Source organism: Ptychodera flava, unplaced genomic scaffold, assembly GCF_041260155.1.
Source record: "Ptychodera flava strain L36383 unplaced genomic scaffold, AS_Pfla_20210202 Scaffold_33__1_contigs__length_2856901_pilon, whole genome shotgun sequence".
NCBI lineage: Eukaryota > Metazoa > Hemichordata > Enteropneusta > Ptychoderidae > Ptychodera > Ptychodera flava.
Window position 1 is genome coordinate 2,670,186 of NW_027248355.1, and position 54,982 is coordinate 2,725,167.

At 37.8% G+C, this 54,982-nt stretch overlaps 3 protein-coding genes across 4 annotated transcripts; all 3 read right to left on the reverse strand.

Moving 5' to 3' along the window:
- Positions 1-1,559: 1,559 nt before the first annotated feature.
- Positions 1,560-23,400, reverse strand: LOC139127558 (uncharacterized). The gene is made up of 8 exons (XM_070693461.1): positions 23,095-23,400; positions 15,102-15,302; positions 13,317-13,364; positions 12,364-12,557; positions 10,902-11,199; positions 6,746-6,902; positions 4,548-5,001; positions 1,560-3,690 (listed from the first exon to the last, which is right to left on the reverse strand). Exons 2-8 carry the CDS (start codon positions 15,293-15,295, stop codon positions 3,407-3,409), a joined length of 1,629 nt encoding a protein of 542 aa, XP_070549562.1. The 5' UTR covers positions 15,296-15,302; positions 23,095-23,400; the 3' UTR covers positions 1,560-3,406.
- A 905-nt stretch (positions 23,401-24,305) lies between these two features.
- Positions 24,306-32,677, reverse strand: LOC139127561 (histamine N-methyltransferase-like). 2 transcript variants are annotated; one of them, XM_070693466.1, is made up of 3 exons: positions 31,985-32,677; positions 30,189-30,509; positions 24,306-25,326 (listed from the first exon to the last, which is right to left on the reverse strand). In XM_070693466.1, the coding sequence occupies exons 1-3, from the start codon at positions 32,148-32,150 to the stop codon at positions 25,292-25,294; spliced, it is 522 nt and encodes a 173-aa protein (XP_070549567.1). In that variant the 5' UTR covers positions 32,151-32,677; the 3' UTR covers positions 24,306-25,291. The 2 variants fall into 2 exon arrangements, with proteins under 2 accessions (XP_070549567.1, XP_070549566.1); XM_070693465.1 differs by lacking the exon at positions 24,306-25,326 and adding an exon at positions 25,549-28,149.
- Positions 32,678-34,187: 1,510 nt separating this feature from the next.
- LOC139127560 (uncharacterized) lies at positions 34,188-46,569 on the reverse strand. Its single transcript, XM_070693464.1, has 7 exons — positions 46,319-46,569; positions 42,850-42,897; positions 41,889-42,082; positions 41,098-41,395; positions 40,115-40,271; positions 38,379-38,832; positions 34,188-35,645 (listed from the first exon to the last, which is right to left on the reverse strand). Exons 1-7 carry the CDS (start codon positions 46,564-46,566, stop codon positions 35,422-35,424), a joined length of 1,623 nt encoding a protein of 540 aa, XP_070549565.1. The 5' UTR covers positions 46,567-46,569; the 3' UTR covers positions 34,188-35,421.
- Positions 46,570-54,982: the final 8,413 nt, after the last annotated feature.

Sequence of the window (54,982 nt, forward strand, 5' to 3'; positions counted from 1 at the left end):
ACCCCGGGAAGCCAGTCTTGCTGATGGTGTCATCACATCAAGAACCGTCCATCCAACGCAAAAGGTAGGTACTCAAGTGTGTCTTCATCGATTTCATTCAAACTTAGCACAAGGATGGAGTGTTTGCGCCAGCTTGTGAACGTCAGTTCATTTGTACCGACCCACGACTGGTTTTGTAAATTCGGCTTTTTTGCCTCGTCAGAGACACGAAACTCATCGGATAGGCGTTGTCGCTTACTTTTTGTAGGAAATCTTTCGTCTTCCGAATGCGTGGAAATTTATTATACAGGTTCCAACGGTTGATGTAAGTCAAATTTATTTGATGTAAGTCCGTTTTTTGAATTTGCTTTGAAATTTTGTCAACAGGTACCTAAGTTTAGTAGTGTCAGGCAAATTTGTTACAACTGTGACCAAATATGCAATTGTGTGAATTATGCAATTTGGTCGTAATCTTTCTTGGTAACTTTGAAATATAGCAAAATATGGTTAATGAGGATGACATGGGTCTGATTTTTAAATTTTGTTATTGTAGATGCAATCTTGTTATTTTGCAAGTCATAAAAAGATTGTAGAATTTGATTAAAATATAGTTCATAATATCATTAACTGTCGAACATTTAAGGGATGGACTATTTGATATTCTTGGGGTGGAAGATTAATGAGGTATTGCATGTTTTTTTCATTGACATTTACTAGATTTCAACTAATGGAATTGTAACACCCTTGCAAACCTCAAACCCAAATTAGAGCAGTCGGGCCAGCTGTTTCAGAGAAGAATAATTTTTAATTAAAATGAGGAAAATAACCCCAAAATTCAGCAAAAATACAATATTCAAGATATCTTCACGATCTACATAAAAATGTATGGAGTCAGCCTAAGATACTTGCATACTGATTTTCAAAGCAATCAAAACAGCAGTTCTTATATTAGTAATATTTGACCAGTTACAAATTTGTAAGGTCATTTGCATACTTTCGGCAATGCAAAGTTAATTTGAACAAATCCCATGTATAACCCAGGTTGCATACACACAGGATACAAAGATAAAAAGTGCAGTAGTTCGCGAGTTTTTGATGTGACGGACATACTATACGCACATATAAATACATACACACATACAGACAGACGCCACCTACTTAAGCCTATATGATCACCTCCCATTGTTATAAAAAATGTGAGCTAATAAAAAACCATAGGTCATCGTGCACATTTTTGTCCCAAAGAGGCAAACTATCCAGTCTTGAAATTTGAAATTCAAAATTTCGTCCGTCCCTATGTTATCTGTATTTGGGGAAATAAAATTCATGAAATTCAGAAAACTAAGCTGGTGAAAAGTCTATTCACTCGATAGGCTTCAAAATGAGCCAACCCCCAGTGATAAGCCAAAACAATATTGTAAAATTTTGAGTATCAGAGTATCTGTTTCCTGGGAGCATTCGACCCTAAGGCATTGGTACGACGTTAGCCTGCAAGCGTGAACAAGGGAGATAAAAGTACTGCCATTCTAAAATATTTTCAAAGGCAGGTAGACAAAACTAGTACAGGAAGACATTATGATCAATTGAACTCATGTATCCTTTATTGTACCACCAAAGCTTAAATTTACATAAAAATGCCAAGATAGAATACTGAAGTACAAAAGTTGAGAAAGTGAGTCTCTACTAGGAAAAAAATTACCTTCTGAATTTTAATGTCTTTTACGACTCTCATGTAATTTCATTACCGCTCATGAGTATTTATAAATGCCAGCAAAAGTTACATCAGCCTGTATGTAGTGAATTTCTCTTCAGGTGATAATTCTATGTGACGAAGTGATGAAGTCGTTTTTTCATCAGATGGTTGTATTTGCATACATAGTGTTAAGTGGTGTAAATTTGATTACGTAAGCAGGTTGATGTAAAGTGTTATTACTATGTACACAATGCTTAAAATACAACCAAACGAACGATCGCTTCTACATAAATATTCCAAACACGGTCTTTGACCATACAACTTGTGATGAATATCAAGATATATTATACCCTGACTTATAAAAGACGAACATTGTCAAAGACTTATTGTTTTACTCTCTTAATTAAAGGGACAAAAAGTTGCTTTTTTGCCCTTTTTTATATCAAGAAAGCATGAAATAATTGCATTTTGTCACTGTTCACAAAATGACGATGATACATAACTGCAAAGTGTCTAAAATCAACCCTTTGCTGAATGTAAAAAAATGATTTCGTTCATAAAATGTACACAAAATGTTTTTTTCCTTTTATTATCCTATGAAAAATAAAAATTTCTACACTCTAAGAGATGGTTGCTATTCTTACGTATATGAAAGGCACCGCTGATTAAGATTCAATTACAAAAGCTTGCATGAGGTCCAAAATGTATGTAACTATGTATGTTTAGCCGTGCATGGTGTACGCTTGGATTTTCGAACTTCATTGATGGCGCAGACCATTAGGTGTTTAGCAGAATGTTTAATATTATCTAGCTGTCAGCACAGTTGAGATTGTTCGCGGTTAACCAGTATTTCAACACGTTTCAAGAAGTAATACATCACAAACTTCTCCTCTAATCAAGCAAAATTCTCAAAAAAGAAGTTACAATAAAAATGACTTTGCCCTTTACGGGTGAACCATTTCATATCGGGGGTTTTGAAAGATTTTCGTAAAAAAAAATCCCAGCAAACATCAATAAAAAACATGCAGCCAGGAGTGGCTTGGCAAAAAGGTGGGATAGTGGGAAAAATATTACGTACAATGGATCAATTACAAAAAATAATGCTACCTCATTAATCTCTCAGACCCCGGAATATCAAACGGTCCACCCCTTAAATGTGCAATCGAGTCAATGATATTTTGAACTACATTTTAATAAAATTCTATCATCTGTTTTAGAGCTGTGAAATTACGAGATTGCATCTATAATAACAAAAATTCAAAAATCAGACCCATGTCATCCTAATTAACTATGTTTTGCCATATTTGAAAGTCACAAAAGAAAATTCCGCAAAAATCTGAAAAAACACTGCATCAAAATGCACAATTGCATATTTGGTCACAGTTGTAATAAATCTGACTGACATTAGCTAAAATAAGTACAAAATGAGCCGAATTTACAAAACAAGTCTTCGTTTGGTACAAATGAACTGAATTATCCTTGTGCCAAGTTTGAATGATATCGGTGAAGACACACTTGAGTACCTGTTGCGTGCCGTGGACGGGTCTTGATGTGACACAATCTGCAAGACCGGCTTCGTAAGGATTTCAAATCTCGGTCACCTGCATAATCTAAGTACCAGAAACAACACATGACAGATATTTAAACTTGGCCACTTTCCATAAGTTAGCTTTTAGCGAAACATAATTGTCAACTTTCACCAAGACAAGACAGTGAAATGTAGTACTAGTACATTTACTCCACAATTGCTAGAATAAGTCCATACAAACAGAATATTAGCAAAGTGAAGGGCCGAACATGTGTGCCCGGCGCGCATTCTAACTTGACGACCTCATGTCCTGATGTCTGGTAAAGATAGTCCAGCAAGAAAACTGATATCATATTATTATCGGGGAAATCAGAGTCCAGACTTAAAATTCCTCCAGACTTGGCCAATCCATCGTTGATCATCCTTAAAGCCTTGGGAACTTTCTCCACATCTCGGAACTTGTGGTAGTTTCTCGATGTCAGCTGTTTACCTGAAAGGCGTCAAAATTTGGATGTGAGTGTCAGATGATCAAGGGCATCGGTAAAATCATAATATTCGGAAACACACACGCAAATACATGTGTACCGCATATATTGGGCAATTAATTACCTTTAAAACATTATACACACAGACACACAGACACAGACACACAGAACACACACACACACACACACATATATATATATATATATATATATATATATATATATAAATACTATACATACATACATACATACATACATACATATACAAATAAATAGCTGATCTGTTGAACAAAGACTGCATTTCTTAGACAGTAAGAAGTAACTACTTGTTTCTGATAGGATTGATCATGATATCTTTAATGATTTGTCTTAAGATTTCAAGTGCCAGACATACTTTGAGAATTCTGTAGCATATGCCTTGCTTCGGAAAGATTGGACATTATTTAAATAATGTGTGCGTTTTTTTCATGCATCTTATCAATTCTCTGTGCGAGGATTGAAAGATTGCATGAAACTGAAGTGGCGGATATTATTATATTTACTCATCAAACAGACACATCCCATACATGGTTGAATGGATTAAAACGGATTACAATGTAGCTGAGATAATGAAAGAGAAGACTGGTCCTTCTGAGTCAGATTTGGTTAAAGTAATGATAATTATATTGAGATACCTAGAAAATCATTGATAAATAAGGCAAGCTTCATTACACGTAATGACATGTCGCAAAGAAATCACGATCAAGAAATACGTAATAAAGTTAATTTACATTTTTACAGTCGGCGTCATATTCAAGCAGCATTGTTTAAGCAGAATGTTATTTGGATCGAACAAACTTAAGATTGTATGATAAAAATGTACCTTTTGGCGGGAATGTGGTCCTGGGTTGTATCAGTCGCAATTTCCTCTTCGTAACAACGTCAGAGACCACTTTGTTGACACCCGGTGGAAGAATATAGTGAGCTTGGAGACCAATGTCTGACAATCTCCTCTCGGCGCTGACAATTGAAAGTCTTATGGCATTTGAGTATTGTAATTCCCAGTTACCAGAGGACATCGGTCCGTCACATCGAATTCCAATTTCATACTTTGTACTCCACTCTTTAACTAGATCCGGGTGTTCTTCTGCAAAGTCGCCGTAGATAAACAAGGTCAAGTGTACATCAATGGGGTATGCTGCTATTGTAGCGATCAGTTTTCGCGCTCTTTTGGCGTTCATTCCAACTTCTATGACGATTGATACCGTGGTCATCTTATCAACTACTCCACAACTGTCCAGCGTCTGTCCTTTCGAACCGGGCGTGTCAGTTAGAATCTGCCAAGACGCAGAAGGCAGGAAGTAAGACATAAGAATTAAGTGCAATACCTTGTTAATAAATTCAGAATAGAGCACTTGTATTACTCAGCGTTACCTTAACATGTTTTCACGAGTTGGATATTGAGGATATATTTTTTGTATTCTTTGACTGATGTGACTGATTACTTGTTAGTACCAGAAAGGTATAAGGGAAAACATTTAATACTAGCATTCAAAATTAATTCTAAATCCAAGTATATATCCCCAATCAAGAAAGTTCATTAAAATATGCAAATAAGGAGTTGACTGAAACGTTCTCATTAAATATGCAAATTAGGAATTGGCTGAAGTAAAAATGTTAAATGACTTTTAATAATATCGTATCATAGTATCTTTAATGTACAAAGCAATTTGTCAGCTTTGGTCTAGTCAAGACAGATAAATATCCTTAATTAGGAAAGTTCATTAAATTTGCAAATAAGGAATTGGCTAAAGTAAAAATGCTTAATGACTTTCAATGTTGTATCATAGTATCTTTAATGTACATAGCAAGTTTCATCAAATTTGGTCTAGTCAATAAAGATAAACATCCCTAATTAGGAAAGTTCATTATATATGCAAATTAGGAATTGGCTGAAGTAAAAAAGTTTAATGACTTTCAATAATGCTGTTTTATAGTATCTTCAATATATGTAGCAAGATTCATCAACTTCGGTCGAGTCAATTCAGATATATATCCCTAATTAGTGAAGTTCATTAAATATGTAAATAAGGAATTGGCTGAAGTAAAACTGCTTAATGATTTTCAATAATGTTATATCATAGTATCTTCAATGTACATAGTGAGTTTCATCAACTTTGGTCAAGTCAATTCAGATATATATATCTAATTAGGAAAGTTTATTAAATATGCAAATAAGGAAATGGCTGAAGTATAAATGTTTAATGACTTTCAACAATGTTATATCATAGTATCTTTAATGTACATGGCAAGTTTCATAATTTTTGGTCAAGTCATCTCAAATAAATATCCCTAACTTCAAAAGTTCATTAAATATGCAAATTAAGAGTTTGATGAAGTAAAATGCTTTAATGACTTTTAATAATGTTAAATCATGGTATCTTCAATATACATACCAAGTTTTGTTAATTTTGATCAAGTCAAATCAGATATATATCTCTAATTAGGAAAGTTCATTAAATATGCAAATTATCCATTACCTTTTATGTCATCCCTTAATATCTTCTACAGCTGATATATCTTGGTGTGATCAACATTTGTAGCAAATCTCATCAAATTGTGTGCAGTCTTTGTCAATATATATCTGTTTTTTCTAAAATCATTAATTATGCAAATGAGCAAAAAGTAAGCAAGCCACACCCACCAAAAACTAATCAGTTCTTGCCATTTGCAAACTGAATCTATGTACCAGATTTGATTCTGATCTGATGAGCCGTTTTTGAGATATCGAGCACACAGACAGACAGACAGACAGACAGACACACACACAGACAGACAGACATCGCTGTAACATATGCTCACGTGTGTTAACACGTGAGCAAAAAATGAGATGATATCCAAACTAATGGCAACAGTTCTTGAAATTAGTGCATATAATGCATGCATGTAATGCTAAACTGGCATTGACCGGTATTGCCTAACCCTGAAATAATACAACAGACGGACTATGTTTTCTTTACAATGGAAGAACTATGTTGACATGATGCAATAATTGGAAAGGGACAAAAATGAATTTCTTACTGTTGGTGAGTTAACCTTGTCAAAGTCTTGGAATTCTTTTGTCTCTGCTGACCACGATATAATATCTGTTATTTCCTTCGCTACAGCATCAGTGATCCTTTTCTTTTCTTTTTCAGTTTCGCCTGTCGGTTGCGTCGGGTGATATTCCCCATAAAACCTTGAACAGGAGACGAAGATATAAACATAATAACATCATCGAAAGAGATTGTAGTAGTAGTAGTAGTAGTAGTAGTAGTAGTAGTAGTAGTAGTAGTTGTAGCAGTTGTAGTAGTAACAACGACAAATTGCATTGTAAATGACACAGTCCCCACTTGTAATTTAGGTGATCTGTTCCGATGTACCTGAATTGAACTTAAAACAAGTCATCGTTGATGACACAGTCCCCACTTGTCCATTTTGTTATAATCTTTGGTGTCTAGGTAGCTGTGGTCTAGGTTGCTGTGGAATGACATTGATGCAACGGGTGCATCAGGCCTGTGACTTGCATAATAAAGTAATCTGAGGAACGTTCAATAAAATTGACCCATCTCTGCCGGTAATGACCATTGAAGGAACTTTTGATTACATCACACATAACGATGCCCTCACTGCCTCTAGTGTCATGATGGCACATACTATACACATGGTTTGGTGGAATTTTAGAAATGGTATGGGATCGGGTATGTTGTTGTAATCAGCGATTTCGGATCATGTAATGAAACAAATTAATGTGCACAAGAATGCAGCCATATCACGTTAAAACAAAATCAGTCCATCGAAGGACAGTGACCTATGTTTATGTTTATGTTTCAAAGACATAAAACCATCACACCAAAATTGAAATCAAATGGCTGTCTATTGACCATATGGATCATAGCACAAAATTAGTAGACATGCATATGTATGCCATAGTACTTTATCTTTGTACCAAGTCTCAACAACATTGGATAAGGAATATTTGCATATGATTAAGCCTCAAAGACATGAAGAAATCCAAAAATGACCATCTGGCAGCGATATTGGGGAAAATGACAATCTGGCAACCATATTGGAACATGTCACGAAGTACATTGACATATATATGTATGCCATAGTGCATGATCTTTGTGCCAAGTTTGGACAAAATCGGTGTAATGACCTTTGAATTAAGCTTCAAAGACATGCAAAATTCCAACAAAATGGCAGTTCTGCAGCCATACTGGCTCCTATTGCAAGGTTAATTGATACATGTATATGTATGCCATAGTGCTTTGCCTTTGTGCCATGTTTGAACAGAATCGGTTCAAGGATGTTTGAGTTATGGTTCAAACACATGAAAAAATCGCAACAAAATGGCCGCCTCACGCCCATATTGGATCGTATCGCGAAATAATTTGACATGCATATCTAGGCCATAGTGTTATGTCTTTGTGCCAAGTTTGAACAGAATCGGTTCAAGGATGTTTGAGTTATTGTTCAAAGACACGAAAAATCGCAAAAAAATGGCCGCCTCACGCCCATATTGGATTGTATCGCAATATAATTCGACATGCATATGTAGGCCATAGTGTTATGCCTTTGTGCCATGTTTGGACAGAATCGGTTCAAGGATGTTTGAGTTATGGTCCAAAGACACGAAAAATCGCAAACAAAATGGCCGCCTCACGCCCATATTGGATTGTATCGCAATATAATTCGACATGCATATGTAGGCCATAGTGTTATGCCTTTGTGCCAAGTTTGAACAGAATCGGTTCAAGGATGTTTGAGTTACGGTTCAAAGACATGAAAAATTGCAAAAATATGGCCACCTTGCGGCCATATTGAATCGTATCGCAAAATAAATCGATGCGCATCTGTAGGTCATAGTACTATGTCTTTGTGCTAAGTTTGAACAAAATTGGTTCAGCAGTGTCTGAGAAACTGCTGCGGACGGACGGACGGACGGACGTACGGGCGGACTGGTGCACAAAGTAGAATGTGCGATATAAAAGTACATATAGTCATAGATATACGTCCTTCACGCGGCTAGATTTGATCATATCAAATAAAACAATTGACATTGAGTTGTATTTCATTGTACTACGCCCTTATGCCAAGCAGTCCTGGAATTTCTTATTTGAGGCTCTGAATAAACAAATATTAAAACGACCGCAAGGTGGCCATATTGGATCACAAACAAAAACAAACTGACGTGCATCTGTATGTCTTAGCATGAGGGTAGGATCGAGATATAGAACACCACTACGTTGCCATATTGTAAAAAAGATGTAAAGTAATGCTTACAACCGACAATTGAGAATTTGTTCAGTTAATGAACATCACGATCCAGACTGATAACCCCGCTCAAATTCCCAAACTTACAATTGTAGCAAATGATTGAATCTATCTACACATGTCTGGGCACACGCTCGAAACCGATAAAAGTTGACAAAAGATTGCCACAAGGCATGCATATTCTTTCTATCATGAAAAGTGTTGACTTTCAGCTTTATGCCATAGTATTTTGTCCTTATGCGGAGTATGAATGAAATCGGTCCCAGAAATAGCCCTGTAACGGCAGATATTAAGAACAAAAGATATGGCTGCCAGACTGCCATTTTGAGTTGCATTGCGAGATAAATTGCCGTGCACCTGAACATAATGCACTATGTGCTTCTGCCAAGTTTGACTGAAATCGGTCCAGTAATGTCAGAATACTGACTCCATACTGAATTCTACACAATATCTATTTTCGGCATCAAAGACAGTGTGACGACCACATCATGATATCCTGTCATTTTTACGGATGGGAACAAACAAGTCAGATTTTAAATCTATAATAAAAGCCATACGTATTCTCTAATTCTGCTGTGTATTGTCACTTCATCTATCTTTCAGCCATCTTTTGATTTATGCAGAAAAAAGTGCAGTTCCAGTGAAATATCAAGATGAAAAGTCACACAGAGCAAGAATTTTTTATGGCCTATAATCATCTTCATGAATTTACCCACATTTCTTCCGTTGTTGTTTGCTGAAAACATATTCCTGTTGAATATGCTATCGTTTATTTGTTTGTTAATTTCATGCCATTTGTTATAAAAAATCTAAGCTGCACAATCACGACCATATGTCACATGAACATGAGGGGTTCTGATGATGCTAAACTACATCGGCAATAGCTTGACATATTGGTGAACACAATATTCAATTAAATATCTCGAACGTCCATAGGACAAAATAAGCATGTATTAACACGTGTTGTAACAAACACATGAATCAAATGCCTTGACCTGAGTGGAAGAATTGGTTCAAACCGGTCAAAACCGGTTGAAACCAGTCAGCTTTTCAATGAGAGTCACAACGTCGGATTTTCCTTTAACTACGCGTTGTAAATGAAAAGAGTTTGTACAGTGGACGAGGGTTCTATGTTAAGCATGAGCTAAAATAACTCTAGGGCTATTTTCCTGACCTTTTGGGATCAAGGTATTATCGACCAAAATGTCCCCACTCACTCGTCAGAAAGGCTACCGGAAAATGCACAGAAAGTTACATATTCTGTCTAATCATAATTTAAACAGGCCAATATCCAGGATCAAACTCAAATCTACAAAGTTTTAGATTACTAGCATTCATAGTAGCATTACCAAATCAAATACACTTATAAAGACAAGTGATGATATCATCAATATTACTGTATAAAAATGTTGCAATATCCACAATGAATCAACACATATCAGCAATTTTTATGTTTAATACTATAAACACTTGACACTTCGATTACAAAATTTCATCAAATAACTACACTTCATCACTTCATCACTTCTTGGTCTTTTGGCCAGAGGTCCATATATCTTTCTTTCATGAATTTGACTTTGTTTGTGTACCGTCTATTTACTGTCTGTTCTGTGCTGTTTTGTGTCTATGTTTACAACTATTGTCTTACAAAATTTTGACCTAGTGTTATTGGATTATGGATTGGTATGATTGCGATTATTTTAATCAGCTATAATCAAATTAGCAAACTTTGCTAAAATGCGGGTATACGGTTGAAATTGCAATGTTTGAACTAAACGAGAGAGAGAGAGAGAGAGAGAGAGAGAGAGAGAGAGAGAGAGAGAGAGAGGGAGAGAGAATGTGTGTGTGTCTTAAAAAGTATGGGAAAGAGACTGGCTTGAGCCAGGCAAAAGGTACTGTCAATTGATACTGCAATACCTACTTGTCAATCCATTCAAATGTACCATCCTTTAGCATTTTCCGCAAAATCCCATACTCCGCACCCTCAACGTCCAATTTAAAGATAACATAGTCTTCTTTGTTGACATTTCGTTGTATCCACTGTGATAGGTCAACGGTAGGGATGACATCATGCCGAGACAATTTCCTCTTGCCGCCATCTTGTTTATCAACGCCTTCTTTTCCACTGACAAATAGGCTTCCACCTCCCCACTGCATATCCAGTCCCATGTTTACTTTACCAGGAAACCACACCCCCTCGTTAAATGCAGTCATATTACCTTCCATGAAACAAACATTTAATTCATTTAAAGGCACAATGAGGTAATGTTTTACCGAAAGAAAACGTGTTGTTAGATGTACTTTAATTCTCTATCATGATATGATATGATATGATATGATATGATATGATATGATATGATATGATATGATATGATATGATATGATTCAGGGACGCTAGGGGATAATGCTAAACTTGGAAATGGCCGTGCCCTTCTCATCAAATATACTTGTCTTGTAAATTTCCTTTCCCTATTTTAGGTGTCTGATATCATCTCTTTATATGATGTGTAACATTTCAAGTTCTCTACAATCTTGTATCCTCGTTAGAAGCTTTAAATCTGACCAATCCTCTCTCTGGTCATTCTGGACTAAAATGTTTGTGAGAGTTAACGTCTGTTTAGGGAAATCAGGCCAAGAACATCTATATATTAATCTGCTTAAAAATTATTAAGTAAAAACAGAAGAAAAAAACAATTATTTAATGATGCCTCTTTCTTATGAATATGCATGACACGCAATTCCGTCTTAACGTTCCATGGATAACAATGTTTAGCATTTAACCCATCAAAGATGGAAGCGTGAATATATATATTCGCTGTATAGGATAAAGCCCGAGTACGAGGGCTCTTCTGGTATATAAAGTCCAACCCAACGATAAAATGTCGAGGCCGCAGGCCGAGACATTTTATCGTAGGGTTGGACTTTATATACCAGAAAGCCCGAGTATGAGGGTTTTATCCGACTTAAAAACTATCGCCCCTAACTGATATATTTTCGTTTTCAATGTATTTACGTCAACCGTCCCCTTTGTCAATGTAACATGTTTAGGATATGAATTAAAACTTTTATTTGTGAAATAGCCTTCAATGTAATGGAACATCCTATAAATGCCCTAGGGCACATTATATAAATGCCCTAGGGCACAGCAGATTTTGTGTTGCAGCTGGTTTCCGCTGTATTACCAAATTTGAATATTAAAACGTACCAGATGTCTACAGAATATGACATGTTCACTTTGATTGGACAGTACTTTACTACGGCGCTGTCATTTGTTTCTGGAATTTGGTGACCAGGGCTTTACGTGTAAATAAAACACCCTGAATTGAGCACTCTGATTGGTCAATCAACAGTGGATAGTTTTTAATATTTGTTTAAAGCCTTACCGTCCTTGTCAGCAACACCGACAGGGCAGTGGAGTGTGTGACCTTTGTCCTGATAATATGCAAAATATGGTGCCAGTCCTGCATCAATCTCAAATGAGTGGATGATGTAATCTTTTGCATCCGGGTATGTTTCCCTAAAAAGATTGACTGTTGAGGCCACATTGGCACCGCAGTCTAGCAATATTTTTCTTGGTCTTCATGCATGAGAGAGAGAGAGAGAGAGAGAGAGAGAGAGAGAGAGAGAGAGAGAGAGAGAGAGAGAGAGAGAGAGAGAGAACGGAGGTTATACGCATTATGTATCGATAAAAATGTCACAATAATTTCCTGGTGGAATAAATACAACATGTCATTTCCACGCGAACGTCAGTGCTTAATATTATGCTTAAAGAATATTTGTGCATTTTACGTTGTAATTAGCCTAGGATTGTCTTGAGGTTCAATTATTTTGCCTTTGTTAATTTTCTTAAATATGGAAGCAGGGGCATAAGCCAGGATTACATCACTTCATACCAATCATGGGTATTAGTTTTGTTGCCAGATTATTTCTTGCACCACTGGTTCCCATGCAACTATATTTCCAGTGTGAATGTAATGCAATGTAATGCAATGCAATGCAATGCAATGCAATGTAATGTAATGTAATGTAATGTAATGTAATGTAATGTAATATAATGAAATGAAATGAAATGTAATGTAATGTAATGTAATGTAATGTAATGTATGTAATGTAATGTGTGAATGTAAATTTTGAGCAAAGACATGCTGTACATCAGACCTTACGTAGATCATAAGTATATTAATTGCTGTCAACATTTTGAGGTAGAGTCGGACGGTTTGACACCATATTCGAGATTTGGCGTCCTTAATATAGCACTTTTTGACTAATCGCGTTTCTGAGAGTAGGTTGTCAGTTTCTCATGCAGTGTATTTATTCATGGTCAACACATCCTTACCCCGTGACTTTCTTTAATGGCTGTTTAACATTTGCTTCTTTTTCAAACCTGGTGGAATAATCAAGAAACAAGTTAGCTAAGATCATTTACTTCATTCATGAATATGTGGCTGCGCCGACCACTTTCTTCAACGAAGGAGCTGAGGGTAACCTTTGAAAAGCGAATGCACTATTGACTGAATATGTTATGCTGTAGATGTGAAATGCTGGAAGACAACTCATGGCATTAGTTCAACAATGTTTGGAAATATAAAGGACACCTTTCGTTAATTTCACAAAGGAATGATGAATGCAACTGTGGGACTGTGGGAGAGCCCTGACTCTGCTGCAATTAAGGTATCACGCCTCGGGGATGAAAGACTTGAACTTTTGCTCGAACTTTTAGTAAGGGAATTTTAGACATTTACTTTTCCAAATCAAGAATAAAAATTTGTGGCCAGGTTTGGTACTGGAGAAACAAATAATTTAACATTTATCGATATTTGCAATCCAAAAAGGCCGTCATCCCGTGTTGAATCTACGAGGAGTTTGAATTTCTGTCCCCGAGGCGCATTGTACCTTAAATCATAAAAGTTAAAATCCCAAATGTAGTATTGGCAGTGTACTGATGTATGATAAACTGGAAGACATTGAAACTTGATACAAGTCACAAGTCAATGAACAAAAATGACTTAGTAAATACGCGATGTAATAGATTAATAAATATTGTTTCTTCTGACTGCCATGCAGTGGAGTTATCACGAGATGGTGACTCAATGAGACACTTGCCGCCTATCATGCAGCGTGGTAAACCTTCAACTGGACCTCTGGACGTCCTGGACCTATCTTCATGCAAATATTATGAACATATGCAGGATGACATATGCAAACAGGATGACATAGGCCTATTCTCAATACAACTACATGCACACAGTATGTACAGTATGTACACGCACAGTCCCTTTACCCACGTGATAAAGGGACTGTGGTGCACGCTATGAAGATGACCCTGGCCTACCGTGAATACAAATACATGTACACACTAAGGAAGATGATCCAGGTCCATCCTCAGTAAAATTACTCAGTACATGTACACAAAGCAGAAGGTGACCCCGGCCTATCCAAAAATACATGTACACGCTATGGAGATGACCCTGGCCTATCCTAAATACAAATACATTTACAATCTATGGAAGATGGCTCAAGCCGATCTAGAATACAAATACATGTACACACTATAGAAGATGACCCAGGCTTATCCGAAATACAAATACATGTACACAATATTTGTATTTATGATAGGTCTGTGTCATCTTCCATGCTCATGGTGCGCATGTCCATGTATGTGTATCGTTGATAGGCCTGGGTTATCTTCCATACCGTGTACATGTATTTGTATTGTAGGAGACTATGCAAAGCGTGTGTTGCTGCAAAGTTTCAAATGCTCAGCCAACTTCCTGTCTGTCCGAAAACCAGATGTCCTAAAACAAAAAAAAACATATTGTGCTTCTATAACTTATTTTAATTCGAAAAAACAATTACTGTATCTACGTATACTGCAGTGATAGACGAGGAAAGATTGCCTGCATTACTCACGCTGTCATTGTATGACTGAAGTAGCTCAGGAATCCCATGATTCAATTCAACGCACTCAGCGTTGTATGTAGTCTTCCAGATATGGGACTTGGTTTGTTCTCAAATCGGTGTTCAGGTCGATTGGTCCAGGCTATACTCTTTTATTGGGTACCTAAGATCATTGCATATATCGTAAAGTGTCACAAAAATGCTTTAGATATATATCACCCACCTTTTGTGGATCTCAGCCTTTCTCCACTTCTCAAGACAGACGCGAGTATTGATGTTACCCTGGGACAGCATGGCGACGTGGTTGTCTCGCCCTTCGAGTTGAGCTAGCATGTACCCCATGACAAAGCTTGCGAAAAGTGCCAGAGCCAGGAATAAAACCTGTCTACGTCCCGTTATTGTAATATAGAAAGACATGGTGTCACTGAAAAAGACAAAGAGGCACAACGGTATAAAAAGAAAAGAAAAACCCAAAATGCAAATGTGAATCTGATTTTGGTTCAAGGCATCAATGCAAGAATATTCACACACAATTTTAGCAGGTATAGGAGATGCTGTCTGTGGAAGATACAGGGCAAATTATATTAATTTATGCAAATTACATTAATGAGCATTGTTTCGGTATTAAAATCTTATGCTAATGATTCTTTATCAATGTGGAATATTCATCTGCCCCGAATCCTGCATTGTATAAGGAGACGTTGAAGTTTTACCAATTAGAAGCGAAAATAGTGCGTGTTTGCCCCGGTTATTCAAAAAGTTACGACAAAAAATACCTGAATGCGCGCAAGATTATTTTTTTGAAATTTTTTTACAGAAAATGAAAACACTAAAAAGTATATTGTGCATTAAACCTACAGTAAAATGAACTAAGAGGGACATTGTATCATCCAGTGTTAGAGTAGTTTGCTGGCCTTATGTGCAAGAAGCGACCCTGTGATGTCAACTCGAATTCGGTGTCGTGTGAAGTTCCCGAAGAAAATTATGTTTGGAAAATAACCAATCACAATATTTTCAGTACAGAACAGTGTAACACTTTGACATATTGCCAGTCCTTTTGTGACATAGATCAGTTATACTGTCAGGAGAGCTGAAGATGGAAATTCCGTCGATAAGTCGTCATAAAGACGTAGCAGACGTTTAGAAATGCTCTTCAATTCTTGAAATATGACGCGTGCAATATGATAGACTTACTTTGCAAACATGTCACGTGATCTATGCTAACAGCAAAAATGCACAGTTAAAGCCCCAGTTATGCTAACTTTCGATGAGTTTTGTGATATTTCGTACCAACAGCATGGAAAAACGTGTAAATATTTTGATTTAAAGGGTAAAGATGGCATTTAAATAACGTGTATAGCATCAACTAAGGAGTAAATTGTTGTTTATCAAAATCCAACTCAGTCACAAAGAAACCAGCTGCGTTTCCAGACGAATGGGGGCGGGCTGTGACCTGATTAACTTATTCACTTTTATAGGAAAGATCATAATGGACAACTTCTTGTCTAGTGTGAACACATACAATCAGTACACATCAGTCTGCCCTTGGTAAGGCAATAACCATGCTTCCGAAACGTCGACAAGAAAATACAAAACTTACTGAATAAAGGCAAGGAGAATATATTTGAGTAACACGAAGGAAATATTATCTATGCATGAAGCACGCCAAATTAAACCAAGATAGAGTGTGACAACGTGTACGAAACATATCATTTTACAACATAAAATCTGCATAATGCATGATGATACTGTTTGAAAAAAGTATTCGCGAGAAAGATTAATTTGGTTTCTCTTTATCTTCGTGTTCGATGAGCAAATTTGCACAAAACATTGAAATGGTAATTGATTTCAGACAATATAAATTGAAAATGTCGACTTTTTATTCTTATTTTAATATTGAGATGCATTTCAACTACAACTTTTTTGTCATTTTATAAGTATTTTTTATAAGAAAGTTTAATGTTAATAGCGATTTTGACTTTAGGTTTCCTTTCCCTGTTTTATTTTCGTTTTCAAAGCAAAATTCATTTTATTTTTTAAAAATGTAATAATGTTTTTTATATCTTCTTTTTGATATGTATTCTAATTTTTATTTTTTTATTTTATTTTTATTTTATTTATTTTAAATTTGACTTTTGTTCAGATCATAATTTTTATTTTCGATTTTAATAATTTTTAAATTTTGATTTCGATTTACTTTTTTTTCAATGTTTTGCATGTTACAGAGGTCATTCTCTTTGACATCAATTCTGCATAATGATCAATTAAGCTTACAGTGATACAGACTGTGTGAATACAACAAATATACTCTGGTATTCATGGTGTTAGCCATTGATGTGAACCTTGGCCATAAATACACCATCACCAGGGAGTGACACTTATGGTGATATCTTTGAAGACTTTGAGCCACTGCTTTGTTTTTTGCATCCCGACGACCTCTCGCTGACAATTCCACGAAGCAATGATTTTCGATTTTGATATTCATTTTGATTTTCGTTTCGATTTCAGACATGAAAATTCACTGTCCCTTTGATTTTACTATGACTTCAACTTTCGTTTCCGCGATGAAATCTAATTCATTTCCGGTCTTTAACCTTTTGACTTATCTGCCCATTTGATTGCTGTCATGTCGTTGACCCAGTGGCAAATCTTTATTGTTGACTTGGTGTATGTTTTGAAAACCCCGTTCACTGATGTCCTCAAAAGCCGCATTTATGTAATGCCAGTCTTGTGTGGTATGTTAGAACTCGTAGATTCGCAAATATCTTTTTACGGGATGCCTGGAGTAAGTGATCACAATGCGTTATATCCTCGCGAAACCAGTCGGCACCATTATGGCAAGCCAGGGATTGCGAGCATCCGATATACAATGCACCTCTGTTGGCCGGTGTTGCCCGTCCGGTAACAGTACACATCGCTGCCATGCGGCGCTAGCTTGCATCCATTCCACGGGCGAACTAGACATGAATATTCTAAAAGTATGATATTATTTTCATAATTATTAAAATAAAAAATCTTAATAATGAAAAATTAATAACACTAAAACCGAGTTAGGGAGCGTTCAGTTATTATGGCCGGGGGTGGGCCGGCAAATTCTTCCTGCGCATCAGTCAAAATAAGTGAACCCCCCCTACCCATTGTACCAAAACATTGATGACCCACCCTTTCAAGATGACAAAAATTTCATGACCCCCCCCCCCCCACACATTGCTTGAGTAAAGCTGCACATACAAACACAATAGAATCCCCCCAAAAAAGAGCTTAGATTTTTTCAAATGACCTTCCTTACAAAACTCAAAAGGTGTTAATGCTCAGATTTCCCCTTCTGACTTGCTATAATTTTGAAATTACCCCTCAAAGGGGTTGGACAGAAATTACTGATGGATCGCAATAATTTTGCGCAAGCGTGTGTGTACAAAATTTTGATATTTGGATTTAATTAAAAATCAGCTGTTGATAATGTTGATTCACCATACATGGTATACATATATTTTCTCATACATGTATGAGAAATCTATGTAATACTTTTTCAATGCAAAACTATATCTGTGCATTTATAGATATTTGATAATTTACATAAATGTACTTAAATGAAATAGGGTTGTTACAACTGGCATGTGGACAAAAAGTTTGACCTTAGAATTTCACAAAAAATGTTCATCCACTATACATGGGAGTCAATGATAAAATTGTGAATAATTTTTTTTCAATGAAAAACTTGGTATAATTGTGCATATACAGGTGTTCAATAATTAACATAATTTTACTTGATTAGAATATGATAGTTAAAGGTGCATATTATGTGTACAAGAAATCTGATTATGGAACTTCACTGAAAATATTCATCCATGGGAGTCTATGAGGAAACTATGAATAATTTTTTTCCAAAAAAAAATAGGTAAACCCATGTATTTATGTACTCTCGATTATTGATATCAATGTACTTGATTAGATTAGGGTGGTAACAAATGGATGTGTTCGCCAGAAATTGGATTTTGGAATTATACCAAAATGTAGATTCACTGTACATGGGAGTCTATGAGGAAAATGAATAATTTTTTTCCAATACAAAACTATCAAAATCTGTGTATTTATAGACATTTGATAATCATTTTAAAGTACTTAGTTAGCCTAGAATGGTTAAAGGTTGATATGTGTGCAAGAAATTGGATTTTGGAATTTCACCGAAATGTTGATTCACTATACATTGGAGTCTATGAGAAAACTAAGAATAATTTTTTTTACAATGCTAAACTAATTAATTTGCTTTTATAGGTGTTTGATAATTGATACAAATGTACTTGATTCAAATAGGGTATTTAAAAGTTTAGATGTGGACAACAATTATGATATTGGAATTTCACCTAAAAGTATTATTTAACTTTTCATGGTACTGGTAGTCTCAGTACAGGTAACTGTTAAATAATTTCCCTGACAAAACTTGCTATATCTCTAATATGTAAGTAATAGGAATTGTTCATCGCCCTCAGTGCAGTGAGCTTGATTTACAATAAGACAAGCCTCAGAGTTGTCAAGTCAAGATGTTCATGTGACGGATAATTATACTTTTGTTCAGATTTACAGGTGAATAACTTCAGAGAATGAAATCATGCAACGAATCATTTTTATCTCCCAGAATATTTCTGAACACTGAAACTGCTTTTTGACGGGACGGATACTTATGAAAATTAAGTGACCCCCCTCTGAGCTTTTTGAAAAATACATGACCCCCCCCCCTTTGCAGTTTTCAAATTTGAGGTGACCCCCCCCCCTGGATTTTGCCGGCCCACCCCCGGCCATAATAACTGAACGCTCCCTTAGTATCGTCATTCGTTCTGCATATATATATTGGACGGCATCGCCGGCCGACCGGCCACCAATGTCATACACAAAACTCATACACAAACAGTGTTTTTATTGAGTGCTGGTCTGCAGAAAAGAAGCTCAACCCGGATGAAATACTAACTCCGAGTCGGTTTTTAAAGTGTCATCAATTTTCATAATTGCTATTTATTATTTTTAACAATTATGCAAATAATACCATATCTTTAAAATATTCATGTCTAGTTTGCCTGTCCTTTCCAGCTCCTGTGAGAGCGTCGCAGAGCGTTCGAGCATTGCATAGAGCGTACATACACTCGCCGGGCACACAGTAAGTACATACTCAGGGCTCGATGTAACCGGGTAGTCCCACATCAAGGGACAATCAAGACACCCTAACCTTGCTTTGGGGAAACATACCTCCCTACGCACTCTAACTCGTGTTAGCTCGTCATCAAATTGAGTGATGAAGCCACAGAAATGAGTGGGCACCCGCTTACACATGCCTCGATCTGAGTGCAAATCAGTGCATTGATTTGGTTGGGAACATCCAGGGAATTAGGGGGTCCCGAGAGAACGATGTACTGACCGGTTTCCATAGTTGCCCGATCCCGTTTACCGACGAACAGCGCTTCATCACGTTCATGGCTCTCTCAATCAGGATAGCCATCCGAGTTCAGCTATTCTCGATCATTTACCATGTTCACAGACACAAATTACTCGCCGTTGGCCCTAACATATCACGTGACAATCGAAAGGTTAAGGGTCAAAGCTTGAAAACGAAAATCATAATCAAAACGAAGACGAATTTGTTATCGAAATGAAAATAAAAATGAAGGTCACTTTGAAAATGACGGTGGAATTGATTGCGTAACAGAAACAGATCTGTATATACATCCCTATCAAGAAAAAACCCGCTATATAGAAAAAGACTCATTGCTTGGAAAACTCGGTTACCATCGGTTAGCTCTGCAGCTTGAACGACCCTGGGGTCATGAAAGAGAGGGTGTAAGGGACCGACCAATTTAATCTGGGTGGGTTTGTTGATTATTTTCATTTTCGTAGGGTAGCGTCCTGTGTCAGTCGTAGCTCACTGAAATCTGAGTTCGGAACCCTCTGTTGAATGTCAGGGACAGGCCGATTATTCAGAAAAAAGGGCAGTAGAAAGAAGCTGAGTGGCATTGATCGTTATCTCAATCGATCTATTCTGTTATGAAATTTTAAAATAAGACTTCAACAGGTATATTTGGAGTGATTCGGAGAGGTGCTGTGGGTCTAGTTTGAATGCATGCAGTGTTCATAGATGTTGAAATCATCAGGTACTGGTAGAGAGATATCATGGTGAATGGATAAACTTTGATAAATTTGTACGTGTATTAAGCGTGGGCAATGAAACAAAATTAAAATAAAATATCTAAACAGCGATATACTGAAATACATTTACTACAATGGTCAGAAGATTTGAGTAAAAAACCGAAAGATTGTATTTATACTTGATTCTAAAAAAGAAACTTTGTCCTAAGCCAAATTTGTCAAATCTTGAAAAACCTGCCTTTGCAATACTAGCTGACTGCAAACTCACAACTTCAGCATACTCACTTTAAGTAGAAACAGGGCGATGGAAGAAAACTCAACGTCCAGATAGAATATTTGACTTGTGTTCAGTGACTCGACTGGAAGATGAATTCCCTTTTGTACTTGTATGCCCTCAACATCAAGATCTTAGAGCCATGGTAGGTTCATTCCACATTACAACCGCAACCACCTATTTTACACAGGTTGACCAAATCGCTGTCAATAGTAAATATGAATACTCGGGGACCGACATTTGGACGACGACCCTCAAACTTTTCCAATTCTTTTCTGATCTACCACTTGTTTGGGCTCATTTTGAAGCCCTTTGAATTAGAAAATCTCAACCGTCTTAGTTTTTTTTGCAATTGAAAATTTTATTTTTCTTCATGGAGTTACCACAATGATGGCGGCCATTTTACAATTTCAAATATCGGTAAATCTTGGGTAATTTTTTTCTCTGGTACTAAAACTTGCACGGTGACCCCCGATTTTTATTCATGATTTTGAAAGACTATGGTTGAAAGACTCCTTTATGAAAATTTGAGAAAAAAATTCAGTCTTTCACTTTCGAGGCGCATACTACCTTAGCAAAAATATATTTAGGCAATGAAGGATAGAAACTAGAGATGAAAATATGTAGTGTATGAATCATAATTTTTTACTTAACCGCTTTCATAATTGTGCCGTACTGTAAGTTGCTTACTCCTAGGGTGACATGTGTACAATACGGACGTCCTTCAACATTGTGCCGCTGGCCTTGAGACAATGCATATCAAAGAGCGATCGCAAGGGATGTAGTCTAGCTCCCGCAGCATTTCTACCGCTAACTCTGCCAGTACGCTTAATTTCGAAGAGTAGCTCGGCCCTTTCCCTAAGCACTCACATCACAGTCACACTTGCCGTTTCGTATGACCTCGTGCAGTGTACGCTGCACTATGTTGCGCTCCCTATTCTGCAGCCAGCTGCGGAATGAGGCTGTGAGCGAAAGGCGGCGAGCAAAAGGGTCTGCCATATGCAGTGTTGAACTTGCACTCGATAAATCATCAAATACACATCCTACGCTGAGCACATCTAATTTATCGCCGGCTGGTTAACTGAATGACATTCCTCTTCCGGATTTTTTCTGTTAACATGAATTTGTAACTTGTAACTGGTTAAGGTAGAACGCACCTCGGGGACAGAAATTCAGGCCTTCAAATTTTATCAATTTTCTTCTGGCCTACCACTTGTGGGGGCTCATTTTGAAGCTCTTGGCGAAAGAAAAATTTTCACCGTCTTAGTTTTTCGAAAATCGAAAATTTTATATTTTCTCATAGAGTTAACACAGGGATGGCGGCCATTTTGGATTTCAAATATCGAGAAATCACAGGTTATTTGTCTCTCTAGTACCAAAGTTTGCACGGTGACCCCTGATTTTTATTCTTGCTTTGGTAAGAGAATGGTTGAAAGTTTCACTGAGGAAAGTTTAAGCAAAAGTTTAAGTCTTTCACTTTCGAGGTGCATATTACCTTAAGATAACCTTGACTATATACTGCCGTTGTTTGAACAGCGCTCTTTACGATGACCTTTACCGGTGAACGTGATACCCTTAAAAAAAGCATGCCATACTGGTAGTGACAGAAAATGTACTCACTATAGATGTCGATTACCTTGCAACAAATAACACATCCCTGAAGTATCAATGTAAGTAGATTCTTAATGATGTAGCCGAGAACTATAATTCACTTGTATTTGAGGATCGACAATTCTAAGACGATTACCTAATCACATACAACATGTCTTTAATTAAAGAGGAAATGGTGATTTTGAAATAAACTTACCGTCACTATCGTTGCTGGAGCAAGCGTCTACACTTACACATAGAAAACTGTCAGTTTCAACCCGAGATGCGGTTTCATGTGAGTCGCGTATGACCGTTTAGTCGCTCTACAACCTCTCGTGAACACCGTCAACTCTTCAACGTCTGCATACACGGGATTGAAAGCTTACATTCCACAGATATCGTCGCACAGCCTGGACGGACGTACCAGTATTAGCATATTTCAAAACGCGACATAGCCTCGTTGTGGATGTGAACAAGCAGTATGGCCGAGTATATCATGTCGCGTCGTTCGAGCATGAACACAAGCTAGAACAGTCATATGTGTGATTATTTCATGCAAATTTGAACGGGCTATGAGGTAATGTACACTTTTTAGAATAATTTCGTTGTATCTATCCATGATATAAATAATAAATAAATAAATAAATAAAAATATATATAATTTATTTATTTATTTATTTATTTATAAATATATAAATAAATAAATATGTTCCAGGTTTTCGAAATTGTTAGAAAATTTACGAATTCGATTCGAAAAAATTAGTAACCATAAAATATGTAGTGCTGAGCCCCCCTCACCCAACCCATTTCAACAAGCATTTCTGGCAGTCAATGAATTGTTTTAAGGGGATAAACATGATGACTGCATTCATGGTAGATGTTGGGGAAATCAGATCGACAAAAGAAAATGAAAAACGCATTTTAAATGAGTTTTACATTGAACACACATTTTGATTTTCATCATTTTCAAAACTTCCATTACATCACAGTACATCAGGGGTCCCGATTGTTTGTAGCATTTAAATTTCTTCCTTACTGATGAATATCCTCACCTAAATAAAGTGTGCAATTTTGGTCAACCGGTTCTTGAATAATCGCAATCATAACAATCCACAATCCGATAACGCTAGGTGCAAAGTTCTTAATACAATAGTTTTAAACATAGACACAATACAGCATAGAACAGAAAGTAAATCACCGGTACACACGACAAAGTCAAAGTCATTAAAGAAAGATACGTGGACCTTGTGCCAAAAAAACCCACAAGAAGTGATGTTATTCAATTGATTGCTCTACGATTATATTGTGACACAAATCATAAATCTCTTTGCGTCACCAGTGATTGATCATTTTATACATATATATATATATATATATATATATATATATATATATATATTATATATATATATATAATATAAGCGATCATTAATATTATCAGTGCTTGCACAACTTTTAGACGCTAGAAATCTGTCTCCTGTTTTTCATACTACAGTGTTACGCGCTCGACATACTTTCTAGCTCTCACGCCACGCGTTCAATACCTGTTCGGAGGTTGACCGTGCCGTGCGAAGAGCTTGCCTAACATATTACAAGAGCTTTAACGGAATAAAAACAGGGTAATATTAAAAGATTCAACTTATTATTCCCATATTTAGCTAACCGAAATATCTTTTTTCCTTAGAGTCGTTCACATGTCTTTCGGCAACATCACATCGTTGGCGGAAAGCGGCAGCCATCTTGTTTATTTACTTGGTTTATTATAAAATTGAAAATGTAGTTCGGGAACACGCAAAAAATTGATGACGTTCATCGTGCATATCTCGACATTGACCGTAAAATATCACGGCTGATATTTTACAGTAAACGTAATCAGGATGTGGCGATATGGGCATGGGTATATGATAACTTGTGGCATAATTGTACCCAAATGCTAAGTACGATATTCAACCTACATGATTCACAGTGTAGAGGCTCTATCTGTTGATAAAACGTTTTAAATTTGACGCCAAGCACAGAGTAACTTCAGATTCCAAAGGAACAGGTTAATCCCTCTTTCTCCAAAGAGGATTTATCTCTTTGGTTTGTCTATATAGCCTGGTAGAAAGAGGATTAATGTCTTCACTGACGGACAAATCGCATGAATAAACCTGCAAATCTAAGAAAAGGAATGCTGTAACCCGAACACAATATGCTGCAACCCAGAAACACTAAAGCTCTATCGAATACAGTGGGATACTCCCATAGACTCTTGGGTCTATGGATAAATTAACAATACCATGTCCCGATGTCTGTGAAAGATAGTGAAACAAGAAAACTGATAATTATCGGAGAAATCAGAGTCCAGACTTAAAATTCCTCCAGACTTGGCCAATCAGTTGTGGGTTATACTCAAAGCCTTTGGTACTTTCTCCTCATCTCGGAACTTGTGATAGAATTCGACTTGTACCTGCCAAACGTCAAAGTCAGCGTGTTAGTGTACAAAGTTCAAAGTACCATGGAAACATAGCATTTACATCAGTAACGTACACACTACCCACATTAAACTGAACTTAAATTATTTTCAACAAATTTAGAACGTCCTTGTAATAGGATGTAAAATAAATAGAGTCAAGTGAATATTTAAGTTTTGTCATCATATACTTTATTTACCCCGATCACTTAGAGCAAGAAGAAAAAGGGAGTAAATGATAGAGAAAACAGTAAAAAATCTCAATAATATAATAACGTCTGGTCCGCCTGTGATCAGACAATCTCCTCTCAGCGCTGTCAAACATTTTACGCAGTGAATTAAAATTGTTTTGAGAAAATGTTTCATATAAAATCTGCTTAGAAATGATCATTTGTACAAAAACAATTTGACAATTCAATAGTACGTCTAACGATTGTTCTTAACGTGTTTTCTCCGTACATGAAAAAAAATTGAAAAAAAAACCAGCGAGTGTCTTGTTTTCTGAGTATTCAGTGGTTTGCAGTTGTACGAAAATGACAGGAAGCCAGTCGCCACTATTGAAACTTCTTCATCAGATCTACCGTAGGACACTGACATGGCAACTCCCAGTGTAAACAAACAAAATGGCCGCCGCTCTCCTCTCCGTATGACGATCGAAATTAGAAGAAATTTAAGAAGTGGAAACTGTTTTATCGGTAACGATTGTAAATGCATTTTGCACCGCAAAAGTTCTCCCCGTGCTACTATTTTTGAGTATCAGTTTTTATGGTGTTCATTGAGATATAGAGGACTTCTAGCGCGTGACATTGTGACAATGTTACATAGTTTATAAATGAAATATGTGTATACTAATATTTCCATATTATGTCAAAGTTGGAATAAGAGTAAAGCCTAAAAAGTAAGGAGATTTTTTCTATTATTTGGAAAATTTTTGGCATTGGTATATGATAAATAGCTCATTAAAGCAATGGTAAACCCCTCCCGGCCCATAATGGACGAAAACAAACTTTGCACGACATAATGTACGAGGCGAAGCCGAGTACATTATGTCGTGCAAAGTTTGTTTGAGTCTGTTATGGGTCGGCAGTGAATATATTACATGTATTGCTATTATTTTATAGTTTTGGCAATGCCAGTGAATTTGTAGATGTAGATATCGAATAAAAATGTAAACTTGGCCTGTTTCAATAACATCCATGCATGATGAACTATTGTTGTCTCACGACTGTCATCAACAACATGTGCGAGATTTCATACAAGTAAAAACGTTCATTGAACTGCACTACCTTGTTTATATAGTGATGCAAATATTGGTACCTTACACATTGGAGCTACTGGGGCACGTTTTGATTAATTATGAAATGAATTCTTATGACATTAACCATCATTCATAGAATTAGTTTGTATTCTAATCCGTCATTATTACCAGCACTTCCACGACGCTTATCAGATTACTTGGTAGGATTAACATATTTTTGGTGAATTCAAAATGATTGGAACTTCTAGCCAACGACTTTGAAGGCGTACATCATTGGAACAAGGCTGTCTAATATTCAACGGCATGACATGACCTCCATAATAGAGTTCTTATATAATCATTGCAGTAGTACAATGCATGTACAATCTACTGACTTTCGCAGACTGAATTCGCTCAAGAAGGTATGAAAACGACCAAACACCTAAAAGGGAAGATTTTTTCTAACTGCCGTTTTTCACATTGATAAGAAGGATCGTCCGATATTTGTGTCCGGAGAGCTATTATTTTTGAACAACGATGAGTGCCCTGTCATTCCTCAAGACGACTTTGCCTTCCTTCTTGAAAGATACGCTTGAACCTGAAATGAAATTTAAGACTTGACGAATGAACTCAGGGGGAGCTGTTTTGCGACAGTCAACAATACCAGTCAGGAGTCCAACAGGAGGTTGCCAGACTCAGATTCTTCGTCAAAAAGTGTGGAACCATCCAAAATGCATTCCAGATTTGATGATGTAACTTTTGCCCCACGTCGTTCAAAGCTTTCTATGACATTATCCGGTATTACAACCCGCTCATCTATACCACAGAGTAATATCATTGACAGAGTGGCAACACTTGCATGCCTTTTGTTCCATGGTCGTCTCTGTAGACTATTGGCTTTTCATATTAAAATGAGCTTAAAAGGTGTTAAACTTTTTGGAGGCTTGGTTTGTGGTTGATAATTACACGAGATTATGCGAAACATACGACGAGATGGCATCGTACTGCCAGTCGCGTAGCAACCATGGTTACTTTGTGAGCTCTCAGGCCAGAAACACTGCCTCACGCCAATCAAAACATAACACGCCAGCAGTTTCATAAACATGTCCTTTCTTGGCGCACGTGTAAAAGACGGTATGACTGACCGTAAACCATTGAGTAAAACCAGACAGTATCGATAAAAGACTTTCAAATTTGGTTCAAACACACTCATTATATATTCATAAAAATATGAGAGGAATTTTTAAAACGGTAAAACCCACTTTCCTGAAGCTCAAAACACTTCCGTTTTCGCCAGCACATCAATTCCGATCAGCACCACACGACAACAACAACACAAGCTTTGTCGAACATACTTTCGCTGAACAATTGGTGAAAATCCGAAAATTACCGAAGGGTGCATGGTCGGCACTCTTCGGAAAAGAGAGCCAAGAGCTTCGTGAGGCGAGGCAAACATGGATTGCTTACGTAACCGCTTCACGCCTTAAACAATAGCTGTTGCCACTCTGTCTGATATTACTCTGTGTCTATACTTGGAAATCGGCCAGGGTACCACAGTTCATAAAATATACTTGAGTTATTTCCTGCCAAGAAAAACACAGTTTACTTGTGTCAGAGTGGTACTAACAGAATCTCACACTCTTAAGGACCCGGACTCAGATTTCGCACACTAGTCGGGGATATTTTGTCTCACTCTCGCTTGCAAGCTCGCGTGAGACAAACTATCCCCGGCGACGATCATATTTCTCACACCAGTTAGGGACATTGAGTCAAAATATCCAGAACGAGTGTGAGAAAATTGATCCCAGGGCCTTGGTGTGTGAGATTCTTTTTCTCACATGGCGACAAAATGCGTTAAATTTACAATGGAAACATTGATCTATTATTCAAGTGTATCAGAGACTATCGTACTCTGTGGCTTACTTTACAGTTTCGGTCTGTGTGCTTCCCATCGCGCCGTTGGGGCGAAAGGCCGTTTATTAACAGACAAATAGAAAGACTGTCTCTCTATTTGTCTGTGGTTTACAATACAACCGGAGCTCGTGTAATAATATACCGCTTTCGTATATGCGCATACACAGTGTGGGACTATTTCTGATAGGTGAGATCGATTTTTCCCACACCGTTGATCCCACACTACCGGTGACTAGGAATAAGAGAAATGATTGGCCCAATAGATTATGTATGAAGGAGATTAAAGTGCCAATTGATTTGTAGATCAAGAAATAGCTAGATAGAGATACATAATAAGGGATACTATAATTAAACACTAAAAAGGATAGTGTCGGCCTATCTCGAAAAAGAAATAATCGTATCAATTTCTTTTGACAGATATGCCCTTCTTACAAAATTTTAAGGTAAAATAGAATAGATTAGGCAATTTCCCCTTCAAATGAAATTTGTCAAAATAGATCAACAACATTTATATGCAAATGCCTTATAAAATGGTGATCTTTAAGTATTTCATTGCAAATTCAGTTAAATGTACAAACATCAAAAGTATAAACTAGGCAACGTAGTAGAGCTGGCGAAGCCAGTAAAGGACTCTTAACACTCCTATTTTTTGTAATTTTGTTGGGAGTTTTTGTTACTTAATCCTCTGCCCTACGTTCTTTCACTTTGAAAGTCATTAGTTTAAGCCTCTCACCTTGGGTGAGGGGCTCAGAATTAGAAAGAAGATTTGTTTAATTAGATTGATCATATATAACTAAAGTCAAGTAACAAATGGATCTTCAGCACTGTCTCGTAAATTTATGGGTGTTACCTACCTCCAGTATATAACACGATTGGAACTAATATGCGAATGTAGGCTCACCTGCTTTTCTTTTTAAGTTACACACGTCTTCTTTTTTATGAGTTATTTCTAATATTGCAACATTCAGCTATAGGGCACCTAACACGTTTGAGAAATTTGAAAAATATGAAGATCCAATTATTCCCAATCAGTTTCAATCGTGTTATGTGTGTGTAATGAATTGCAATCTGTAAATCGATAGTAGGGAAACAACTGCTGTCACGACTGTACTTAATAGTGGATGTGCCATAGGCTGGCCAAGAACTCTATGGGTAGTACTTTGACTGTTTCCTGTCAAATATTGAAATAGAGTCTTCGGATGACAGTTCTATTAACACGATTGGAAATAATTTGGAATAATTGGATTTTCATATTCTTCAAATTTCTCAAAAGTGTTAGGTGCTGTATAGCTGAATGTTGCACTATCACAAATTACTCATAAAAACAAGTGTGTACCGTAAAAAGAAAAGCTGATGAGATTACATTTGTAGATCAAATCAGCATTACTTCACTATCCAATCATCCAAAATTAGTTCGAATCGTGTTTATTTTACATAGACAGCCATAGACCAAGCAGGAGAACACACAGTAATGCTGTGAGATGAAAAGTTGTACAAGTTGTGGTGTAAAATCAGCTGAAAACTGAACTGCTAAATAAGGTAATCATGTTGGCATGGACTGGGGCGCCATAGTGGCTTGGCTTACACTTGGGGCAGTTTACTTGTTTGTCCAACAGAAGATGGTGCAGTCGATGTCTACTTGACGGAGCTACTATGGCAGAGCTTCATCTTTCCATGACAAAAAGCAGTAGAGTTAACTTTGACATACCTGCTTCTGTGACTATAAGAATGGTACCATTGTCGGCCAGAATGGAATAGAGATATTGAAGGACTTGATCAACATCTTTAAAGTAAGCTAAGACACCACACAAGAAGATACAGTGGAACTTGGTGCCCTGTGGCGTCTTCATGTAATCTTCGATAGTCGCTCGATTCCACGTGAATTTGACCTTCTGGAGTGCATCACTCTCACTTTCAGAAATTGCCGACTTGAAGTTTGCTAGCATTTCACCCGACGGTTCCGTAATGGTTGCCTCGATTCTCGGCAATCTTTCCGCCAGCTTGGTTAAGATCAGTACATCGAAGTCACCTGTAACGTGCACCAAAGTGATTCCTGGCCAAATGAATGTCGGTGCTATGAACTTCAGATTCAACGGCTTCAATGGCCTTGGGTGATGTGGTGCACGTAATCTTGACTGCCGCTTATACGTCTGCATCACTCATATGACGATCTGCTTTTGTTAGTACTTTGGCCGAACAAAAAAACTGTGCTTTTCCAATTACCCGACCTACCCTATTTTTTATCTGCCGACTTTTTAGACCTACATAAACACGGAAGTAAAAAAAATAAAGAAAACTCGGTAAAATCACGCGTTCGTTACTCGACATTTGATTCTTGCTTGAACGAGGACGTCTTTTATTTTGCTTTTCCTATATATGTATGATACATTTTTCTGGAAATGTTGTGGCCAGTGTTTGACCCCGGCCCCCTGAACCCCTGAAAAATGCATATTTAAAAATAAAAATATTTTGTAAAAAAATTTCTACCGACTTACCTACCCTATTTTTGAAAACCACGTTATCGGAACAGCACAATTTATTTTTCATTTTTTTGGCCTTATACGAAGTGACTCACTTGTTCCATTTTTTTCTTAACACGATTGGAACTAATTTGGGATAATTCGATGGTGAAGGTAATGTCGATTTAATCTACAAATGTAATCTCATCTGCTTTTCTTTTTATATTACACACTTGTTTTTATGAGTATTTTGCAATATTGAGACATTTAGCTAAGTGGCGCCTCACACTTTTGAGAAATTTGAAAAATATCAAAATCCAATTATCCAAAATTAGTTCAAATCGTGTTTCTTACACCAAAAGATTCGGTGAAGTGCAGGCGCTCCACGACAATGGATCAAATGCAGTAGGCAGTCCATGACTCAGTAAATTGTTCTAGTCCAAGCATACGAATCGCCACTTCTATGTGTCACGTGTCGCCACACGAACTGACATGGAGGCCTTGGGTCAATCGTGCTATGATTGTGCGAATTGTATTGACTGGAAATGCTATTTTTAAATATGAACAGCGACTCCTGATTATGGCACAAACTAGTACTATTGTAAGTATTTATTAAAAGTAAAAGTCCTTGGATTCAATGTACTGCAACATCTAGAAATAACGATACGTAAAAATTAAAAGGGGGTCATACGCGTGTTTGTGGTGATTTCTCTTCCGTAATGGTACAATTGACAACGTTTTCTGAAAGATGTGATTCGAGCTTTGCACACTTATTTTTGAATATCCAAGCACCAATTTTTATTTCCATTAATCACCTTATTTTAAGAGACAATATTATCTATCTCTCTATCTATAAATCTACTATCTATGATTATATATATATATATATATATATATATATATATATGTTTGTGTGTATATGTGTGTATGCAATCATAGATAGATAGATAGATAGATAGATAGATAGATAGATAGACAGATAGATAGATAGATAGATAGATAGATAGAATGTACACTTTCACACTACACTACATAGCTCACTTACCCGAGCCACTGCCAATGCCAAAGTGACGGAAAACTTCCGGGTTCTCTGTTTCGCCTGGTTGTTGACTTCTTTTGAAATTTCCCATGACAATGTCAGGAAACGTTTCGGAACAATACATATGTACCTTCTCAAATCTATCTGTCAATGTCTGATAGGATTCGTACATGCGCTTGTAATGATGGTGTTTGACGCCACATAGCTTGAATCTACGCTTCCCTCACTGTCCATGGTCGCCAAAGTGACCTTTTACCTTTGACCCACTGAGGACATCCCGAAAGCCACATTGAAGTGTACAATGCACACCATATATACGGTCAATACCACGAACGTTCATACCTAACCGTAGGGGTGGCGCTTTTCCCAGAGCGACGCTAACCCGACCGCCATACAGCCCCGTTTTTGGTTGATTTGAGGTACTGAGGGCTTAAAGTAGTCACAATATTTTCTTAAAGTATTTTTGAACGGACAACGACCAGGCCGATGGTCTCAAATATGCAACATGAGATGGAACACTGTAAGAAGCTTCGTGCACGTGTACGTTGTCAAGACTTCTTCGTTTTGGACTGGCAAGTCGTTAGTTTTTGTACACCTTTTCTTGTCAAATTTAACTTTAAAGTCGAAAGTATAACGTTATTAGAATGGCCTGTTGTACCTTAAATCGCAGGATGGCGAGCTGAGACTGGGGACGTGTTCAGCGTATGACTTACACACGAGTTTCATCTTTGCGTACTAGCTCCCAAGTGTGCCGAAATGCATGTATTTAATATAATATCAATTAATACTGAAGGAAAGCTACTCAGAACTACTCTCTTTGCTACGAAAAAGTTGTTTGTAGGACACACTGAATTTAAGGCCTGCAAGCATGTTTTGCGAGATTTTGCGACAGTTGGATGGTAATCAGATTTATTTATCAATGGGTATGCAAATCCAACGTAATTTATTCAGACTAGTTCGTTCAAAGAAAATACCGCAGCTTCCAATCCTGTTTCTCGACTGTCTATGGGTGCACATAGGTAGTTTACAAGTCCTTTCTGTTCATGTTGCGTACTTACCATGCAAAGTGTCACGTGATTTGATACATTGTCTCAACCAATCCGTTTATCGTATCCATTTCAATCTTTTTTACACTTTTGTGACATCAGTATATATGTCTTATACCGGGTCAATCGATCTTCACCCTCTAGTAAGAACATTTTCGGCGTTCTGTAAGTCGGTATTTCAGTCAAAATAGACGATTTGTTGGCAGTAACTGGTGGTAGCTAAATAAAAGGGTAAATCTACTTTGATTTTCGGTTTAGGTTTTGTCAAGGATGTCTCTTCAAAATTCCCGGCATCTGTTGCTGTGTTGATGAGCGTTTGCTTGATGACGTAGTTATGGTGAACAATAATCTTGCTATTAGTTTGCATTTTCTAGTTGCTAGACTTGAAGACTTTTTAATTTTCCCTTTAAACATTGAAGTATTTTCAGCGCAGATAATGTTTGTGTATTGTTTTTTGAGACAATTGTATCGTTATTTTCTCGTAATATTATTTTCTAATTTTGATTATTTTTCTCGGTGTCATGTTGCCTGTAACGGACATGCCTTGAATTCTCACTAATATTTTGCTTACATTCCATTACAGAGGCGGGGGAGGGCGAGGGAGGGAGGGGTCACTTATCATACATTTGTTGTGAGACAAAGCCAGACAGTGTGACCGCACGGCAACATACACGTCGATCGTTTATTAATACTTTACTCCAGTTCAAAATGTTCGGAAATAACACGCTACATCTATACCAGTGACATTGCGGCAGCATGGACCTGAAACTGACGTGTCACATGGTCTGAGTCCAACACCAATGAAATTATTTGAAATTACACTGCTGACGTACAGTTCCTAGCACATGCATTTCACTCATCGAGCTGAAGTCATGCACGTTCTGTATGCTGAACGCCTTTCCAGTCTAAGCTCAGGATCCCGCGACGCAGTGTACAACAGGTCGTTCTCAAAACGCTATGCTTTCGCCTTTTTGACAAGGAATGGTGTACAAAAATAAGGTGATTTATTTAAAAGCTGCTGAAAATACATAAACATGAATGTAGGCAAATAGTGGGTACCGCACGATGGCTAGGATGTACTTAGTAGTTTCAAAATATCTCACCTCACAGTTTCGGTTTTCGTTTAACTAGAAGTCCAGAAACCGTCTATCATGATTCTGGTGTTGTGTATATATATATATATATATATATATATATATATATATATATATATATATATATATATATATATATATTGCTTGTGTGAACTGTGTTGTGCTATTTTACCAATGGAATTTTGAGACTCGATGGTATGAGATGATTATTTTCCGTCAGCAAATTGTCATTAAAAATTCAAGCGTTATAAAATTGAGTGATGAACAAAATCTGGATTGAAATGTATAATGTGAAATAGTGATTACTTGAAGAGGCGGCTTGCAGTGTAAAATTTTGCAAAATCACTCGTAATTCATTCAAATCGTTGAGATGACTCTATAATTAAGTATAGATGAGTCATTAACGATAAATGTCTGGTTCTACTGCGAAAGAGTGTCAAAGCAGGATGGGGCAGATTTGTCAACACAGTGCACAGGTCAAATCTCAATCTTTGGTCATCGCTAAAGACTTAAAACCATGGTCATTATGTTACATCAGAAAAAAAACCGGTGAAATCAGCGATTTTTCTTTAAAATAAAATTATCAAAATTATTAAAAATAGTCACTAAATTCAGTGATAAAGTACAAATCTAAAAGTGTACAGGTTAGTTGTCTCAGCTGGGACGGCACAAAGCTCCGGATTTTAGTCAGATATACTGATGGGTGAGAAATCCCTTGGCTTGCAGGCTTGAGTTTGATCCGTGCAAAGCTCACAGAATAAATCCGGCGTGAGAGTGAAGGTCGTGAAAGGTCTTGAAATCAACACTGCTGAGGTGATCCCAAAATCTGACTGAAAAACTGTGCCGCCTCAATGATTCAATCTAGAGAATATAAGAACAGTCTAGAACTTCTATTGATATGCTAATTGCTGTTCTAAAATTATCTTCACTTGTAGTGAACACGACTAATTGAATTCAAGGTCATGGAGAAGAATGACCTCAAGAATGTTCTGAACTAATTAAACTCAGGTTATGAGTGGGGGAAAATGACCTAAATGACTAAATATAAAAATGCAAAATACAGAAACATACAAGGTTCGTCTGAGCGTTTTTACAGCGAGTTATGTTATTATGGAGAAATTAATTTTCGCCCGCTATGTGTAGACTCCAGATGCTTGCAATGACAACGGATATCTTACAAACTTCGGCTGCTCTGGTAAGTTGAATAAAAAGCCTTATGACATACTCATGGAAGTAGAACAAGGGCATTCGCTCTACATCAAGGAAAACAAATAATATTTTTAAACCCAGAAACACAAAAGCGCTATCGAATACACTGGGATAAACTAGCAATACCATGTCTCGATGTCTGGTAAAGATAGTCTAACAAGAAAACTGATATCATGTAATTATCGGAGAAATCAGAGTCTAGACTTAAAATTCCTCCAGACTTGACCAATCCTTCGTGGATCAACTTTAAAGCCTTCGGAACTTTCTCCACATCTCGGAACTTGTGGTAGTTGTCGTGCGTAAGATTTCGACTTGTACCTGCAAAACGTCAAAGCAAAGGCCAGCGTGTTAGTGCACTAAGTTCAAAGTACACTTGAGACAGTTTTAGACAAGATTCGATTTAGAAAGGCTTCACTGTATCACGGGAACGTAGCATTTACACATGGTCCCTCTATCACTGGGACCGTGATTCACACCAGTAACTTACACATAGGCAAATTTGACTGAACTTTCACCAGTTTCAAAATATATTAAGGTAGTTGGCGCCTCGAAAATGAAAGCCTTAAACGTTCGATTAAATTTTCTTGACCATTCCATGTCACAAATTTGTGGTCACCCAATATTTTGTGACACAGCGAAACAAATTAACAAATATTTTCAGATATTTGAAATTCACAATGGCCACCATCCATGTATTATCTCCGATAGAAGAAAATAAAAGTCCCGATTTTCGCAAAACTAGGCCGTTGAAAACTTTATCTACTTATTTATATAGCGTCCGAGACAGGCCCGGATAACCAATATAACCACGCAATGATTGCTTTATTGAGATACCAGGGAAATTATAGAATAATGAAGTAAGCAGCGATTCAGCTAGAAAAGTACTCACACGGAAGGAGTCCGCAATGTACCGGACTGAAAGGTCCGTCGCTCGGGAGCGCTCTGTACGCTCGCTCATATTACTGAATTTACTATGTTTTACCGTGTACACCTCAGATTTATATTCAAGCAGCAGTGTTTTAGACTTTTGTAGGAACGATTGAATTCATGATATTTGGAGGTTATTACCCGATATCGCCTGTTCCTGTGTCGTATCAGCATGAGTGTCATTTGTGCTGCGTCCGACACTCGACTTCGTCTCGTGTCTTAGCACAAATGACACGAATGCTGATACGACACAGGAACAGGCGATATTGGGTATTATTACACCTCACTCATTCAGCGTGCACTGCCATTGGTTAAACATGACTCACGTGACATGTAAAAGAAACGTGATGATGCCCTCTGCGAACTTGATGATGCCCTCGGCATTTGATATTACATGGATGACGTCATTTTACTTACTGCGCATCCTTTCTGCGCAAAAGAAATTGTCGTTCGCTTGTTGTACTTTGCAGTTGTTAACTTGTGGCTGCGAAACGTCATGCAGAGCTGTCATCGGCACAGTTAGACGATATTTTGATGCAAGTAAACAGCAAACGAACGAAAATGGCAACAAGGAATGCAATTTCTGTGTTCAGCGACTATGCAAGCAACAATTTGGATACGCCACCGAGGAGATCGGCAAACTTTAGCGGCAACCCTAGACTCGGCACTGACAACATTTTACGCTGAGGTCCGGACTCAGAAGGCGAACTGTACTCGAAGAAGTCTTTGTGTTTTTGTTTCTTTGCATGTTTGCTTGTTTGGTGTAATAAAAATAATAACACACGAGAGCTTGGGCAATATCACGATTTTTTTCCTGCCCTCGGGCTGATGGTCATGATCGAAATACTGATGATGCCCTCGCCTACGGATCGGGCATCATCAGTATTTCGATCATGACCACCATCCCTTGGGCAGGCAATAAATCGTGATATTGCCCTCGCTCTCATGTGTTATTATTTAACTATATCATACCAGAATATTGATGGTGCAAATACAGCGATCTGATTGGTCGAGACGCGAAAAGAACCGTAGTATATTGGCGATATACCACGGCTGGCATGTATACGCGCGTGCTCTCAGCTTTGAGCAAAAATCCGTTTATGACGTTGCACGCCAGAATTTTAATATACTGTTATTATATAATAGCAAAAAATCACACCCAGCGACGGTATATCACGAGATTTTGACCAGTTCACCATATATGAACTCGCTATCGCTCGTGCATATATGTCGTAAACTGGTGAAGATCTCCTGGTATACCATCGCTGGGTGTGCTTTATTGCTGAATAACCGATTTATCATATGCCCATGTCCATAATTTTACTACTAGTACGAAAAACCTTAAATTTTGAGGCTTTACGTTATTACGCCTTGCGCATAAATATCGGAATATTTATGTGAACAGGCTTCATTCATAAAGTATACGACGAAGTTAACATCACGCCCGACATCGCTGCAAGTCGTCCATATCTAAATGAACCACACCGGGTTACAAAAATCGTCATACAAGAGGAACCTTATGCTATTACAATTGTAACCGATCAAAGACTGTCCTCTGCTTTAAAATCTATCCTGATTTCGATCGCGCTCGATCGTCGTAAAGCACGGAGCTAGCGCGGAGAGGGGCTGCCATTTTGTTTGTTTACCCTGAGAGTTGCCATGTCAACAGTCGTGGCGCGCGCGACATCACTGTCACGCCACGCGCTCAATGCCTGTTCAGGAGTAGATCGTGCACAGTGCCGGCGCCGTGCGAACGGTAGAATGTTTGCTAGAGCTTGGCCCAAAATACGAGAACTTTAACAGGAAAACCATGGGTAAACATTACAAGATTCAGCATGTTATTTCCGTATTTGGCAACCAGAAATACCCGTGTTCCTCGAAGCCCTTTATATTTTTACGTCAGCGACATCGGTTCGCAGGCCGGGAGCGGCAGCCATTTTGTGTGTTTACGTTGTTTACCAACAAACTGATGAAGTAGTTCGGGAAAACTACAAAACTGATGACGTTTATGGTGCATATCTCGACGTTTACCGTGAAATATCACGGCTGATATTTTACGGTGAACGTCACTAGGATGAAGCAATATGGGCATGGGTATATGATAAGTTATTATAAACAACGTACCTTGTGGCGGGAATGTAGTTGTGGGTTGTATCAATCGCAATTTCCTTTTCGTAATAACGTCAGAAACCACTTTGTTGACACCCGGCGGAAGAATATAGCGAGCTTGGAGACCAATGTCAGACAATCTCCTCTCGGAGCTGACGATTGAAAGTCTTATGGCTTTTGAGTACTGTATTTCCCAGTGACCAGGCGACATCGGTCCGTCACATCGAATCCCAATTTCATATCTTCTACTCCACTGTTTTACAAGATCCGGGAACTCCTCGACAAAGTCACCGTACACGAACAAGGTCAACGGTACATCCATAGGATAAGCACTTATTGTGGATATCAGTTTTCGCGCCCTTTTGGCATTCATTCCAACTTCGATAGCGACAGATACGATAGTTGTCCCGTATATTACTCTACAGCTGTTGAAAACTTGCCCGTCTGAAGCAAGTAAATCGTCCGGTATCTGTGAATAATACAATGCAACAAAAGAGGTGTGTATCAAACCATGGTATTAAACAAACTTGCTGTTTTTCATAATACGTTCTGGAGACTTAGCTATGGGGGTCCATAGCTGTGTTGTTTCAGACGGGATTCCTGGCTTTTACAGGCTGATTTTGACCTCTTACGACTTTTAACCCTTCCATCACAGCTATGGGAAGTTTCCATTGACAAACGTCCAAATCCGCCCGCAAGCACCCTTTGCGCAAGTTTGTTCAACGATATTTCGAAAAGCTTCCGTCTAAATTACAAAATTTCAACACTCATCGACAGCTTGGTTATTACGAACTTACCACGACAAAAAGACACCTGCAACAAATTCACCATAGTACCACTTCGTTTTAGCTTTTCCCGACATGACTAGCCTCAAAACGTTATTTTTCTGGTGTGAAATTGTTGAACGAGGCTCAGTGCTTTTGAACGAGGCTCAGTGCTACACGTCACTACTGTCACGTGAGTGGTGACCTCTCAACTTCCAAACACAGCAACTGGAGACCAAGTCACTCATGGTATTTATTCACCTAGAAAAGAAGCCCATGTCTACAACTACTCTTGGCTAATGTGCAGCATCTCGGAAGCTACTATCCACTTGGGTGCAGACTCCCTAAGTTGCGGCGAATAGTAACAATCGACTAATCAGATATAACTCTCCGAGCAGATTACTTTGCTACAACACAAATACATTTTAACAAAATAATTTTCTTTTTTCAAGCTTCCCTCACATTTTATTCACTGACTTAAAATTCTTCAATTTTATTGAAATGTCTAAAAGAATTCGGACTTCTAAATGTAAGGATAACGAGATTTTCCAACATCTTTTGTCCATACTTGAGAAAAGTGGGAAAAAAAAACTTAGCATATCTCCTGTGTTCCACTGGCCATCCAATGGCTTGCAGACGAACAAACACGAAACAAAGACGTTTGCGACTTTTGAGAGTTTTTCATCAGATCTACGGTTGAAGACCGGGCAGAGCAGTCAACTAATTCGTGCACTTGGCATCACAAATAACAACACATGGTAATTATGATAGCCAGATTAATATTTATGGATCAACGTCAAGTTGGTCTTACAACAAACCATGTTCATTGCGAAAAGGTAAACTTCGACGAAATGGAACAATTTTAGGGAAAAAAAGCTTCATGGTCATTGTCTCTCAATATTGACGAAGTGGATGAGCCATCAGGAAACCTGAACAAGGACATCCTTGGAAGCTTCGAAGGGAAAATTAAGAAACTGTACTACTTACTATCGGCGAATTAACTTCATCAAAGTCGGCGAATTCTTTCACTTCGCCTGTCCACGTGATCATCTTTGTCTCTTCTTTCCCTACTGCATCAACAATTCTTTGCTTTTCTTCCGCCGTTTCGCCCGTTGGCTGCCATCCATGGTATTCCCCATAAAATCTTGAACAAGACGAGGATACATCGTTACAGTGTTTATAATTACGCAAAACATGCTTGCCGTTCAGACTTAAATTGTTTTTAAATGTCCCAGACATTCTGGTCCGTTTGATGTGAACTTGCTGCCATCAAATATCACATTTGTATGTCAACAAGCATTACTGACGTGAGGGTTCCGAAATATTAAGCTGAAGTTAATTAAAGAAGGGTAAAATATTGTTCAACAATAATTTCATGACTTGTTATAGAGTTCATATTAACAAATAAAGAAAGTTAATATTGAGAAACTGACAGGGGGGGATTCACTTTTATATTATTTTATTCTTCCATGTGCAAGCGTATACGCTTAAGTCAAAGACAAACAGTTTTACGAATTACTTCCATTTTATTTGTTTGCCTAGACATGCAGGTTTGAGCATAGCCCGTTAAAAATATTTTTCAGGTTTATGGTAGAAGTGAGAGCTCTCTGTTTGAGTTTAAGAGGTAAAATTCGGATCTCTGCAATAAAGCAAGCTAATTCATTCTTCCCTGAATGGAAATGGCAGCCAGACATACATTAGCATTCTAGCCATTTGGTAATGATTTTGCCCCCCCCTCCTTACGGGGAAGGGGGAGAGAGCGGGAGGAGGGAGAGAGGGGGAAGGGAGGTAGTAAACACGGGCAACCACATACTGAGAGGGAGACAGCTGTACACAACAATAAGAGAGAAAAGGTGAGATTAAAAAATGACATAGACATAAAATGAAGCAGATAGGGTAAGAAAGAGAGGTACAGAGAAATAACACAGTAGGATACAAATATTGCTGTAACTTTATACACCAACACCTACTTGTCGATCCATGCAAATGTACCATCCTGAAGCATTTTCCGCAAAATGCCATACTCGGCGCCCTCAACGTCCAATTTAAAGATAACATAGTCTTCTTTGTTGACGTTTCGTTGAATCCACTGTGATAGGTCAACGGTAGGAATGACGTCATGCCTTGAAAGTTTTCGTACACCGCCATCTTGTTTATCAACGCCTTCCTTTCCACTGACAAATAAACTTCCACCTCCCCACTGCATGTCCTTTCCGCTGTTTACTTTTCCCGGATACCATACTCCCTCACTATAAGCAGTCATGTTACCTTTCAGAAAGTAAAAAAAATTGTTATAAATTGATATTTAGATAACAAAGTATTTGCAGATGCCAAAATTAAAGTTGTAGGTTCCATTATTAATCATGATATTGGCGAAAATATATGGAAAGCTGTGACTGTTCTCAGTGTTATACTGGACTTAAATATCTATTGTGATGTTTTCTTTTTCCAAATTAAATCCAGTTTGCTTTGAAACATTTTAAAAATAAATCAAGCAACAATTTATTCTTTCATATTTTCCCAGAACCCTAGCTTCCCACGCACACAGTTTTTTTCACACTCAGATGAAACAATGTTTCCTTGGAGTGACATAGTTTTCATGGTAGATTTATTTTCTGTAACTCTGTAAAGAGCATAGCCTTTTGTAATACTGCCTTTCAAGGCGCCACGCTCGCTCCCTGGACCACTTGACACGTTTCAGATCAGCTGGGCTTTGCAACAATTGGCATGCACGTATTAAAGGATAAGTGTATAGCCTTACCGTCCTTGTCAGCAACACCGACAGGGCAGTGGAGTGTGTGACCTTTGTCCTGATAATATGCAAAATATGGTGCCAGTCCCGCATCAATCTCAAACGAGTGGATGATGTAATCTTTTGCATCCGGGTACGTTTCCCTGAAAAGATTGACTGTTGAAGCTACGTTGGCACCGCAATCTAGCAATATTTTTCTTGGTCTTAATCCATGAGAGAGAGAGAGAGAGAGAGAGAGAGAGAGAGAGAGAGAGAGAGAGAGAAGAGAGAGAGAGAGAGATTTAATAAATGGCAGAATCACATGAACACGATTGGAACTAATCTGGGATAGCTGGATGGTGAAGCAGTGTCGATTTAATCTGCACTTGTAACCACTTTTCTTTTTTAATATACACACTTTTTTGTAAAATTGGAACATTCAGATATAGGGCACCTAAAAATTTTGACAAATTTGAAAAATATGAAGATCCAATTATCCCAATTAGTTCCAATCTTGTTCATGGCAGAAATCCGAACACCTCACTTGCTATTCAAATAATTGGTGTAGTTGTCTTTGCTTGTTTTGATCGAATGAGCATGAAAATGTTGTCTTTTTCTGACCATCATTACTTCCCAGTGCTTTTCTTTACAATACGATTATATAATTGTTACCCAGATTATGTGATCGTAATTCAACCATGGTTATTCATGGATTTCCAAAAATCATCTGTGCGTATCATGTCGATGGCGTCTTTTACCTTACCATTTTTTATTATTCCGTGTTAACTTTACGATGAAGAATAAATTTTCGATTTTTGAAATACGAAGACGCTGGAAACTTGTACTTACACGAAGAGCTTTAAAATGAGCTCCGACAAGTGATAGATCAGAATAGAATAGAATTGATAACATTTGAAAGCCCGGATATCTGTCCCCGGGGCGCGTTCTACTTTAAATGCAGCTTTTCAGTCGATATCTGATAGATCCTTACCTATTTCCTTCCACTGCTGGCTGTTTACCATACCGTTCTTCTTCGAAGCTGATGAAGCAATTATGATATATAATTGTGATATATATTTTATATTTTTTGATTTATATGATCATGATATATATTTTATTTCGTAACAAAAAGGGGTTTACCCTCGACACCAATCTGATAGGCTAATACAAGGTTGTATAAAACCAAGAACAGTATTTAATGTATACACCACCGTGTCAAGTAATATTATGCCGAAAAATTCTGCGAACGAGGCAGACAATACACGGTGGTGAAGTGTGAACTGCTGAACGGTCAAGTTCAACAATGCAATGCGCAAGATCTGTGACGTATGATACCTGGACGGTACTCAGAGCAATTTCAATCAAATTTCACAGTAGCGCACGAAACTGTTGGGCGCTCCCTGGCGTTGTTGTAAAAATTGCAGTGCTTCATGCAACTGTATCGATGTTTAACAAGCTGGTATGCTTGACACTTGCTGCCACAATGGCATATAAAAGGTTATAGGTCACCCAACGTGCCTCTACATGGCATATAAAAGGTTATAGGTCACCCAACGTGCCTCTACATGCGGTGCAAAATGTTAGACACCGTGCACCATATGCTGCAGTGATTAAGCGGAAGCTCAGCACATCGTGATAATACTATGCAATGACGTATGAAGATCTTGGATTTTATACAGAGAGTCAAACACTGCTTTGTTCATTAAAGTTATGCTCAACGGAAAGTAGACGATGAGATTAAATGATACCTTACTCAATTACTAATTTACATCAGACACTTATATTCTAAAACTACACTAGTACCTCACAATATTGCTTGCGAGCGGCAAGTTCTCAAAGACAAGAATAACAAATACCAGACCTAAATGATTCCTTAACATAACAGTCGCTTGCCTGCTTCTCTGCCGACATGAGTGCCTTATCTCTTTCCACTGGTTTATTGCCGTAATCTTATACCACGATACTAATTACACAGCGACAAAAGACAACTGTAGTTCTTGCTGAAATGAACGTCATCGCCGGGGGGTAGACCGGCCAACATTGTTGAGACACTGCTCAGTAAGTGTCAAGTAGATTGGATTTTTCAATCTTTAAAATCATGACTTCTGCTTTTGCCAATTTTCATTTTCTTTGACACTAAAATGCCTTAAAACAGATTACCCCTAATTCTTTGTATGAAAATGCCTCGACCTAACCCCCCTAATTCTTTGTAAAACAGGTCCACACTTACGATTGATAAGAATGGGTATTTTGCCAAACCATGGTGGTGAAAATGTTACAATCAACTGCCACTCTGTAATTTGTGCTAGAGTGAAGATAAGTGTGGACAAAAACATTTGGATAAAACTGACTTAATTTGGCAATGTTATCACGCATGGGGGTCTCTAGCTATGTACCATATCGCCAACTTTACAATTACCTAAGCTACTGATGATTAATGTGTATACTGTCTATGTGTCCACTGTTCTGTGTATCTCTTCTAGCAGTCAAACAGTGGTGCAACTCAGTGGTGCAACTATTCTCATGCATACTCTTCCAAGTACATTTGATTGGGATGTTTAACGTTTTGTGTTTATTATATCCAATCAAATGAGACTTTGTCTATCTGTTATTCAATGGCTCAAAATTGATGAGGGTCAATTACAGATTTGTATAATCCTCTACAAGATTTACTCGCCAAACCAGAGAAACCATATAATTATTGTCTGTCTCAAGATATCTTTGCAAGAGCTTTTCAGACAAAACGTTTGATTCATGAATGATGAAGATGTTTCATTATTTGCCTTTTATATATCTCTTTGAGAGGCACATATGTTACTTCATGCTTCAGCCAACTTACAGTTGTCTTTTTGTCGCTGTGTAATTAGTATCGTGGTATAAGATTACGGCAATAAACCAGTGGAAAGAGATAAGGCACTCATGTCGGCAGAGAAGCAGGCAAGCGACTGTTATGTTAAGGAATCATTTAGGTCTGGTATTTGTTATTCTTGTCTTTGAGAACTTGCCGCTCGCAAGCAATATTGTGAGGTACTAGTGTAGTTTTAGAAATAAAGTGTCTGATGTAAATTAGTAATTGAGTAAGGTATCATTTAATCTCATCGTCTACTTTCCGTTGAGCATAACTGTAAAAAGGTTAAAAGGCATAATGTGTCAATCCACTTGCTCTTTGTCCTCCATTCACTCTTCTCCTGATATGCAGCGGGCTCGGAAGGTTATATCTGATTGGTCGATTGTCACTATTCACAGCAACTTAGGGATTCTTTTTGTATCATTTTATTATAACGGTAAGATTCAGCCACCCAATTTGACATCAGCTTCCGAGACGCTGTACATCAGCTCTCACTCTTTAGTGTTGTGTACAGACAGCCATAGCGTTTTCTTTCATATTCAATACATGCTGTCTCGATTGACTTCCCGTAGCATTCTATTTAAAGGTATACTGTCACCTGTTCCAATTTTGCCACAGTTACCATGGAAAGAGAAAATCTAACTAATCACAGATTTTAGCGGGTGGCCGCTTTTTAAAAACAGTGTCCTCACATGGGCATTTTGAATACCAAGGAACGCCCCTTTGACCATATATGGGCATATTTAGATTACAGGTGACTGTATACCTTTAATACATGCTGTCTCGATTGATTTCCTGTAGCATTCTATTTAATTCTGAGCGACACAGACAACCAAATGAGCTGGCATTCTCTTTTGAGCAAATATCCAATTGTTAAAAAATCCCCAAACCAAATGTGACGCATTTAGTCTAGGGCAAGGCCAAGCAGAATAATCGTAGGGAGCTGCGGGAACTCTCGTTGACTTCTCAATGATTAGTGCTGTCACATTGCTATCGCCCCGGGTTTCGATACTGTAACACTAAAACATGAATTGTAAGCATTAAGCTCTAAAGTCTTGGCATTCACAAATGGAAATTAAAAATGGAATCGGTGAACACATAGTAGAGAAACTGGAGATTACCAATGGCATTTGGTTTTGTTTTTTTGTGCGAAATAGAAACTTTCGACCTCACATTCATACACATACATGTATCGAGACATGAATCCATCACTTATTCCATAGTACTCCTGACATAGCCAGGGCACGACTAGCGGATCCATCATATTCAAAGTACCCAATCGTACATCTTGCCAATTATGGAAGGCTATTTCAGAGTTTTGAACATGGTGTATCCATACATGCATTGAAACTTCAGATATAAGTACATATCCTCCGAACCATCGATTTAGGTTACCAAGTTGAGGATGGGAGCGGTTCAGTTCGTACGTGGCGACGGTCATTTTGCTTCAACTTCGACATAACAATACTATTTTTTATACGCCGTAACCGTTTGTATTTAATCGCCGCTGAATGAAAAAATACCAACAATACACACACAGCACACAGATTGGTACCACCGTTTTCAATTGTTGTAATTTGTCTCGCGATGTTATCAATTTTCTGTGACTCACCTTCTGCGAATCTCTGTCTTTCTCCAATTCTCCAGGTAGTTGCGCGCTATGTTTATGTCCTGGGTTCGCAAGGCGATGTAATTCGCACGCTCTCCGAGTTGAGCCAGCATATACCCCATGAAAAAGCTCGCCAAAGCTGCCGTTGCCACGATCAAAGGCTGTCTTCGACCCCTCATTTTAGTAAGTTGAGAGCTGGCGTAGCTGGGAGTGGTTGGGTCGGAGAGGAAACAAGCAATATTTACAGACATAATTTTGTTGTTAGTAGAATTTAGATTCAACCAATACCAAACCTTGTCGTCGATTTATGTTTAGAGCGAACGAAATTTAAATATAAATGGTTGCATTTTCGTTTTGGAGGACGTAGGTATGTAACGTTATATAAGGGAAGATATCCCTGCTTTGAAATGAAATTGAATTTGGAAGAATAAGTCGAACATGCCGAGGCAGCGACTCTGCTTCATATACAAACACCAAAACAATGGTCATGAAATGCACACGATGACGTCATAGCAGCGTTTAATGCTTGTTACATGTTAATCTGAACACACCTGTACTTGTATCGACCTGTACACCGAATCTGAGTATGTTTGTTTTTTCTGATCGCTTTTTTTCCCTGCACAATAATGTACGCATCAATATGATAAAATGGGGTCAGCAGTTTCCTTTGACCACATGAAAACTTCAAATAATGAATTTGCATATGTAAACCTTTGTGGTCAACATTTTGTGTATGTTGTTTTTTTTTTAAAAAACCACTTCTCCTACTGATTGAAATATTCAAATGTCTCATCACATTCAACGACTAGGATGACAGAAAGTACCCGAACTATATTGTTGTTGCTCAGCACAATCCACGCCCCCGAAATATTTGAATCCGGTATGACCATGCGATTTCAAAGTGAGAAACTGCAGTACAATATATAACCTGTGCTCAGTCGGCTTCACGCTAATCTTCTCGATTTCCGTACACAGGCGCCGCATTCTGGTGGAGGTAAGGGAATGGACCATTAGATCTTGGGAGGGGGGGTGGTCACAATGAAATTGTGAAAATTTTTTTTTTACTATTGTAAATTTCTGAAATTTTTTCTTTTCCAATTGAGATTAGCTGTGCAAATTTTTTTTTCAGAGTAATTTTCAGATTTATAATTTTTTTTTCGTTCGTCGCTGTCTGAAGATAAAGAGGGCAAACATGTGGTGCCAAGCACCACAAGCAGCCACACAACCCCTTGCTGCTGTTGGAGCTTTTGAAAAATAGAGATTAAAATGGTGTTATTTGGTGGCACTTGGGGAGTATTTTTGCGGGGGGAGGTCAGGAGGGGGTGTCCCCTCCTGCCGTTGGAGCTTTTGAAAAATAGAGATTAAAATGGTGTTATTTGGTGGCACTTGGGGAGTATTTTTGCGGGGGAGGTCAGGAGGGGGATGTCCCCCCTCCTGCTGTTGGAGCTGTGAAAAATAGAGATTAAATTGTGTTATTTGGTGGCACTTGGGGAGTATTTTTGCGGGGGGTGGTCAGGAGGGGTGTCCCTCCTGCCATTGGAGCTTTTGAAAAATAGAGATTAAAATGGTGTTATTTGGTGGCACTTGGGGAGTATTTTGCGGGGGGAGGTCAGGAGGGGGGTGTCCCCCTCCTGCTGTTGGAGCTTTTGAAAAATAGAGATAAAAATGGTGTTATTTGGTGGCACTTTGGGAGCATTTTTTTCGGATTACACATCTTCCTCTGAAACATGGTCTTTTTGCTCCTCAGTAGCTTCGTATAGTTTTGAAAATTGACTATTTTGGTTTCTGGCTTCCCTTTCTACTGCGTGGTGAAATGCCTACATTCACCCCACCAAACATCATGCATATCTCATGATTACAATTGATTTTGACAAGCTGAGAAGCTAAAATAAGCTAAATAATATAGTGAAATTTGCATATTTGTGTTTTTAGAGCAATGTTACCCTTTTTGATCAAAACATCTATTTCTCTGTAGCAGCATGTCCAAATTGATTGGATTTGTATAGATGTGTTGAAATTTCAATATTTATCTTTTTGGGCAATTTATGCCATTCATGGTCAAAAAATCTGTATTCTCTGAAAGGGCTTGTCCAATTTCTTTGAAATTTGCTACACAAAAACGATTAACCATGCAGATTTATTCAGTATTTGCTATCGAGAAACTTTCAAAGTTCAACCGTTTTATGTGTTTTTGTGTTGGGATTTGTTGGATAGATGGCATTCTACGTAGTGTATTGTTGAATGTTAAAACATGTGTTGCTGTTGTTATTTGAGGCTGTTTTTTGAGAAAAAAGAATTGAAAATGCCTTTTTAAAAGCAAAATAATACATAATGACTTGATATGTTGTTTTATCATTATTGACGTGTTTCTACTTGTTCACCCATTCTTGCATTCATCATTGTAATAAAATGCTGTGGAAAAAATGAAACTGATGTGGCCTGCATCTGTTTACCTTGATCTTAAAAGGCAAATACAACTTTCTGTCTTGACAACCATACCATAGTTTCAATGTTTTACCTAGTGTACCTGCTTGGTTTGTACGCAGGAAACAAGTAGAAAACAGGCTCTATAATTTCATAATTTTCAAGTGATCAGAATACAAAAGTCCTGAAAAGAGGGATACAGTCACTCTAAATGTATAAATTAAATTAAAAATGTGCCGGGAGGATGTATTAAAAATACAGAAAGTTGCTTACTGTCGGTAAAATCTAAAAAAAATTCAAAATTTAAAGACTTTTGCAGATTTTTTTTTTACGCCTTTGTCTTCTTATTTATTTTTTTTTTATTTTGCAAACTAGTTTGAAGATTTTTTTTTTCCTAACTTTCTGCTCTGAAAATTTTTTTTTCTGTTTTTGACCACCCCCCCTCCCAAGATCTAATGGTCCGTCGCAGTAATATTCTTGAAATTACCGACCAGCATTCTTGAAACATCACTCGCTCGGTCTATTTTTGTGAAGGAACTAGTACCATGGGAACGGAGGCCACGTGAGCAGTATAGTCGCGCATCAATATTTGGTCTTGTAAAAGAGATTATTGGTGAAATTTATGAAAATTACAAGCTGGCGCCGGCTCCATGCACATATGTCCAATTGAAACATGAATTGGAGCATGTGGACTACATGAATGAATTACTGAGCATCACGTTATGACATGTAAGAGCAAGCAAAAGCCGTTACTCATCATAGGTAGCCATGGTTTTTACTCGTATTTGAGATATAGCACTGTGTAGTGTTATGGAGTAATAGTGAAAGATTATACCTCCGTGGTGATAGAGTTAAATAGCGTAGCAGTCTCCCCTCTCTCTCTCTCTCTCTCTCTCTCTCTCTCTCTCTCTCTTGTTGCTTGTAAAATCTGTGCGAGCTAATTGGTCAAGTATAGAATTCACTTTCATTATATAACGCAGAAACAAAGGTCGCACGATGGTAAAAGCTTAGACAGTAGAGAGTAAAGACTTCCGCCCCGGCCCATTGTCTTTGATAAAAGCAAACACAAAAGTAAATTCTTAAAAAGCAAAGGGCAGCGGGTTCTGATACACATGAACACGATTGCATGCACGCATGTCTGTTAGATTCTGCTACTGCGTCATGCTACTGACTGCGTTCACTCACTTGTTTGGTCACATATACCTTTGTTTGTCACTAATCTTTCATTTCCTAATGGACGCGTATAATGTTTCTCTCTATTCAAACAAGTTCAGCTGACAACTGAATATCAGGAAAGAGAACGATGCACCTTTCAAACAACATTTATATGCATTCCGTTTATTGAAAGCACACTTGCTCAGTTTAGCCAATACATCTGTGTATGTTATAACATTTTTCATTTTTATTTTTTTTATTTTATTACTCATCCAACAGGCGAACCCAATTACAGGAGACACCCATAATCCACTAGCCAATGGAGCAGTGGGGAGTTAAAGTGCCTTGCTCAAGGGCACAACACAGTGTAGTTGCGCAGTTTCCATGGAGTTGTCGGTGAGCCTGCTATCTAATACCAATTCACTGAAGCGTGAATGTAAATGCCCATTGAAAAAGAATACATTCAACACTAAACTGCGCATGTTAAATGAATTTATCAAAACGTTTCCGTTTCGGCTATAACATGGCGGCGGAAGCAGACAATCCACTGTGCGGATAATTAAGGGAGGAACTGGCTAACACAATGCTGAATGACTGCTAGTTCTAAAGATGCTTAACATTGCGTTAGCACTGAATTCTGTACCGTTATTCATGCCCCATTTGTCATGCTCCATGTGCGCTGGCAGTGGGGTCCGACTGCACAGCATTCTAAAGTATGATAGCGTAGTGTTCGTACTGACACCACTGCGATGGCGGCGCTAGTCTGTTTCCTCGTAACAATCTCCAAACATTCATATGTATAATATGCCCTTACATCCCGAGCATGTCAGTCTTGTATTAAGGAAAATTGTGTGTGTGTGTATATATATATATATATATATATTATATATATATATATATATATATATATATATATATATATATATATATATATATATATATATATATATATATATATAAACATGGAATGGAATTATTTCATTCATTTCATTTTTGAATGGTTTTAAATTGGAATGGAGAAGGTGAGAGGTAACAATAAAATTTGGAGTAAAGATCTTTCATCGGTACTGTAGAATCTGTATCTTGAATAAATCGAATTGAACGTCTTTGTAGAGGCCCTAGATGTTCGAGATATTCAGTCGATGTCGTGGCCCAAGCATGTGCCTTTCTTACGTTACTGTATTTTTTTTCGACAGCGGTGTTAAGCTTGTCAGAGCGCCGCCAGCGATTTGAGTGTAATGACCTGATGGGTAAATGAGTCGTTCCGCACTCTGTGGTTGATTGTGTCCCCGAAGAACAACAGCCGTCCATGCATTTTCGGGGCGGGAGTGAAAGGTACAAAGCCCTCTCACACGAAAGAACTAAATGGTCTTTTGTTCGATATCCAGAAACACATGCTTCAAGTCATCCACTATACAAAATGACAACGGTACTTGACTGCAAAGTGTAAAAAATACCCGTTTGCTGAATTCAAACGGATGATTTCATTTTTTTGCCTCTAGGAAAAATTGATTTTTCCAATTCCGAATTCCTTTCCCGCCGAGTGAATATTGTCACAATGCAAGGGAAAGCTGTTATCCTTTGAATATCTGAAGGAAAAAACACCGCAAATTAAGATTTCGGATATTAGAAAAGCTTGCGTGAGGTCCAAACTTTCTGTAACAGTGTATGTTCAGCCAAGCAACGTCAGATTTGTGCACTCAGTTTTTTATTTTTTATGCTACAGACCGTAAAATATTTGATTTGTCTGGCTGCGAGCAGAGTTGAGGTCGTGTACACTTAACCATTATTCAGCATGTTTCAAGAAGTCAAACAACACAAACTACTTTTCATATCAAACAAAATTCACAAAAAACGCTCAAAAGAGTGGCTGTGTCCCTTTAATATGGTCGGGGAAATCAAAGCACGTGACAAATGACGCATTGCCTTGGAGTAGTATGCACCTCGAAAGTGAAAGACTTAACTTTTTGCTCAAACAGTCCTTAGGGAATCTTTCAACTATTCTGTTTCAAAATCTAGTATAAAAATCGGGGGTATCCGTGCAAAATTTGGATTTACCGATCAAAATGGCCGCCATCCCTTTGTAAAATCTATGGAGAAAATAAAAATTTTCGAATTTAGGAAAACTAAGCCGGTGAAAAGTTTCCTTGCACCAAGAGATTTAAAATGAACTCCCTCAGCAGGTATATTAGAAAAGAATTGTAAAAGTTTGAGAGTCTGAATATCTGTCCCCGAGGCACGTTCTACCTTAATGAGAGTGATTCTATTTCGATTACTTTATATGCTCCAATCATATGCTGCATTTAGGCCATGGGCATCATTGCCTAAATATTTTGTGCACAATCCTTTCAGCAGATTAAACATTCAACACTTATATTACAGCAATTTATCATGATTACGGGCGGCCGAGTCATAATTCCGTCATCGGATGTCCCCATAACTGCGCTTTCATAAATTTGAGGGGCAGGGGCGTTCGAAGGAACGCTCATTACAGGGCGGCCCAATAGCGGTAAATTTTTCTCAATTTTCCCGCTGTTTGTTTTGAGTGCCAAACGCAATTTCTGATACTACTCTCTCTCAGCTTGTACGTGACGTGTAAACTGCATTGTTATAATTGTTGACAAGTGAATTCTGGTTCGGAGCTAGAACTCAAATGCAAACAACGGCGATGCATTTTAGATGACGCACAGAGGTCATGTTCCCGAGTTCAACATGCTTTGCGGAGGACAACGAACAACTGTATTTGAGAAGAAAGAACATTGTATAAAAATGGTTAAAAGGTTTGTGCTAGATCTTGAGATGTACACGCTTACTTAGTCGTGAGGTATACTAACCCCGGTCAGTTATTTTAAGTGAGTTTGAAAATATGCAATATTCAATGTAATGAAATATAAATTGAATTGAAATTAAAAGGTGATCGAAGCAAACGAATAAAGATAGAGTTATTGAGAGTCCCCCTCCCCCACCCCGAGCAACATTGCCGGAGAACTTCATAGTTGAACTATCTTGTTCATTGACATGGTAAGGTAGTAACATACAACTTGAATTTGACCAGAAGCTCTCATCCAGTTGTCGTGATTTTCTGAGTATTTTCCTTTCAACCTTCATGAATCTGGCAAATTTCATTATGCGCTTGTTAAGAGAATGAAATTTCAACAGTTTCCCATCTTAAGTAGACGGAAAGATCCGTCGCTCGAGGACGCTCCCTAAGCTCCCCTCCGAGAGCGCCCTCGAGCGACGGGTCTTCCAGTCTACAGCATAATTCTTTGAAACTCATTTTTCATTGATTTCAGTTGCACCAACTACCAGCATGTAAAATATGATGAACATTTTGTGAGTCTTTGAACTAAACCCTTAATCCCCCTTGCTCCTTTCGAAAATTCATGCCAGATAAACTGATTCATAATAAAACAATCCTTTTTGCTCAAAACTACAGATGTAAATCTACTGCCTATATTCGAAATCATCCCTGAAGTCTCCCATTCTCGTTTCGTTTATTGTATGAAATAAACATCAAAAGGGACTATTTAAATCTCTTTTCCAACTAATCCCTTGCCTTGTGGCTCATTAGTTTTCAGGTGTTTTCTCTTACTGGACGATATTTCTGCCAACGAAATGACCATACTAGATTATCAAAAGTATTCCCCATGTCGTCCACGACGAATATTACTGTCCTCGTACAACATGTAGAAAATACAGAATACTGCAAAACTATGAATTAGCACGGTTAAAGATTGAAAAATAAGGAATTTTGACCTTATTTTCAAACAAGGAAGCATCATAACATGGGTGCATTTATCTGCTGTTTTTGGTTGATGCTGTAGTTTTTTGAAGAGCGCCACCATAGCTCCGATTAAGCTTGGCTGGAAGCATCATGACATGGGTGTAATTATCTGCATTATATTTTCTTTCTTTTTTCCTTCCTTCCTTCCTTTTGTTTTTGGTATTCTAGAAGACGGCAAATCTGTGAAGAGCGCCACCACAGCTCAGATAGAGACTTACCGGCATCCCTGGTCAGCTTATTGATGACGCTATGATACACAGTGGTCTATCTTTGTGGATATGTAAATCCCGGAGCGACACCCTTTCTCTTGTTTCCATGGAGACTAGCTTGACATCGGGCATGGTGTCACCGCTTTGCACTGGTGGTCCATTTTTGTCAATATATCTAATAGGTCGTTGGAAGAAATTCTTGAAGCAACCGACAATCTATAATAAATTGGTTCGAAAGTAACTATGATTTAGTGCATCAAATAAAAACAGATTAATAGTTTTTTCTTTCTACCTTCATAAATTGCAAACTTAAAAATGGACTGCTGTGGGGCCACTTTTCATGTTTAGAGGACAATGCAGAGAACTTTAAACCATGAAGCCATTGTCTTTCCTATTAATGGTCGTGATTTTATTTATAAATAATAAGTTACTTATTCATAAATATAACACAACAACAGTGAAACAACAGCACGTACTACCAGTGGCGTATGGCCTACTTAAGTAAATACCCAGCTAGGGCAGTGAGTATGTGTTCATGGGGCAGGTAAGAGTACCTAAAGCGGAACAGCCGAAGAAGATGAGTAAAATTTATGCATGAATAACCTCAGCAATCGTCCACTTCCGTTGTTTTCAATAATGACAATGAAAGAGATGAGAGTTCGACTTACCATGACCGAAACCTCTCTGATGGCGAGAGCGTCGGGTGTGTGTGTGTGTGGGGGGGGGGGGGTGGTAGTGGGTGTACAGAGCTATAAATATTGTAAAACATGCGACGGGACATTGTACCAACTCCATAGAGTTCGGCCTTAAGACAAATAATGTCAAAATTTAAAAGCATGCCTGTTGTTTCGATCGTAATAAACTTACCTTAACTACAAGTGATTATAATGCACCCCTATTTCATGATGTCTCCCATACACTGTTTTTTTATCGAATCGGATTTGTATTTGTCCAATCTCTCAGATCAAACATCCCTATTTTGAATGAACAAGGTTCCAAAAACACGTTTGATTGCTGCTATAGTTACAAACGATCGATGGTGTTGTGCAATCAACAGATGAGTACACAGTCCGAACTTTTATACCAAATACGTAT

Bases quoted from the DNA above. Each gene is read 5' to 3' on its own strand.
- LOC139127561 (XM_070693465.1), bottom strand. From the start codon at position 32,150: ATGTACGAATCCTATCAGACATTGACAGATAGATTTGAGAAGGTACAT. The intron at 30,510-31,984 runs GTAAGTGAGCTA...TGCACGTTACAG, and splicing joins TGGCATTGGCAGTGGCTCGG to GTGACTTCGATGTACTGATC. The intron at 28,150-30,188 runs GTATGTCAAAGT...TTTTCTTGGCAG, and splicing joins TCTTATAGTCACAGAAGCAG to GAAATAACTCAAGTATATTT.
- LOC139127558 (XM_070693461.1), bottom strand. From the start codon at position 15,295: ATGTCTTTCTATATTACAATAACGGGACGTAGACAGGTTTTATTCCTG. The intron at 6,903-10,901 runs GTAGGTATTGCA...CTCCTGTTCAAG, and splicing joins ACATTTGAATGGATTGACAA to GTTTTATGGGGAATATCACC. The intron at 5,002-6,745 runs GTAAGAAATTCA...GCGTCTTGGCAG, and splicing joins ACAAGGTTAACTCACCAACA to ATTCTAACTGACACGCCCGG.
- LOC139127560 (XM_070693464.1), bottom strand. From the start codon at position 46,566: ATGTCTGTAAATATTGCTTGTTTCCTCTCCGACCCAACCACTCCCAGC. The intron at 38,833-40,114 runs GTAAGTAGTACA...TATTATTCACAG, and splicing joins ATGAAGTTAATTCGCCGATA to ATACCGGACGATTTACTTGC. The intron at 35,646-38,378 runs GTACGTTGTTTA...GACGTTTTGCAG, and splicing joins AACTACATTCCCGCCACAAG to GTACAAGTCGAAATCTTACG.